Source organism: Henckelia pumila, chromosome 1 (assembly GCF_033568475.1).
Source record: "Henckelia pumila isolate YLH828 chromosome 1, ASM3356847v2, whole genome shotgun sequence".
Taxonomy (NCBI): Eukaryota; Viridiplantae; Streptophyta; class Magnoliopsida; order Lamiales; family Gesneriaceae; genus Henckelia; species Henckelia pumila.
The window spans coordinates 72,738,553-72,791,802 of record NC_133120.1 but is presented as its reverse complement, the minus strand read 5'-3'; the positions used below and the strand labels follow the sequence as shown (position 1 = coordinate 72,791,802).

The 53,250-nt window shown below is 34.4% G+C and overlaps 3 protein-coding genes and 1 long non-coding RNA gene across 5 annotated transcripts; 3 read left to right on the top strand and 1 right to left on the bottom strand.

Annotated features, from left to right (window-relative positions):
* The first annotated feature begins 5,883 nt into the window (after positions 1-5,883).
* LOC140875619 (uncharacterized) lies at positions 5,884-8,805 on the top strand. Its single transcript, XM_073279346.1, has 6 exons — positions 5,884-6,110; positions 6,497-6,614; positions 7,033-7,194; positions 7,778-7,833; positions 8,283-8,370; positions 8,460-8,805. Exons 1-6 carry the CDS (start codon positions 5,976-5,978, stop codon positions 8,549-8,551), a joined length of 651 nt encoding a protein of 216 aa, XP_073135447.1. The 5' UTR covers positions 5,884-5,975; the 3' UTR covers positions 8,552-8,805.
* A 5,141-nt stretch (positions 8,806-13,946) lies between these two features.
* Positions 13,947-15,051, bottom strand: LOC140864937 (uncharacterized). The gene is made up of 2 exons (XM_073269371.1): positions 14,375-15,051; positions 13,947-14,034 (listed from the first exon to the last, which is right to left on the bottom strand). The coding sequence occupies exons 1-2, from the start codon at positions 15,049-15,051 to the stop codon at positions 13,947-13,949; spliced, it is 765 nt and encodes a 254-aa protein (XP_073125472.1).
* Positions 15,052-16,400: 1,349 nt separating this feature from the next.
* On the top strand, positions 16,401-34,501 carry LOC140879716 (uncharacterized). Of its 2 annotated transcripts, XM_073283581.1 has the most exons (30): positions 16,401-16,905; positions 17,232-17,316; positions 17,547-17,622; positions 18,874-18,938; positions 19,012-19,056; positions 19,137-19,237; positions 19,318-19,459; positions 19,654-19,715; positions 19,788-19,861; positions 19,950-20,020; positions 20,503-20,590; positions 20,724-20,796; positions 20,882-20,971; positions 25,436-25,532; positions 25,858-25,951; positions 26,042-26,125; positions 26,206-26,362; positions 26,493-26,683; positions 28,259-28,303; positions 28,505-28,533; positions 28,620-28,741; positions 31,075-31,122; positions 31,590-31,714; positions 31,793-31,901; positions 31,983-32,100; positions 32,417-32,487; positions 32,584-33,326; positions 33,427-33,483; positions 33,812-33,931; positions 34,007-34,501. In XM_073283581.1, exons 1-30 carry the CDS (start codon positions 16,509-16,511, stop codon positions 34,028-34,030), a joined length of 3,603 nt encoding a protein of 1,200 aa, XP_073139682.1. In that variant the 5' UTR covers positions 16,401-16,508; the 3' UTR covers positions 34,031-34,501. The 2 variants fall into 2 exon arrangements, with proteins under 2 accessions (XP_073139682.1, XP_073139674.1); XM_073283573.1 differs by having other exon boundaries at positions 32,417-33,326.
* Positions 34,502-35,080: 579 nt separating this feature from the next.
* Positions 35,081-47,221, top strand: LOC140893421 (uncharacterized). Its single transcript, XR_012153373.1, has 3 exons — positions 35,081-35,247; positions 35,328-35,389; positions 46,724-47,221. It is a non-coding gene; the product is annotated as an uncharacterized lncRNA (long non-coding RNA).
* The last annotated feature ends 6,029 nt before the right edge of the window (positions 47,222-53,250 follow it).

Below are 53,250 nucleotides of genomic sequence, written 5' to 3'. Positions count from 1 at the left end.
CATTGTATGCATTAGCTTATTGGCCAGGAATGGACCCAAAAATTTTGTTCAGGGAGAACAATTAAGGACATAACTATGTGTTGTTTTGCTCGGGTGACTTAATTTCTTTTTTTTTTCTATTTTTTATACATTAAATTTAGTCACTTTGTCAATATTCCCGTGAAAAATTTTAAAAATAAATAGATAAAAGCTTAACACCTAAAAAAACAATAGAGAGCTTAGAAAATTTTAGTTTTGATATAAATAAAAATTTGACTCCGTTATTGGATAAAATTCATAAAACAATCATGAATGTGCATTTTATACCAACTAAAAGACGACCAAAAAAATTATAACATTATCATCCATTCATAATAATTTATTATACAATTATTTGATGAGTTGCTAAATATATTTTCTTCAAAATATAATATATCATTATTACTTAAAATTGACATGGATCATATTTTATTTTATTAAAAACATAATATAAGTATATACTAATAATTTATATAAAAATTTGAGAGGGGGCCATGCCCCCCTAGACCCTACATGGGTCCGCCTCTGTTATTGGCAAATTAATATTTCCTAACTCATCCGTCATTTGCACTACATTATTGACTAATTAATATTTTTCTCATTAATATATTGAATTTTTCCTAACAATGTAAGTTTACCACGAAATAAAAATAGGAATATAAAATAATAAATCTATTCCATTCAAATGATTGATATAAAAAAAATTAAAACATAAATAAAATAAAATTATTTTTAATTATCAAATTATTTCTTAACTAAAATTCAAAACAATAGCTACTCAAAAATCTATTCTATCTATTCTATTTTATTAAAGTTAAGAGGTTGGTACGTTGGTATGTCTATAACTTCTTTTAATTTTGCCATTTAGTTTATATTTAATTATCAAAACATTATTTTTATTTTGTTAATTGATAACTACTTATTTATATAAATGTCATTTTCACTATATTTTTTCGTCTTTTTATGGATTTTTTTTTTACAAAAATGTCATTTTTTAATTTCACTATTTATTATTATCTTTATTTTCAATTTTAAAAAATTGACAGTCGAACGCACGCAACGCATGCATCCGAATATTAATATTTATTATAAATTAAAGAAATATTTATTATATTTATCTTTCCAATAAAGCTAATATAATTATTAATCTTAATTTAATAATTATTATTCTTATTAGTATTTTATTTATTAAAATAACTGTCTTTTAATATAATATTATGATAATTATTATTTAACAATTATTTTATTATATTATACATTTTTATAATATCATGCGATTATTAAATTATAATTTTATTTATTTATAATTAATATCATCATCATTATTCAATTATCATAATTTTATATTTATAAATGATAGTGATTTATTTGATAATATTTATTATTTTTATGATTATTATATTAGGTATTTTATCTATTTTCTATTAAAAGAGCCAATAAAAGGGTTAAAATTCTTGACTATGAATTTTCGATTGAGCACTTTATTTGTTATTGGTGTGTGCTTTTAGCGTGGACAATGTGTGAAAAAAATGAGAACCAAAATAGGGTAAATTTGAATTATTGATTTATTAATTAGATTGGTCAATGTTTTTATTTTTCCGAGTTGCATTGATTATATTTAATTAGATTAATCAATTTGCACAATTTACGAGTTGTCATCTTTGTTGTTTGTGTTGCATTTATATTTTGCATCATTTAAGAATGAGTGACATTTGTGCTTTTAGCGTTGACAATGTGTGAAAAATTGAGAGCAAAAATAGGGGTAAGTTTGGATTATTGATTTATTAAGATTGGTCAATGTTTTTTTATTTTTTATGTGTTGCATTGTAGTTGCTTAAAGTTATATATATGTGATACTTTATTATAAATAAATAATTAATTAATAATTTTTTATTATTTAATTTTAAAATTAAAATAAAATCTAAATATTTTAGCTTGATCTAATTGTATCCCCAATATGCTTAAGGATGAGAGCATGCTTGGTTATGGTTGCCAAATTATGAATCAAAATTAATGCATTTAAAGTTGAAGAGAATTAATTAGAGTCAACTTTATTCTTGTTTTATATATATATATATATATATATATATATATATAACTTTAATATGATAATATTAAATTCAATACAGAAGACCATATGGATATAAATAAATATAAATAACGACAATAAATTTACTGGAACAAAAGTAAACCAAAGGATAGAAAACCAAAGTTCGAAAAACCAATAAATACTTATGCTAAAATAAACTTGTTAAATAAAATATAATTTTCAATGTCATTTAGTACTTGAGTTTTCAAAATTCATATTGTTATCCAAATTTTGTGGTCATCAAATGAGAGAGATTGTTGGGAACAAAAACACAATCAATCTTACTTTGATGGTAACGAAGCTTGTTAGCATTTTTAACATGTTTACGCAACTGTATAGTTGATAGATCAAATTTTGGAAGTTTTGAAAAGATTAAACTCAAATTCAGCTAAGATGAATTTCTGGCGAGTTGGAGTATTTCGATGATATCTCATATATCGATAATCCAAATGATCAGCCGTCAAGTCGGTTGAACAGTCAACTCAAAAATCTATAAACCATAGTTCATGTCGGCAGAGCGCATTTGTATTTTATCCAGGCAAAAATATTGGTCTCAATATCTACCTGGGTTGAATTAAAACATCAATTAACCATCTTAGTAAAACCAGCTCTGGTATTTTGTCCGTATCTCTTAGCTCGATTATCGAAATAGAATGATTCAACATGTGTTACAAGACAAACAGTGATCTACAAATTATTTTGACAAATCGAAGTCTGAATCGAACATTACAAAGCTAATAAATAACATTGAAGTTGCCGGTTATGTACTCGAATTCAGCTAAATTGAATCTCTAAAGCAGCCAAGTATTTTGATATTTTACGTGAGAGATACGCTCATGTATAAAACAATATAGCTATGGTAATTATGTTATAATTCAAAACTATCGTTCTCATGTTCTGTTATAAGTTACATGGTTGGATGCAAAACGGAACAGTATCTCTTGGTGTAAACATGAAACATATGAAGAAAACAAACGAAATCACAGTAAAACTTCAAGATTTTATCGATTTATTAAATTTCTTGGTTTTGTGATATTTTTATGCATATTTTGTTATTCTTGCTTTCATAGGAAGCTTAGAGATCATTTGAAACCAATGAAACTGTTTTATGCATATTTCATTTCTTGAATGAGTGTCAAGAAGTTTTGTTAGCGGAGAACAATAATATTTTTGAGGTAATTAAAGATGATGTCACTTTTGTAATCTTTTAGATTTATTACTCGATCTTCACACAATCCTTGTATTATTTTAAATTAATATTGCGAAAATTGGGGGGGGAGATGTGAAATAACGTGATAAAGAAACAAATAGCACCATATATACGAACCGGTAAAATTTGATGGATGAAATCCCCATTGTCACAAGAAATAAATGTATTTTTAAAATATTTTTTGGAGTTGATATCTGAATAAGGTCAGTGTTGTTTTTCTGCCTGACTGAGTTTTGGCTTCTAATTCTTCAATGGCATCAAAGACAAAAAACAATATGGTTGAGATAATTTTTTCTCTTTGATTTCCTTCCCTTCGAGAAAAAAAAAAGTTAATAAAATTAATTTTTTTTGTTTTAATACATTATTGTAGATTCAATGAATGACAATAACTTATTTTTCAAATCAAAGATATAATGGTGGGTTGCGACGGGTTGTAGGTCGTCCCGTCCCGCTAGCCCTTTTGACACATCTAATTTTGAGCACACTATCCTATAAAATTTATTTACGGACAAGGGGGATGTACGGTCAAAATTTAAAAACATGGGAATATATGTGCACACGACTTAAAAACACGGGAAGTTAATAGAATATTATTCTTTTTTCATAGGTTGTTTTTAGCAATTATGAAATTTCATAGAGGTATTATATGCAATTAAATTTTTTTTTATTCTCGATGATCTGTTTGTGATTCTGATTTTCAAATATTAAGCATTATAACCTTGTTCGTACATGCTTTTAGGGTACACATGCTCAAAATTTGAAAACACATAGAGTTAATAAATATTTTTTTTGCAAAACAGAATAATTTAAACCCTTTTCTTGTCGGTAGTTAATAATATTTGGTCAACTGTTAAATAAATTTTTTTATAGGGAGTTATCGAAAATCTTAATATTTCATAGGGATAGTGTATGCGATTAAATTCACATGCTAGGTATATTAGAGTGAGGTTTGGTTCAAGAGTTAAATGACATCAGTATTTCAGAATTATTATTTATTGGTTAAATATTAATGGATGAATATATATATGATTTTGGAATTTATACATAATCAGGTGTATTTTACAATGTACATATTCCTTTGTTGATTTTTTTTCTTATATATATATTTGAAAGTTTTACGCCACACCAGATAAAATTTATAGTACAAAAATCTTTTTATTGGAGTATACAAGAAGAAGATGAGTAAGCGAAGTTAAGATTGATATATTAACAATCAGTTAATAGAGAACAAAAAATTATATATATTATTTGAAGGATGATTTTTTAATGAGCGGGAGGTATAATGACATGAATTGATATTGAGAAGTCAATAATTATTTTCTTTAATGTGAAAAAATATTTAAAAATATAAAATTTCATAAATATATAAAATATATCACGTGATAATAACTATATCTACAAAAATTTTCATCTTTAATTTGTTTTATCTGTAATTGTACAATTGAACCAATATTTATAAATATAGTTTGTCAAACACGAGATATAAACAAAGCAAAAAAATAGATTACGGTAGGGTTTATTACTTGTGTGATATCGAACTAAATCATTCTTCTTAAAATAATGTGAATTAGATAGTGATATCGATGATTATTTTAAATTCATACCACGTTTTACAACATATAATTAAATAACATATATCACTATTTAAAAGCAATGTTATGTAAATTATATATAGAATAGAAAGAATAAATGATTTAATCGCATTTAATTATTTGAAGTCAATTACTGAAATAAAAGATTACCAAATTGATGCTAAAATAAGGAAAACTCGGAAATCATTGGTGATTAACACATCATAAGTATCGAGCTTTAAGATAATAAAAAACAGGTATATAAGCAACATGACCGAGAAAAAGAGATAAATAAACAATAAGAAATAACAAGAATTGCAAGTTTGTGATTGTTTTTTTAAAAATAATGAATTTATGAATATTGTTAGCCATATTTGTGTTACGATTATTATGTTCCAAAATATTTGACATAAACTTTCTTTTTTATTCAATTGAATAACTAATATGATGCAAGCGAAGTGCTTTCACGTGCTCAGCACATGTTCTTTACTAGTTATATTAAATAAGAAAACATTTTATAAATATAAAAAACTTTGGAGTGGGAATGATCATCCCATTTAAAATTGGGAATAGTCATTGCAATTAGAATGAACATTCTCATTATAAATTCAAACCAAACATGATTGTAGTGAATGAGATGAGAATGTTCATTCCAATGTTTTCATAATCGGACCTGTAATTGAACTGTTGAACCGATTTTTCAGTTTTTGATCGGTTCGACCGATCAAACTGTTTTAAAAGTGTTACGAACTGGACCCGTGATCGGTTCCCAAACGGTCCGATCCGATTTTGAAAACACAACTCATTCCATTCCTACCACATTCTATCCTTACAAACATGCCCAAACTTTGTACCATGGAACTTACAATTGTTTTTAATAAGCTTACCAAACATCACAAATTCTGATCTTTTAGTTTTTTTAAAAATATATATATCCATTAGTGGTATCATTAGTTAATTAATAATAAAAAAAAAAACCCCAAGAAAACGTAGAAAAGAAGGGGAACAATGCATCGCCTCTTTCTGTTCTTCGATTGTCATACACAAACCTGGGAAATTATCGGCAAATAAAATACACTACAAGAGAATGTCTAGCTCCGAGAATGATGGGATTGAATCAAGAAAAGAAATTTCAGAAAGGGAAGGAAATATATTAAGTTTCTTAGACTCCACGGATAGTTACCTGATGCTCATGGATTCTTTGTCTTCAACTCTCCGCCAGGTATAAAAGGCTACTAATTTTCTTGATCCCAGTTTCCTCAGGTTCTAATCGACGAAAGATTGGATTTTTTTAGCATTTTATTGCACATTTCTCTAATGGATAGTGGTGTTAAAATTACCTTGTCATCTAATCATGTGCTTGAAAGCTGTAATCCTGATTATTGGATTAGAAGTTATAAGGGCTCTAATTGATAAGGGGGACGAAAGAATAATTATCCAGCAATATCATGTTGCTGCATCTGGTTTTGGCTAGGATTATGATTCTTGAACTGCATGTTTTAAGAGCAATTTGGCTTATGACTTTTCAAATTTCATATGTAATGATTCTAGAAAATACCTCGAAAATATGCTAAGACTCCTAGAGTTTTTTTGTTTTGGGTCATACAGGGCTGGCTGGAATTAGCCAGTGCTCGGCATTCGATGGGTGCATCTCGCATCAACAGCACCTTGTTCGATCTCAAGTCTCATCATGCTTCAACGACTTTGCAAGTGCACCAGTGTGATGGTATTTATTGCTTGGAAAACTCTATCTATTTGGAACTTTGTGCATTCTGTGGATTTAACCATTTTTATGTGTTGGAAGTTATGCAATCAATGTAGGAAGTCAAATGCTGTGGTTTTATATTCATTCATTCATTCATCAGAGATTGAACTTTTAAGAGAGAATAAAGAAGACTGAACTTCGTGAAAAAGCAGTTTTCCTGGGATCAATCGAACGGAGAAACAATCAGAAGCAAGAGGACATATAATATACTTGAAAATCCATCTAAAATCAAGAAAGGAAAAACCATGGATGCTCTGAAAAATTGTTTGTTGGTATCATTAAAGTTGTGTGACAATTACAAGAGGAAATTTTTGTAATATTGTCTTGAACCTTGGTATTCAAACGCCCGTGGAAGATTTTGAATTTACTGTGTTCACAGATAGTCCTGATATGGGTTTACCCAACTTCATGTTGTGCAAATGGGCATCCTCTGATGATTCCGAAAGGAGCCCTGAGGAAGCCAAATTTGAGGAGGATGAACTGCTGCAGAACAAGTCTAAAATTCCACAGCTGCTGCATAGGCATACATCTCAAAACTCTGGTATACTTTGGATTTCCTACTTCTAACCAGGTTGTTTATAATGATGAGTGAGTAGAAGTTTGATTATGGGACGTGTTAATCTTTTCGGCCTCCATGAGTTTGTCCATGGTTGTCCAAGGAAGGCATCCGTGGTTTTCTTTCTTGCCTGTTATTATTCTGAAACTGTATTAATCGTTAATTATTACTGTATAAAATTTGATTTTCCTACAGAAAGTGACGAGAGAAACTAGCAACAAATTTGGCAGTTTGGCCAACAATAATCTAGATTGCTCAAGCTCTTGTATTTCTCTTTCGGCAATATATCACAATGACCACGTAATTATATAGGTCATTTACACGTGTGAAGCCTAGTGATTTGACGATTTCACCCATAAACAGAAAAAAAAAAAAAGGTATTTCATGCTAACAAGTGATGCTTTAGTGGTGATATTATAACCATACCAATATTTGATTCGTTATTTTTTAGAAAATAGTCAAGAAGAGATGGGAGTTCTTTTCCTTGCTTTGTTTTTTCATACTTTTTTTTTTTATTTGTCGGTTGATGGTTTATTTATTTATTTTTGTTTGTGCTTTGGTCCTGAAGATTCCAAGGAGACCAGTTCTGAAGGTGGTGGATCTCCTGTTTCGGTCGTTAATCAAGTAAGCTGTCAATTATCCCTCACATGCATTGTTGAAACAGGTGTTCATCGTGGCTCAGAGAAGTCATAATCGCGTATCCTGTGACTAATGAGTCACTGATCCCTACATGTATAATTCTTTAAAGGCAATAACATCGAAAAATTTCAATACTTTCAAATCTTTATTAATGATCATATTCTGGTTTCTAATTTTTTTTGGTACTGTATTCACATGTGAGATATTTTGGAGTTAGGGCGTTTGAGCAAGAATGATTGTGATGTAGAAGAGCAAAGTATGAGAAGTTTGCCCCTCAAACGCAAAAATTTTCGAACTTACTTTAAGTTGTTCTGAGATATGATTTTCGGCTGTTAAAAGACATTAAGTCATAGTCGTAGCCTAAATTTTTCATTCTGCTCCGGAATAGGATTGTGTGTATGAATACTGTTTGATTGGCCATTGAATATCGACAGGCTCAACTAGAACGAAGCAAGTCGTTATCTATGTTCGGAACGTTGGTATCTCCTAAGCTTCGTGCAACTCAACTATCATTTGAGAGGGGTATATGCCGCCTTCTTTCCTGCTTAGACTTCTAATTATTTGACGACATGTTAGTGATTCTATTCATCAATCTTTTATGTTTCGGGCAGCTCTGGAAATATTGGTGGAGATATCAAATGTCAGAGCATCTTTGCTACACTCTCACGATCGAGTGCAGAATGACCTCAAGACGGACAAATGATAACTGCCGGTGTATCGTCTGACTGATCCATTTTGTGAGATGGAGATGAATGCAGCAGCCATTTTCGCTCTTGTAATAGCAGTTTTTATTTGACATATTTAGTGAACTTTTACTTGTACACTAAATTATTCTTTTAATTTCGAAACAATAATTGCAATTGGTTTCTTAACTCGTCTTCAGAGTGAGAAAATGTAGAGCTGAGACGATTATTAGGAGGCAGTTTTACGATTTAATGGACAAAAAATTGCTATCCATTGTTTTTAGCGATTCGCAATTAGCATCATTAATTGTTTCGTGGGATGAGCTGATAATTGGATATGTACTTTTTGCATGTAGGTAGTGCTTGGGAGAGCTACTAAGGAGCACTTACAAAAGTTTGTAAAAAAAAGGGAAAATTGCATATATCACCCCTGTGAAATCTCGAGTTTGCTAATAACACCCTGTGAAATTTTTGTAAGCTAATAACCCCCGTGATTCAAAATTTGTAGCATACACACCCTTACCAGTTAAAAATTGACAAAAATACACTTACTTAAATAAATAATTAAATTAATTTTGTTTTATAATTCTATATTTAATTGAGTAAAATAATCAAATTTTATTTAAATAACTATGAAAATTATATATAATTATTTTATCATAATATTTGTCATACACGAAATATATTTTAATATTAAATTGTATTATAACATTGAGGGCATTTTAGTCATTTTTTAGCCAGAAGGGGGTGTATGTTACAGATTTAGAATCATAAGGGGATTCTAGCTCAAAAAATTTTCATAGGGGGTTATCAGCAAACACTCGATTTCACAGGGATGATATATGCAATTTTTTCTAAAAAAAATGCTGAGAAGTGTTTCTTAAAAAGTTTCTCATACTCTACCGTAGTGTCTCAACTTAAGGGTTGATATCATTAAACTAGTAAAAAGTTTCATACACGTTATGTTGCATTGAGAAAATACGATAAGAATGACAGGTGAGTACTAGGGAAGATGTGCTCAAATTTTTGCAAGATGTCAACTAAGTACGAGTGAACGTATCCCTTTGATAAGTTGTAATCACTGTTCTAAAAAGTTTGATTAAGCAAATTTTTGCAAGATGTCAACTACCTACGAGTGAACGTATCCCTTTGATAAGTTGTAATCACTGTTCTAAAAAGTTTGATTAAGTCTCACTTAATCTCGTTTAAGCTTGAAGCTTCTGCAAAACGCTTCGCTTCGACCAAAAGCGGTAAAAAAAACTGTCAGACATAGGTTGACCATGTCTAATGTCATTAAATACGTTTAAATGTTACTTTTCTAAATACTAAAATTGATTAATAAAACGAAAAATGATCATAAATTAGTGATTTTATTAGTAAGTGATTGTTAGCAATATTATAAGTGTACAATATTATATGGTTAAGTGTAGCGATAATGTGAAATTGTGAATGCAGTACATATTGAGGGATTTTACAGCTAAAGTTTTAAAGTAGACCAATTAATTTAGTTTATGTTCGATGTCACGAGATATGAAATGAATGATGAAATAAATTGAATTAGAATCTAAAAAAAATTAATGCATTACAGTTGAATTTATTAAAAATTAATTCATTACCCTTGAATTTATTATATTTATTCATTATTTACTCTGTTAATTTGTTTGAGATGACTAAAATTATAATTTAAATAAAAAACATTTTTTTACGCTTAAGCTCGAAGTACTCGTGCTTAAGCTTAAAAAAATTGAATCTTGGCTTTCACGCTTCGACATGTTTCACGCTTTTTAGAACCTTGTAATCAATAATCATGACCCTTGTGGCCCTTTTCACCAACTACTTCCTTGTAAAATATGAGAAGATGAGTTGTTATCTCGAGGGCCTGTTTGAAGTTATTGACTAAGACTTGATTGATTTTTTTTAGGATATCACTTTTGGGTTTCACATTTTGGCTCATAAGATATCTCACGATTCACTATCTATCGTTCTTATGGTTTCATCGATATTTTTACATCAATTTACTTTTATACTCTCTCTTTTCCCCCTTTTACTACCGCCCAAAAATTTTCATCTTCTCTCCCATTATGTCCGCGGAAAACATTGACGCGCCTTTGGTTTTTGGAAACAAAGTAACACTTCATTATGAATACAACGATCAAAGAATATATGGATTTATCAAACCATCTAAATCTGGAAGGTACGTTCTTATTTCTTTCTTGTATTGTTTTTCATATTATTTGAATAACTGCATCTATATGTGTCTTAAATTATTTTTATCCATCTATAATAAATTTATCATATCTTTCACTCAAAACGGTACCTAAAGATATTGTCATAAAAATGCATCAAAAAATGGATAAATGAAGGTTCAATTTTTTCACCGGACACCACTTGTAAGGAAAATTATTCATAACATAAAATTTACCATAAACATAGAGGGTTCATAATCTTAGCAAAATTCACCACTTAACCCGCCATCAAGTAAAAAAAATTAAAATGTCAATAAAAAAGAGAATATACACACACATCTATGTCTATGCTATTATAAAGGAGAGAGATGAACAATAACGGTATTTGATGAGAATTTTTGTCATTAACCAACAATGACCTTAGTTTGTTTTTTAGTTTTTTCAATTTTTTGATTTACTTTTTTTTTTTGTTTTTTACAAAACCGATCATATTTTACAATTTAATTGCAAAAATTTACGAAACAAAAATAAATTAAATCAGAACCGCATTTGTACAAGCGCACAACGCGTGCTAAGAACCGTTAGTCATATATTATTTATGAGCAAGTCCCGTGTCTTATCTGTGAAACGAGTCAATCTTGTTCATATTTATAAAAATAAAAAAAATAATACTTTGCATCAGTGTGGATCGGGTAGGGACCTATCCCGTGACCCTCCTACACAATTCTCGTCCCGATAAGAATAGGAAACATGTTTTTCTCCCTCCCGTACCCAACACATAAGCGAAACCCAAATATTCGAGATCATGTCGAGTAGAGAAAGTACATCACGATAATTTATTCTTCATGTCCAAAAACCCAAAAAAATATTTTACTGTTTTATTTTAAAAAAATTATTTAGAAACTCATATGTCTAAAGAAAAATAAACACATTCACAATATTTTACTTAGAAACAATTTTTTTTTATTTTAAATATTTTTCTAATATATATATATATATATATATATATAATATTTCTAAATAAAAAACAAAACATTAGCATATAAGTGCATGACAAGATCATTATATATGTTCATGATTAAATATGATGATTATTAAAACTATAAGTATTGTACGCAGTAGCTAAGATCAGCCACATTTTTCATGAAATATATTGTTCGCACACAAACCCATTTTCAAATCAAAAGATGCGATTAACATATGAAAGTTATGTATTTTCACATTTGTGTAAAAAAAACATCAACCGTGCACTGTATATTTATTGATAAAATGTTCGGGATACAAATTACGAATTAACATATAAATTTGTTAATATCGAAGGACAAATTGTATCTCTTATTACGCATATTTGTTATAATTAAATAATTACAAGTATTAATTAATCAAATTATTAACATTTTTTAAAAAATATATACACAAAAATAAAATGTTATTTCGTAATTATAATATTCGATCATTTGAACCATAAAATAATTACGAGAAATAAGTCTACAATTAATATCTGTTGGGCTGAAGGCCATAACCTTTAGCCCAATATATTAATAAAATTGATATACCTCAATAAAGTGATCTCCTTGGATGAGCTGATGAAACTCCTCCAATAGAATATGAGTTGATGCTGACCTGAAACCACGAACAAGAGTGTTAAGGGGGGGCCGAAAGGTGCTCTGGCGTATCCCCTCCGACGCTCAAGTCAGATGCTAGGATAGCGAAATATAGAGAGTGGTGTGTGCGCACGAGTAAAAAAATTAGGATCCAAATAATGAAAGTGAACCTGATATTTATAGGAGAGAACTCCGAATCTTACGCTTACCTTCCTTAACAGGAACCCGAGAATCCCGGGATTGCAATCCCGAATATATAGGCGGATATCTCGTCTGAATCTAGCTTGACCGTGAAAATATCGACATGTACATTTTATCCGAGCTGACCTGTCATCACTAAGACTCTATATTGCTGCTCCCCCGGGGGTCATATGAAAAGGGGTGAGTGAGTTATTACTGAACTCCTGAACTCGCCCTAAACATTGATCCTAACATCTTAACTTGCTCACCAAGGTTGTCGAACCCATTTACTAAGCTAACTCCCTACTAATATTGGGGCTGAGCTGAGCCCCAAGCTCCCGAGCTGAGCTCCCGACTCGAGATGGAAATTATGGTGGGGGAGCTTGGCCGAGCTCCGAGCTCCCGAGCTGATCTCCCGACCCGAGCTGGAAATTATGGTGGGGGAGCTTGGCCGAGCTCCGAGCTCCCGACCCGAGCTGGAAATTATGCTGGGGGAGCTTGGCCGAGCTCCGAGCTCCCGAGCTGAGCTCCCGAGCTGAGCTCCCGACCCGATTCTGGTTGATTAGGGATGTTCCTTTTATATTAGGGTCATTGATGAATTGAGGTGGTTTCCTCCTCCGGGTATCACAAGTCCCTCCCATAAAAGTCGAATTGAGGTCAAAGACTCGAACTTCGTTTTTATTCTGAGATGACCCTAAAAGAATGCCGAGCTGAGGTGCTCCGCCGAGCCCAGCTGTCACTCTGACAAGCACTAGGTAACGGTAACTTTTCCAAAGAATCTGAGCCGTACACCTGTCTAAATTCAACGGTTCGATTTAACCCGAGCTTTCTATAAATAGCCCCTTGCTGTGAAAACTTCATTTTCACTTTCTTCACTTCTTACTTCTGTAAATTCTCTCTCGATTTCCTTTTTCCAAGCTTCATCGCTTTCTTACCTTTCTCCCAAGTTTCCGAGCTTCCTAAGTAAGTATTTCTTTCATGGCCACTTCTTCCCGAGCTCACTCTGGAAGCTCAGACGAAGTATTCCGTGAGGTGGATCAATTTGATTCCCTCGCTCTTACTCCCGCAGGAGAGCCTACAGGCCAGGCCCCTGCTCGCCCCTCGAACTCAGCTCAGGATTTTGACTCGGGCAATGACCCTGATGTCCCTGCGGCGCCGTGGTTTGAGCTATATCCTTCCGAGCTAGATGCTTCGGACGAGGACAAAATAAGAGCTCTATCCCATGCTCCCAAGGAATATGAGTTCATTATTCCTGACCTTGATGACCGAGCTGACAATCCCCCAGAGGGATATTACACCTTTTATGTAGATCAATTAGAAGCTGGTCTTAGGTTTTCCCTGCCCCTCATCTTCCAGCAACTCAGCCGTTATTATGAGCTTTACTTAGGGCAGTTCACCCTAACTCCTTCCGAACCTTGTGCAGCTTTATAGTTCTCTTCAGAACATTAGACTTTGAAGTAACTTGTTTTACTATCTGTAACTTTTTGTTCCCCAAACGCTCTGAGGAGGGCCCTTTTTACTTCTCTTGCCGACCTAATTGTAAATTTTTTAAGGGCTCTCCCAGTTCAAACAAAAACTGGAAAAACTCTTTCTTTTTTGTTCATCCCTCCGATGCCTGGGACATATGCTCAGCTTGGAGGGAAACTCTCCCCCTCCTGCCTGTTCCTGCCCCGGGCTTTCGACAGGGGGAGTTGTTTATCGGAGCCCTAAGGGCTATAGGGGGAAGGTGCTTCGATACTTTTGCCCTTCTGGCAGAAGATCTGCTCTGTCACCATGGGCTCAGCTCGGCTGATGTCTCGGTCCGAGGAAACTTAGGTATGGCCCTTCCCCGCCCTTGCTCTCTCTCTCTTTTTTATTTTTTATTTTTACTGACCTCCTTTCTACTTTTGCTCCCATCTTGGTACTTGGCTTACTCCCAGACGTTCCTTCATGTCTCCTTTGCCTCTGTGCATCCTCCAAATTCACATACTTCTCAGCTCGACTAAGGAGCTCATCATAAGTCAAAGGAGGCTTCTTGACCAAAGATTTGAAAAACTCTCCTCCGCTCAACCCTTGAGTGAAAGAGTTTACCAAGGTATCAGCAGTGGCCGCAGGTACTTCCAAAGCTGCTGTATTGAAGCGCTGAACATACTCCCTCAAAGGTTCCACCTCAGATTGCTTCAGATTAAACAAACTAAGAGAGGTCTTCAAATATTTTTTGCTACTCGCAAATTGGTGTAAAAAGGCTGAGCTGAAGTCATTGAAACTTCGAATGCTACCCGGCTGTAAAAGGTTGAACCATTGCTGAGCTGATCTCACCAGAGTGGTGAGGAAGATCCGGCATTTAATTGCATCCGTATATCTGTGCAACAGGGCTGCATTTTCAAACCTTCCCAAATGTTCCTCTGGATCTGAGCTCCCATCATACTCCCCTAAGGTGGGTTGCTTAAAATTCGCACGGAGTTCTTCATCTAAAATAGCCCGAGCAAAAGGGCTTTCCCTCTGTATCGGCCCAGGCCGACCTCCGACTTGCCGACCCAATCTCCTGATCTCTTCCCACATCGCATCCATTTGGTTTGGCTAACCTCCAGGTGGAGGGGGAGGAGGTGGTGGATTCTGACCCATGGCTGTTTGCACCGTTTGAGTGATGAACTGGCTGAGCTGATCTACAGTCATGTCCGCCACATTTCCTCCTCCCCTCCCTCTTCCTCTTCCTCTTCCCGCCATATCTATGCCTTAGCTTAAATTTCCCACGGACGGCGCCAATTGATATACCTCAATAAAGTGATCTCCTTGGATGAGCTGATGAAACTCCTCCAACAGAAGATGAGCTGCTGCTGACCTGAAACCACGAACAAGAGTGTTAAGGGGGGGCCGGAAGGTGCTCCGGCGTATCCCCTCTAACGCTCAAGTCAGATGCTAGGATATCGAAATATAGAGAGTGGTGTGTGCGCACGAGTAAAAAAATTAGGATCCAAATAATGAAAGTGAACCTGGTATTTATAGGAGAGGACTCCGAATCTTACGCTTACCTTCCTTATCAGGAACCCGAGAATCCCGGGATTGCAATCCCGAATATATAGGCGGATATCTCGTCTGAATCTAGCTTGACCATGAAAATATCGACATGTACATTTTATCCGAGCTGACCTGTCATCACTAAGACTCTATATTGCTGCTCCCCCGGGGGTCATATGAAAAGGGGTGAGTGAGTTATTACTGAACTCCTGAACTCGCCCTAAACATTGATCCTAACATCTTAACTAGCTCACCAAGGTTGTCGAACCCATTTACTAAGCTAACTCCCTACTAATATTGGGGCTGAGCTGAGCCCCAAGCTCCCGAGCTGAGCTCCCGACCCGAGCTGGAAATTATGGTGGGGGAGCTTGGCCGAGCTCCGAGCTCCCGAGCTGATCTCCCGACCCGAGCTGGGAATTATGGTGGGGGAGCTTGGCCGAGCTCTGAGCTCCCGACCCGAGCTGGAAATTATGCTGGGGGAGCTTGGCCGAGCTCCAAGCTCCCGACCCGGTTCTGGTTGATTAGGGATGTTCCTTTTATATTAGGGTCATCGATGAGTTGAGGTGGTTTTCTCCTCCGGGTATCAAAAATATATTACAAATATTAATTTAAGCCGGGTCAAAAATCCCGTCGAAAAGATGTTTTATTCTCGATTCATCTTCCGATATCGATTGAGAAGAGAAAAATCCCGAAAATTTAAGTCGAAATTTTTATAAATTTTTCCAGCCCTACTTTCGAGTTGCATAGAGAGTAATATTTTTAGTGGATGAACCAATAATAGTTTGAGACCATCTCACGTAAAATTTCGTAGGATTAATTTATACATGTACCGTGTACGTACGTGTATGTATAAATATAGGAAAATGAAAAATCCAAAAGGTCCTATTCCCGCCAAAGAAATGGCAGCACTCCCGCTAACCCTGGAGCCCCAACATTCCGGATTAACCAAGAGTCCCACATTCTCTCTTACGCGCACAAACACAGACGCTGGCCGGCGGCTGCAACCGGAAATGGCGGGCTCGGCTTCCCCCCAATCCATTTCGCCACCTTCACTACATGTTGCTGACCCAAAACCTACCCCCAATTCCAAGAACACGGTCCACATCGGGGGATTGCCGGTGGAGTTCCCTTACCGGCCTTATGGCTCGCAGCTTGCATTCATGAATCGAGTAATCTCGACTCTCGAACGATCGCAGCGGGACGGCCACTGCCACGCGTTGCTGGAGTCTCCAACCGGCACTGGAAAATCCCTATCGCTCCTCTGTTCTGTTCTCGCGTGGCAGCAGAATCAGAAATCCAAGAATATTCGAGCTAATTTAATGCATTCGAGCTCCAGGGCTAACCCAGAGGCTGTTAGCGACCCTATTAATCATGGAGGCGGTTTCATTCCCGAAACACAGCCTTCAGGTATTACTCTACCGTAGCAAAAGGGCTAAACAACATATTATTGTACTTTTGTACTTTCAATTTGCTTACTTTTTTGACCTGGGTTTAAGATGAACAATAGAGCGTGGGGTTTTTCTTGTGTTTGTTGGGAGGTTAGGATCCATCTTTTAATTTTAGATGGACTCTTTGTTAATTCCGGTGGAAATTTCATTTGAAGAAGCTTTGCCAGCTTCCCCTTTGCATCTTTAATTTGTTCTCATCGCGAGTATCATTTTTTTTCATTATTTTTGCATCTATGCAATATTTGTCTTGTCTCCTAATGTCTGCTCCCGGTTTGTTTTTGTTAGGAAACCCTGGAGCACCGCCTCCACCACCCGCAACTGGTGCAAAAAAGGAGAAGCCAAAGTTGGCTCCCACAATCTTTTATTCCTCGTTAGTTTCATCACCTTGGTCAACTCTATTTTTTTCAATAGAAATATTTAGATTTTGTATCACAACTTATTTTAAAGCTTTGAAAACAATTTACATGATTTACCTCAAAATTTCTGCCATAATTTACTGTTAAACAAGTTCTGTACAGCAGGGCATTGCCGCGTAGGTATGCCCACTTATTTTTCAGCTGAGAAAGAACTGATTTTGCGGACTCTGGCTTCATTTTTTAGGAGAACACATTCACAACTCACTCAAGTGATCCGAGAGTATAAGAAAACTTCGTATCGGATACCAATGGCAGTTTTGGTAGGTTTACTGCAATCAAGCCCTTTTTTATCACGTTCTTTACTATTTCATGGTCAATGTTTGTATAACATCGTCATAACAGAGGGGGTTCATCTCTACCCAGTTACAATGTTGATGTTCCACCATAATTATGTAAAATTTTATAATCTAGTCTTATCTCATTTTACCTCAATACTTGGTCAACAAACAAAAATTTGGCTGGAAACTGTGTTGCCCTAACTTGGATTATGCGAGCGGTGGATGTATTCAAATGTATGTGTTGTTTCAGTGTAGTAGAATACTTTGTATTGTTCAGGATTTAGACTGTTAATCAAAGGTACATAGGGAATGAATCAGAAATCATACTTATCAGAATATAAATTTGATACTGGAATGCTCATATTGTTTTTCAATTGTAGAATATGCTGTTTAAATGCACATAGCCACATATGTATGTGATTATATACTTCTCAATTATAAATCTTAGTATGTTGTTTGTCGCAGCTTGGAGTTGAATTTTTTCAGAAATGTGGCTATTTTTGAATGTTGGGTTGGATAGTCTAACTGAAATAACTTTAGTCAAAATTATTAAATTAAGCATATTTGTGTTCTTTTTCTGTAACGTAATTTTAGATAAACATGATACATGATAGCATACCTGGAAATCAAGCTGCAAAGAGGGAACATAGCAAAACATGTTTAGCATTAGCTCTTTTCCCTGAATGTTCGATGTCCCTAGGAAAAACATAAGGAACAAAAAGGAAGAAGAGAAACATAAATCATTCAAGCATGGGATGGGTTTAAATGTTTTAAGTCGGATTTTTATTGACGTGAGGTATTTATTTGGGAACTTTTTGTGCAGCATTGGATGTGTGAATTTTAGTTTGTTTAAATAAAATGCCCGCTGAAATATCATCAGTACAGGTGTTGGTCCCTTTCATGGCATCTGTATCAAAATTTTTTCTTTGTTGGATAAAAAAATGTAAGCATATCTAATCACAATCCAAAATTATGCATTAGCTGGCCAGGCTATTTTATAACCTCAGGATAAAGCTAGGGGCTCAAAAATATTGTATGAATTCCATTTTAAAGGCATTACTGATTGGAGATTTTGGCAGTGAAGAGGAGTTTGGAGAACCCCAAAATAATTGAAATTTCCTTCTCTCACCTTTCTGCCGTATGTGTTTACATTAGTTCCAGAAGACGGCAAGACGCATTATTGGTGTACAATTGCACTTTTTGATCTTCATCTTTCCTAATGTTTACCAACAGGGGTCAAGGAAGCACTATTGTACAAACCCGTATTTGCGTGGGGAAGAGAATGTGGATGAAAAATGGTTTGCTGTTTTTTCCCTTGAAAATGATATCCTTTTGTGAGTTTCTCTACTAACAACTATGATTTCAATCCAGTAAGTTGCTTCTGAAGAATACAGAAGATACCTGCCCAGAATTCAAGTAAATTAATTTTCATTTTACATGTATTTTTATGCCTATGCAATTTCAGTACTCCTTGCTTAATTTTTGTTCACCATCAGAAACATGCATAAAGTCAAAGGTCATCCCTCTCTTCAGAAAGGAGGTTGTCATGAAGTTCATGATATCGAGGATCTTGTAAAAGTCGGACAAGTAGTCAAAGGTCCCTATTCTATCTTCTCAGTTCTTCGTTTAATCTTGGTGTGGAAATCAACCGAAACGCTGAAGATCTTTTATTTTCAGGTTGTTCATATTTTGCAGCACGTTCAATGGCTCAAGATGCTGAACTGGTCTTTTGCCCATATAACTATCTTATGAATCCAATCATCCGGGAAGCAATGGAAGTTGATATTGGTGGCAGTGTTATCATTTTTGATGAAGCACAGTATGTTAGATTCATTCCCTATCCTCGAGTTAGCACTCAATTCTCATCTGAATGTTTTGGCGTTGTAGTGGCTCATTTACTTGAAAAACAAGAGCAGTTAGAATTCAATTTCAGCAGTATTGAGTTATTATTTGAAATTAGTTACGGATCAGTTACCAACTCTCTCTTTTTTTCTTTTTTTTTATTTGCTTCAGCAACATAGAAGACATTGCTCGTGATGCTGGTAGTATTGATGTTGAAGAAGAGGCTTTGCTCCGTAAGTACAATCTTCTACTCTTCTTTCATTTGTTGCCTGTTAAAATCATCTCAAACTGCGGTGTTTTGGAAGGTTTGGAGACAGATCTGGGGCAACTGAGCCTCAATGATGCCATGACTTACCAGCCTTTGTACGAGATGATGCAGGTGCTTGTTTGGGTTGTTGAGCTCTCCATTTGCTTCCTTTACTTCATTGTTCATTCCAATCGTTAGTAAATTCTTTTATTTGGTGTAGGACATCTTGAGTTGGATTGATAGGAGAAAAAATAATTTGGTAAAGCGTGAATTTCAACGTTATTTCCGTTGGTAAGTCATTTGAAAATTTATTATACATCTCGATTTTTTGATGCTGTTGTTGCATGAGTTCAAAGAGACACGTGTAGGTACAGTGCAATAGAAGACTCAAATTGTTTTTTTTATACTTACAGTTATCTTTGATATTATATTCTGGATTAAAAGCCCTTGCCCATCAAATTTTAAATCTAGACTCACATTAAGAATTCTGAGCTTAGGAATCCATTCACTTCCTTAAGCAAACTGGTGTGGACTTGGAGTGAGTTAAAAAAGGTATTCTCAGACCAAGAAAATTCTGAACTTTGTTGCTGGTTTCTTTTTTTAGCCTTTCAGCAGAGGAAACTTTTGAGGAAAATATATTTAGGCTCTAATGCAGTGACCATTCCAGAAGTGTCCCCCTTTTTTCTGGATATATTTTGTTGCATTATAAATTGAAACTTCAAACTTACAATCCTTGTTTACTTCTTTTATTTTCTGTAACCAATGTTCGGTAGTTGGACCGGAGATAAAGCCTTGAAAGAGCTACAGGAAGCCAATATTTCACTGCAGAGCTTCTCAATCTTGGGAGAATGTGCCAAAAAGGTAGTTACCATTAGGTCCATTACTGCTTGTTGGTAATATTTGTAGTCTTCTGCTAGCCTACACTTCACATTTGATATGGTTGGCCACTTACCGGTACCTGTTCTCTTCTTAATCATGGCCAATCACATTTAAGGCTATCAAAGCTGCTTCAGAAGCTGAACCAGATGGTCCCCATTTAAGTGGACTTGCAGCAACTACCCTTGAAGGCAAACTATTCATACTCATATTCTTCTACGATATCCAATGAAGTAAGTTTTATGTGCTATAATTGGAGCTGTGAATATTCTACAGGATTGTTCTCATCACTCGGTTACTTCTTCGGTGGTAATGGCATTCATGCTCATGATTATGAATTGGCATTGCAACGATATATGACAAAAGGTGAAAGTTGATGATCTACACTATTATTTTATCTAGTAACTTTCGATCAATTTTTTTAGTTCTCTCACTGACGTGGAGCCTAAGAACGTGATAAAAAGTTCGTTTGCTTTCAAAAGTTGTTTTTTTTTTTTTTTCAAAAAAAGTGCTGTTTTAAGTTAGCTTTTAAAAGTATTTTTTTACGTCAAAGTTGTGTTTGGATAAATATCTAAAAATCACTTTTTTAATTAATAAATGTGTTTGGATATATATTATTTTTGATCGTATTTCTAAACAAGTGTAATCTATAAATATAAATCATTAAATTGATATTATAACAATAAAATATAAAATTAAAAATCTTAAAAAACATAAAACGATGGTTAATGCTTACATTCCATTAACTATAAATTATTAAAAGATAAACTTATATTTCAATGTCGATCTTGGATTGACAGTTAATTTCTTATGCTATCTCTCACTTCTTTCATTTCATTTCATTAATTAAGCCATCTTGTACCTCTAACAGGGACATAATCATTTTCACCATCTTGCTCGATCTCTTGTAAATCATCAATATTTTGTTCAAGAATATCTCCAGCCGCATCGAATCGTCTTATGAACTTGTGCAAAGCAAAACACGCCATTATATATTTAAACTGAGTATCCAAAGAAAATGTGGGCATATTTGTAATGCCTTTCATCGTGTCTTGCACACTTCAAATGTTCTTTCAATAACTGTCCTTAAACTGGAATGATGATAATTAAATACTTCATTCTTGATCTGAACTTTGGAGCTAATCGAAATTGAGGTAAATGATATATATTATCTTTATAGGTTCCTATAAAACCTTTGAAAGTAGGATAACCGACATCAACTAAATAATATTTACCTGCAAAAAATAGGATTTACGGTTGAAATATTAATCTAACAAAAAATAACAAAAACCATATGAGATATATTAGTATCAAACCTTCAGGAGGGATTGAAAAATGTAATTTCTCTCTTCGCAAAGCCTCTTTAAAAATTGTAGAATTATGAACAGAACCTTCCCAACCAGCTCATACAAAAGTAAAGCACATGTCGTAGTCGCATACAACCACAACATTTGTTGAAGCAAACCCTTTTCTTCCAATGAAATCTATTTGCTTGCTAGGCGGAACACAAATGCATATATGTGTGCCATCAATAGCTCCAATACAATCTTTAAAATAAGGCCAATATCTTTTATTATTCTTAATATATTTAAGAACCTCTGTAAATTTAGGATCGATAGGTTTGATGATATCTCTCGACAACTTCCATATGGAATTTAACACACTGTGAAACTGCCTTGAAAGAGTTTCCCCCGAGTGTCGCTCTTGAACATTCCTAACTGAAGCAGGTTGACCCATCGTTTACAAAAATAATCCCACCTTTTCATATATATCAATTCCTTTTGTTACCTGTAAGCTGTATTTTTGGAGTGGATCGTCACATATAGTTTATAAAACACATGTTTCCTCATTCTAAACATTTCAAAACATCGTGTCTCATTGCCATTCAGTATCTCCGCCACCCATTGAGAACCTTATAGCCACGATGTCCTATATTCTTCTTTCACAATATATTTCAAAACATAATTCGTAACACCACACAATGATAATAAAACTATTCTTTTATTAGAGATATGTGTATTTATAATGGAATCAATGGAAAGTTCTGAATCACTTGATGCATCAGAGTCATTTGATACAGTTGAACTTGAACTTTCAGGTATCCTGTGAAAATGTATGAATAAAAATAAAGCTAGAACATAAAACAATATGAAATAAATGTTTTAGATTCTTGCATGAAAAATTAAAACATACCATAAACAAAGTTAACTCATCAACGAAGGGAAAAAAAAAAGTGCAAAATTCAAGTAGTTTTCCTAAAAGCAAAAATCATGTCTAATGATTCAAATCATCTTTAGTAAAAGTTGTTGCCCAACAAGATGCAGTTTTTAGTCTTTCAATCCGATAAATGTTTGTCTATTTTGCCTTTTACCCATAACTCTAGTAATTATGAAGAATTGCTCACTACCAACCACCATACCAGGCAAATTACGTTGAACCTCCAGGCAATTTTCAATGCTACATGGATCATTTTTTTGTGTTTCATGCATAGGTCTCAAATTCTTCGAGCACACGATCAAGTTGATTAGCTAACCTAGTGGCAATAGGACCCCTTTTTTCCCTACTCTCGTTTCTTTCTCTCTTCGTTTGCTGCATAGAGTTTTCATCTCCCATTCTTGAGTTTTCCATAACTTCTTGGTTTTCAACATTAATATAAATATCATTTTGGAACTCTCCATCTAACTCAACACCCCAATCAATTGTATCATCATTTAAATTATTATGAACTGGTTCATCGTCTGATGGTGCTATTGCAACATATCCAGTTGTTATAGAATCTAAATTCTTGGGTCCCCTCAACCTAAAGTTGCATACTCGAGATTTTCATGTAAATTGAAATGTAACACAAAATAAATAAAATTAATTTGATAAATAATTTTAAATGTAGTATAGAAATTATGTACCTTAATCTTCTCCTCCCACCAACTATTATCATCTTGCATGGTCATCTTGTTTTGATCTCAACCAAGGCCAGTCTCATTATTTCCAATAAGTTGTGCCTACAATGCAAAATATTTTTTCATAGCATCCTGTTTATGTTTGAATTGTTTCTGATTCAAATAAAGTCCTGCTCTCTCATGAAATTTTGAATCTAAACTTGTATACCCCGTTTGCTTAAATGTTTGTTAGGCTTGTTGCCTGCTTCAATTTATTTCTCACAAATTTTTTAAAATATTTCGGTATTCTGATCGGTCCAATCCGTCTTAGGTAGTTTCACTACCTTAGTACTCCCATCGGCAACAGATCCAGGGTAACAGTCTCAATTGTATATCTAGGTAATTGGATTGGATATGATAATCCTCTCTTAGAGGCTAATTTCGAATACATTTTATATTAAAAAATTAAAGCATAAGAAAAATAGTACATTATGACTAAGCTTGATATCTTGTGAAAACATAATCTGCGCAAGTGCTCATGTCAACCTTTTCAATAAAAATTAGACAATTAATCTACTAGAAAATTAAACAATTGCAAAAAAGATGTTTAATGGACAACAAGAACAGTTTATTTAATGGACAAGGGAAGAGTTATAAATTGAAACACAAATAAATAATTGTACAGAGACGTAATCAAATTGTTTCTCAAATTACTCATTACCCATCCATCAAATATTTCACTAATATTGTAAGAATTATAACTCATGAAGAAACTAAGAATGATATCTTTCGCAGCAGTAATATTTCTCAACATTGGATACAAAATTTTTGCTTGATGTATTTGTCAATTGGCAAAGGGTAGTGCGACTATTTAAGCCAATGAACGCATACACTGACACAAGCACTAACACCATCAACCAGTTTATTTCACATATAAGACTAGTGTAGACAAAATGATCAATCATTTTATTAATAATCCAAACGATGCACTTAAAAGTTAAATATTTTAATAACTATTATAATTTATAAATAAGATTATATTATTAATTTATGACAGCCTAGCACTCAAAACTGACAAGTCCCCGTCGTAAACCCTAAGTGCAGTCTGCAGCCATGTCTTGCTGCACTTGAAATCACGCGTGTAATCCACCTCAAAATATTAACAAACGGTCATTACACACATACACCAGTTTATTTCACATATATATATAAACAAGCGTTCATTACCAGCATCCACACATCAACCAAAAATTCATGCTACGGATTGTGCTAAAAAAATGTATAAAATAATATGGAGAATAGTTTGGAAAAAAATTTACCTTGTGGAAGAATGGAGGAAAGTTGAGAGAAGGTGATTTTTTTTTGAGAGTGAGACGGTGAAATTTTTGATCAGCTAGAATTGTTTTGGTTTTAGGTTAATTAATAAAAAGTTATCAAAAACTCTAAATTTGGGCTTTTAAAAAGCTCTAATTTTAGCTTAAATAAGTGCTTTATTAAGCACCAAAAAGCCCATCCAAACACATTCATTCAAAATTATAAAAGCACTTTTTTTTTAATAGTAAAAAAGCATTTTTCTTGGTTTATCTTTTGAAACCAAAAAGGACTCAGAGCTTGAGGAATTTAATAGAAGTTGTTGGGTGATTCCTATTCTTGCATAGTTAGTCAATTTAACTCAAATGGAACAATGCATGAGTGAAATAAGAATCTTGAGGTTCCAGGCCTCTTCACACGAATGAGTTTGTTGTTATGGCCATCTAGATTTACATTTTTTTGGCTGTACTCAAACTTCATTTTTGAGCATCTATATCAAAACCATTCATGTAAGATAGTTTACAAAAGTATCTTCTAGAAGCACACTGAATCTTCATTACACAGATAGTTCAGGTGCTTATTCAGCTTCTAGTATTCTTCTTTGTGAAAAGCTCATTATAATAAAGGTCATGAAACGCTGCAGGTAGCTGGACAGTCACATTTAGCCTCTGGTGCTTGAATCCAGCTGTCATTTTCAAAAGTATTGCAGAATTTTCTCAGTCAGTAATTCTGACTTCAGGGTAAATATGGTTATATTCAGTTCACTGAGGCATTTCATGTTAAATGTTAGTAATCTTCACAGAATGAAATGTTCCTAGATTGATAGATTATACTAATTGGTAATTTGGTAATGATTGATTGGAGAAATCTGCTGCTCACATTGTTGCTTGGGTTTGCTGGAGTGCTCTGCAATTTTATTGTGTTCGAACCAAGTTGCATAACTTGATCTGAATGAATGTGATCACTGTCAAACAGAGTTTCTTTGTAGCTCACATCTTTGCTAGGCATAATTATCTTTACTCAATATAACGTACTTACTTGACTATGATTTTCTCTTCTTTTAAGGACTCTGTCACCATTGAACACTTTTTCATCTGAACTTGGTGTTCAGTTTGGCACTTGTTTGGAAGCTCCCCACATAATTGATGTAGATTCACAGGTAAAATAAGTTTTTTGTTGTGTTTATATCTTTTGGATGAATTGGCTTCCTATTTGTCCAATTGGAAAGTTGACCAGTCGTCTGACCTAGGTATGGGCAGCTGCAATTTCCCATGGTCCTCGTAATTATCCATTAAATGCAAGTTATAAGACAGCAGATGAATATGCTTTCCAGGTATGTGCTTACATTATCAATTTGTATTGATACGAAAAAGAGCTCTCTCTCAAATTGATGAAAGTTATGTTCTTGCTAAGGATGAAGTAGGCACATCTTTGGAAGAAATATGCAAGGTGGTTCCCGGTGGGTGTCTAGTATTCTTCCCTAGTTACAAGCTGCTGGATAAACTAAGCACTCGGTGGCAGGAAACTGGCCAATGGTCTCGTTTAAACGCTCAGAAGTCCTTATTTATTGGTAGATGTTGAATTCCTTCCTAGTAGATTTCTTTGCTTTGAAATTGGAGTGACTCACCAATATCTTGATTCTGCTGCTTTTATCGATAATCGACCCTCCTCACCAATATTTGATTCTGCTGTTTGTTTAGAACCAAGAGGAGGCGGTCAGGATTCTTTGGATCCTGTTTTAAAGGGTTTCTATAATATCATTCAACGGGGCTCAAAGCAGGTCAACACTAGAAAGATAAGAAGCAAAACATCAGGTCTAAAAAATGGCACTATGATCCATAAAGAAGAAAACAAAGAAGGCGCTGCTTTTCTCGCTGTTTGTCGAGGAAAGGTAATTTATTTCATTTTTTTATTATTGGACATCAAATGTGGACGTATGATTTTCATGGGAAAACATGATCATGAAAATACAGTTATCTCTTATCCTGATTTGTGGTGTTGGATCTACCTTTTGCATGTATACAATGTCATTTGGGAAACTAACTGTTAAGATGGATTTAGCTCCATTTAATCTAATTGAGTAAATCTGGGGATTTAAAGTTTAAACCTTTATTATTTAGTGTATTTGTGTTTGAACTTTTCTGTTCTTTCAGATATATTAACCATAAAATTAGAAAATACTAGCAAAAGAATAAAACAATAAAAAACAATAATCAGATTCTTACTTAAATATTTAGTTTTTTCATGGTTCTAAGTTCTAACAATAGTTCACCACCATATCAGAGCAGATTAGCAGATACTTTATTAATTGGTTTAATCGCATCAGGGTCAGAACATATAGAAATTCAAGATATATCATTACCAACAAAACTCATTTCTGTCAAAATATTTCATGTATCAAACTTTCAGAGTACCAAAGTTTCGCTCTTTTAAATCACATCCACATATTCGTCTACAAAACTTGAAAGGTATAATGAAACAGCAACTCCACTTACAAATAGTGCTATATTAGCTAAAGCGTCTTGAGGTGACTGATTGCGAACATGTGCAAAAATCCTTGGAAAATCATGTTTTCCTTTGTTTGAGTTTCCTGAGCTGGAAATGTGGTAAGGCTCATTGACAAAATTTGAAAAGAGTACTTTATTGAATTTCTGTGATTTAAGGTGAAGATGTTGGTGGGGTTTTTACAGATATTGAAAATTTCACATTAATCCCTTTTATTGCCACATCTGTGAGGGGTTTGATTTAATAGATAATGGAAGTTTAATACATGATAACCATTTAATTATGCAATGTACATGGGATTGGGTTTGTGAAATGGGTCTGGTCCGCACAACACAGTTTGATATTTCTGGGTCCTATCAAGTTTTTGGTTTTCTGTTTCAATACTTATTTGAGATAAATGATCAATTTCTCGTAGAGTTTGATGCATAAATAAATACGAAATTGAATGTTCTTCTCTGCATGCATGATGTTTTCAAGCAACATTTGGTACTATTTCTAATTTTTTGAATAGTTTCAGATTCAATGTTTGTGATAGATTAGTATGAAGAAGAATATTTGAACAAAATTGTTCTTCTAACCATGTCAATGAACTCTAGACCTGAATTATTATTGTCATTTGGAAGAAAGAACTGTAGGAGTGAAAACATTTTATTGATCCAATAGATTTACAGAGTATTTATAGAGTTTGTCTATCCAATTTCCCTAAACTAAGGAACAAATCTAATCAACAACAAAAATTTTAAACCAAGATAAAATACTATCTTGATGAATAATTATTAAAAATAATTATCTACTATTAATATTCAACAATCATCCTTGTTTGAGATACATTCCATTATAATTGTTCCGAACTTCGAAACATCTGCCTGAGATCATGAGAAATATGTTCTCCTCGTGAATTATGTGCATCTATATATGTTGAGTTGAATTTTACATTGAATTTGATCATGGATCTTTGCAGGTATCTGAAGGAATGGACTTTTCGGATGATAATGCTCGAGCTGTTGTATCCTTCCATATATCTTCTGCAACAAGACTGTTTATCTTACTAATTGCACATTATCAAGGGTCTGCATGCAAGTTTTTCATTTTAAATTCTGAATAACATATTTGCCAAACTTGTTATTTAAAAGGATAAACTAATGATCTTTTGTCCAATCAAATCGAAATGATATGTTCTATCAATGTTATGCTTTAACCACCTCAGGTGATTGTCGGGATACCCTTTCCAAACTCGTAAGAAGTTTGCCCTTTTCTACACTTAACTACTATATTGAGTTGCTTTGATCCTTTTGAGTTAATTCTTGATCATTGAATGCCAGTTATGACAGTAAAGTTGCACAAAAGAAGAAGTTCAATGACACATACGAGTCATCAAAAAACCTCTTAAACGGGAATGAGTGGTACTGTCAGCAAGCCTTCAGGGCTCTTAATCAAGCTACAGGTACTTATTCTTCCACACAATGATTGGCCCAAAAATTTTACGAGTCTCGTCATCGATTATAAGCATGTATGTGTTATGTTCCCAGGTTTAGATCATGTTATGGGATGATCAATGTATTTTGGATAGGGTTTCGAGGCTCGTTTTGAAAGAACCTCGCGATCTCACATTCACTATATGATTTAGAATTCTGGATGCCTCTATTCCTTGCAACAATAGCCATTTAAATACAAGGAAGACAATTAATTTCCCTAGCAAGAAATCTGACGTAATTTCCTATTCATGGCTAGAATGCATGCAATATTAAATAAGGAAACTAAATAAAATCCTTCTAATCAATTCCTTATTTTTTAATCTTCCACCATATCATCCTTGATATCAGTAGTTAGTCCTGAATTCTTGCCCATTAAGTATGCATATCTTTTATTGTTAAGTTCCTTCCAACTTCTATTTGCTTGCTCCATACAAATCACATTTATTTAATTTTTTTAATAAAATTCAGGTAGTTTGTATTTTGTAATACAAAGAGTATTGGAAATTTTGTTTTTGCTTGCCAACTATCAAAGGTTCACTCCAATTCTGAGTTCTGTCTTCACATTGCTGTGTTCTTCAAAAAAGATTTTGTTTATTTTCTACCCCTTTCAGCTGTTCTTTGTTCTTTTCACTTACTTTAATACATTTGGATTGAAGGATTAACAAAATGTGAAAACGTGTAATCTTTATTGTAATTGTTCATGTTGTAAAAATCGTGGTTACAACAATTTCTGGCATCAATAAATGCAGATATTTTTATTGTGTGATATTGTTGATAGATTTTAGACTAATAGTTTTAAAACATGTGAAAGTTGAAAACTTTGATAATTCATGCCTACTGACATCTTGAATGGTAGGGTTAGAATCAGTCGTGATGAATCTATCAGGGTCTTATTTTATAATACAACAATTAATTAAATTGAGATTTCTAATTTTCTAACTTCCTAAATTGTTCTGATATTAATCATGCTTAAACTAAACTAGACACGAAATCTGAAAAATAAGCCTCATTGTCCGAAAAGTGGTTAAATACTTAAATCCAAACAATACACGGAGCAGCAAGCCAGCAACGAGCACATAGAAATGGGATGGTTAATGAAAATTTGAATAATAATTATTCGAAACAAATTCATGTACATCTAATCTGGAATTCTTGGTTGAGATGTTTGCTAAGACTATATAGTTGGAACAAATTTGAATGAAGGAATCAGCACTCTTTACAGCTACAAAACACAATAAATGTAGTAACGTGTGGAATCTGTACGAGGGAAGAGAATAATTCTTAATGAATGATTAAAGTGTTCAAGGCACACACTAATCTATACAAGAAGATAACAGAATATCTAAATATCTAATCTTTATTTAAACTTTGAATGAATATCTTATCCTATCTATTTAAATCTTCAACAGTAAATATCTTGGAGTCATGCTGAAACTAAATATAAATTTTCTCTAATTCACCCCCGCTTTCTCAGTTCATAGAGTTCTGAATTCTAGAGTACTAACCTCTCGAGCTCCAGAATCCTACATGTTTTTTCCTGATTTTTCATTTCAGACACTTGGACATGTTTTGTTGCAAATGGTGGGTGACTTACTCAAAAACCATCAGTATCAGACAAAATATATAATAGCGGAACATTCTTACAATTTATAACAGATAGCATAAGCATACAAAAATAAATTGAGAGTATGAATAGAAATGAAACAGGATATGCACATATATACGATGAACTTATCATGAGTATTAATCTCAGACTATACTCGTTGAAATGGTGCATTGGTGAATTGACTTCTTTGTCGCATCTTATGTGCGTCTTTAACCTCATAGGTCATAATCGTGAAAGGCAGAATTAATCCGATTCTTTAGGTTCAGAACAAGCTTTATTAACCCACCATTGGGGTTCAGAATGTTCTTTGTCACATGTTTGACTTATCTTCATGGCACAATGATTTTTTTATGTTTCTAAAGAATTAAAAATAGTGCAATACTAAAAAAATTTAAAAACATTTGCAGAAAAGACTTTGCTAGAGTGGAACCACCATCACTGTTAGCATAGATACATTTTATTTTGAAGGATTATTTTAGAGTTTTGCTTCCAATATTTTATTTTTAAACTAACCTAGAATGGTTGCAAGCATCTATCTTTAGTATTCTGTTCATGTGTAGAACTACCGTCCTCTACTACTTCTTGTCCTTTCTGGTTATCAACTCTTCAGGTTAACCTTGCTTAGCTGCTTGGTTAGGTAATGGTTATTAACTACTTTACCTAACCATGTTAATAGTTATTTATTTATTTTTGCAGGTCGCTGCATACGACACAAATTTGATTATGGAGCTATCATCTACTTAGGTACTTGTGATAAAACTTATTCATTAATGATAAGCTACCCATATCCAAATGCTGAGTACTAGCTTTTCATTCATTGTAGATTGTCTTCATTTGAAATCTTTTTCTGATGCTTGAATGCTGGAATTGGATTGTCAAGCATGTCTGTCCATTTAACCAGAGGAAATAACTGAAAAAGAATTAATGAAGTAGGCTTCTGAAAAGCAAATATTTAATATCACAAGGTGCTTTTGTTGCATTATTTCATCTGTTTTGAGATCAAATGATTGGATTTGTTTGCAAGAAAAATAATTCCTTTGATTTTTTGTTTTCTTTTGTATAATATTACAAAGTTTATATTGCATTTTGCATTCGATGATGTCCTGGTGGTCCATTTCTGTGCTCAACTTTAACATATTTTAAAGTTAGATAAGCCTTCACCAATGTATGTTCTCAAGATTTTAGCACAATATTGTTCAACTTGAATGCAGATGAGCGTTTCCACAAAGATAGAAATAGAGCATACATTTCAAAGTGGTTGCGTGATTCAATTAAGCTGTATAGTTGCTTTGAGGAATCGATTAGCAGTTTGAAATCTTTTTTCAGAGATGTGAAGGTATGGCAAATATTCGTCTATTTATCCTGTAAGCCAAATATTTTACTGAAGCCACTGATTAAATTTTTCTGAATGCAGGATCGCATTGCAAATTCATCACAAAATTCTGCTATTGATTATGAAAACATTAATACACCTGATGAGAAAAAGGGGACAAGAAAGAAGAGTCATACAGTGATCAAATCTGGTAATTATTAATGAGTGGAATCAAATGATTTTTCTGAATATAAAGAAGCTGCTAGGTTTATCCACCCTTCATTTCCTTCAGATAAACATAATTCACTGTCTGCTCAAACTAGAAGTGAAGTAGTCATCATAAGGGATGAAGAGGAGTCTGGTGTTCGAGAATATGTTGACCTAGAATCTGATACTGCAAAGGATTCAAGGTAACTTTCAGACTTTAATTTGTGAAAGTGGATTTGATCCTCTTTTGTAATTGAAAGGCTAAGAAAATCTTGTTTTCAGCTTTATTGAAATCGGGCCAAACTTTTATTGGTTCTTATCTCAGCCATACAGCCCATACTTTTAGTGAACAACTGTATAAGATTCTTCTCTGTTTCACTATTATTTTAGCAGAAGTTGGCAGTATTTTAGGTGATACTGTCAACCATGAACCTCGTTAGTCATCTACATGATGCAATCCTCTTATATGCCTTACTGTTGCTCTCTTTCTTAAGTGCCATTAAAATAATAAATATACAGGTGGTCTGTGACTCCTTCAGTGGCACCGTCCCCAGATGATTTTGGTCTTACCGTTATTCAAGAAACGCCTGGTATGAATACCTCTAGCCTTGTAAAAACTCAGGAATTCTTCTCCAAGCATGAATACTCAAGTCCCAGAGCTGACCATGGCTCCATGATGCTTCCAGAGCCATCTTCATTTCAACCAGCCTCTGTTCGGAGTTCATATGCTGGTCCTATTAAAGAACTTCTCACTACTCCTGAGACTAAAGCAAACAACATACAACCTGAAGCTGAATCACCCTGGAGTGTCAATTCTCACGGTTGGAAAAGGAGGAAATTCACAGGTTTGCCATCAAGTGGCTCTGTCAGGACATTTAATACTCCACCTTTCCCAATTCCTGATAGTTTTAGTTCTTTGGCAAGTTCAGTAACAACTACAGACGCGAAAAACAGTGCTGATGAGTCGATTCATTCAGAAAATAAATTTGACAGAGATAGATCTTTTCTATCATCAACTCTTAATAATTTTGTTGGATCAGACACCACATATAACCTTGATATGGATCAGAGTCTACAAATCTTCTGCTCAACCTGCAGAAATCCACTCGGTCCGCCAGAAAACAATTTGGGTGTTAAGTATTCACCCATTTCGTTGTCGAAAGGTTATTTGACTTCCCTATGGAAAAATCCTTTTGAAGCTATAGCTGCAGGTGCATCAAGTGTGGATGTTTTGGTATCAGATGCATCATCAATTGATAAGCGTCTGTGCGAAACAGCTAGAGAAGGTGCATCAGGACAAGGAATTTGGTGCAAAGAAGATGGTTGTGTATATGATTCTATATTTTGCCCCTTCTGTGTTGACCCCAACAATTGTCTTGGGCTTCTGGTTGTGGCAACTGATGCATCAAATATCGAGTTTCAAAACAAGGTCCATTTTCATGTTATGGAGTTCATATATGATGAGCTTATAGCTTTAGTAATTGCTTCCTACTCAACACCCTCACTTTTGCTTGGTTCTGTACTTGCAGATATTGTTCTATCTCGATCACTTGGAGATAAAGAAGTTTGAAGCAACACAAGAAAAGGTAATGTTTCTGTTGTATTATTTTTACACGATATAGCAAGTAATCTGGCAAAATCTATGAGTGGAGATATCTAAAAATATAATGTAGAACTATAGATGTGGAATGGTGGGCGCATACATAAGACCGGCGTTCAGAGAATACAAATGAGTAGGAATTTGTCACAGAATTATGTGAAGAGGATACAGAAACTTGGACACCTAGGCCGAGGCTTCTTTTTCTGAAACATAGTATACAATTTTTTAGGTTTTTGTTTCACCAGAAGATTGGGACTTTTAGCTATATATTGAACCATAATTTTTATAGATGCTAATGAGGTGGCTAATTCCAGGTTTTATCTCCACCTGACAAGTCAATCACTGGTAAAAAAGCTGGACCTGTTCCCATCGAGAGCTTCGCATATATTTCCCCAACTCAAGATTCAGGAGGTTGGAGGCATACAAGATCACGGGTAAGAACACATTCTTTAGTCCTAGCACCACTATGTGTCATGTTAGCAGTTATATTTGATTCAGTAATCTTGCAGATGCGGCTGCCAAATAAATCCTAGCAGACGTACAAATCCTTTCTTCGGCGATGAACTGATGGCACAGTCCTACACTCTGTGTTGCAAGTTTTGGTTCTCCTTTTGGCACAAGTAGCTAACAGGCTACAAGTTTGATACTTCCAATATAATTTGCGAGATAGTGCCCTGTGGATTCCATCACGAACATTTCTTCAGAACTTCGAAAATGTTCTTGATTGGCCCAATGCTTCCTCCTGTTGGAAATGAATCAGTGGATAACTCTGGTGTAAAGCCTTCTACTCTTCTGATATCTTCCCTTAGCTCGATATCAGATATCACTTGATCTGTGTTCATGAAGCTGATTACATGATACTGGTGGGATTTTATTTTTAGAGTCTGTATTTTGATATCATCAAATCCTACCCAGTTTACAGTTATGCAGCATTTGTAATCGGTTTTCTCATAAAATTCATTCTACAATATATTATAAATCGTTGTAAATATTTTCATATATCTAAAAAGTAAGTATTTTTATTTTGGTATAACTATTGGGCAGGAATGCACCTTGCAAACAAAAGTAAACTATTAAATTCTAATTTTCGTTCACAGCATGATCAATCATCTCAGGAAAAGATTATGTTTTTGGACTGATACTGATAAATCTATCGGTTAAAAGGAAATCATATATCAAATTTTAGTTCAGTTTTTTTAGTTTTTGAGATACTTAATCAGGAAATAAAAAAATCAAAGCAGACAGAAAAAATTAGAAATCAAATCAAATGAGCTGAAATTTATCGGTTTTGATTGTTTAATGTGCAGCCTACCACTATTTTTTCGTTATTAAAATGAGTCTGTTACGTTATTATTTTATCTTACTGAAATGAGTACCTACCAACGTATATGTTCCACGAGTCACCCTCATTTCTCGGAACACGAGCCTGAATATAATAGGTGACAATGGTTATGGTTTGCATTTTAAATTGTACAAAACATCGCATCACAATTCACAACTGTGCCAAATTATTCTTCCACTAAAAATGCAATTTTATCGTGAGAAGTATCGATTCTATATTTTTTTCAATAAAGTAATTTTCTTATATCATATTTGTTAAAATCTGGATAAAATGGGGGGAAAAAAAATCGTCCCGCTTAAACACCTGACCCACCTTAATTTATTTGACTCAAATCCTAAATCAAAATCAGGCCCAGAGTTCATTTCTCCATTCTCACTTCACAGTCGCTGCGCGGCTCTCAAACACCAGGTTTTTTTTCCCATCGATTTTCATTCTCTTTCGCACGATTCACCTTTCGTTTTCTCACATTTTTTTATTCGTTTTCTCAGTTTTTCAGTATGAAAGGAGGCAAATCGAAGGCTGAATCGAAGTAAAGGAAAGGAGACAGCAGGTGATTACAGATTTCTTTTTTTTTTTTTTTTCCCCCTCTTCAGCTGTTTTATCTTTCTCTCTGTGTTTTATTTTCATCGAGTTTGGTTTGAAGGATTCTACATTGTGCTATGTTGATTTCTGATAATTGTTCTACATTTATAAGTATGCATGCCAGAAAGATTGATTTACTTGTTTATCGATTATTTTCGTATCTCGTCCTTGGATTAAACGTTACTGTGTTTTGCATTACTGGTTGAAAGTTTTTGAAATAACTGGACTAAAAGGTTGTGATTGGATCGATATATTAGAGATATGAATTTCAAATCTATTGCAATTTTGTGAACTAGAACTATTACATGTTAAACACGACTATTTCTGAAAAGGAAAACCGAAATGTAGGGCCCCAAACAACGTTTTCCTAATACATTCTCCCATTTCAATTGCGTGAACCACAAAAACAATGCTACTTCTTAATAATTCCATTCACATCGCATACTCTGATCTATCGGGTAATTGTATGTAAGCTCGTGTAGAGCATGTATGTTCCTGGTTGCCAAAACATTATGTGTGGCATTTTCATGTCATCGTGATCGTAAAGAACTTATTGAGCATACATGTTAGGAGAACAACTATGGTTAACAAATCTACCAATGTTTCCAAACTTACAAGCATCAATGGCAAATGCATTGTGGTTTCCTGAACCAACAAGGCCTTCGAATTCTCCATCATCGTCGTGACCATCACCGATATCAAAGAGATATTTTCATGGCCAATTCTTTGCTCGGCTTCCTTATCTCGTTGCAGCTCTCCGATATATTCACATATGAAACTACCAGATGCCACTCACTCTCGTGTTCTTAGTCCCCACCCTCTTTCTTTGGTCTTAAAATTCTCCAACTGGATACTAGCCCAAATTAGATGATTCTCTAGTCATTGAGATATATTATCCATGACACATTTCCTAGTGAACTAACAATTGTCCCACTAAGCAAAAGTTTGAAGAGGTCTCGGCTGGTCCAGCATTCTAATTAATTCAAATTTGAACACCGAACTACCATTTTGATCTCTTTCTTGCCAATGCTTATTGACCTTGTAAAGACCATCATATGCATATACATACTTTGAGTCTTTAGAATGGTTAAAAACATAAGATGTCATCTCACTCATTCTTTTACGAATAACTCTTACCGGATATCCCATTTTCATGCTATTCACCATTGCAAGATTCCCCTTTATGAGCTTTTGATCAGCAATTTTTTCAGCAACCTTCGGATTCCCACCTTGACCTGAATATATTAAAATATCATTTGTTTTAGCCTTGTTATCGTAACGGCCCGAATCCACGACACATGTAGCAAACTTTTCATCTCCAATAGTCACGTAATCTATTCCACGGATCATCTGGCTGTGTAGACCAACAACCATAAGTTGAGCTCTGAATTGAAAAGCATCGCCAATTCCAATGCCCGGTATATGCCCAAAAGGCTTCTGAACATAAATGCACTTTCCCTCAGCCTTGAGACGCTTTGCTGCTTCTATATGTGCGAATATTTTACCTTTTTGTCCTTCCCCCATCTCTGTTTTCCACTCTTTCATCTCCTTCTTCAATGCCTCATAATGCTGCTCTTCAAAATTTAGTAAAGCTTCCCTCACCTGTTAGGTGGCAAATGATGGTGATTGGTTGAAGTTGGGATGATGGCAGGTGAAAGTAGGGGAAGCAATTAAATGCATCGGCATTTAATTGACGCGTAGAGGACGCGTAAATAGAGCTCATTCCCCTTCAGTTTAGATATCCCAGAGCGAGAGAGCAAAAGAAAAGAGAGTTAAGAAAAAAGAGTTTCTTGGGTTTTCTTGAGTGTTCTCTTGTGTGAGTTAGAGAAATATTTTTCTCGGTAATACTCGGGTGTTGGGATCGTGTGAAAGATATAGTGTTTTGTATACACTTGTAATATTTCTCCGGTTATAAATATTTGCAGTAGCTCCGTGGACGTAGCCTATATTGGGTCAACCACGTAAATCTTTGGTGTTCTTATTGATTATTTTATTCCGCATTTTATTATCGTCATGATCACTCCGGCATAATCCATAACAACTGGTATCAGAGCTGTTAAGGTGTCCGGGAGCCTTGGTGAAAAATTTCTTAAAATTCTGAGTATGCTCTGTGGTTGCAGCTTTGTCTGATCTTCCATATCAGAAAATATTTTTTGAAATTTTATTAAGGCAGTAGAAGCGATGGCCGGAAGTGACGGATCGGGACCGGGAATCAATAAGTTCGACGGTACAGATTTCACGTTCTGGCGGTTACAGATTAAAGATTATCTGTACAGCAAGAAGCTACATCAACCTCTATCCGGGGTGAAGCCAGAAAAGATGGAGGATGATGAGTGGAAGCTTCTTGACCGACAAGTGTTAGGGGTAATACGATTGACCCTAACAAAGAACGTGGCGCACAACGTGGCGGAGGCAAAAACCACGGAGGAGATGATGTCCATTTTGTCGGACATGTACGAGAAGTCATCAGCAAATAATAAAGTGTTCCTCATGAAAAAGTTATTCAACTTGAAGATGGAGGAAGGTGCTTCGGTGGCGGCACACATCAATGAATTCAACACGATTGTTTCCCAGCTAACATCGGTTGAAATCAAATTTGATGATGAGATTCGTGCACTTATTCTTTTGGCGTCTTTACCAAATGTTTGGGAGCCGATGCGGGCAGCGGTTAGCAATTCTGCTGGAAAAGGAAAGTTACAATTCAATGATGTCAGAGATCGAATCCTTGGTGAAGAAGTTCGCAGGAGTGATTTGGGAGAAGCAATGTCATCGAGATCTGCCCTAAATCTCGAAAACAAAAGTAGGGGCAGAAGTGCTGAAAAGAATTCTAACCGATGGCGTGGCAGATCCAAGTCAAGGAATGGAAAAGACAAAAATACCTTTGAAAAGAAATTGAAGTGATGGAGCTGTGGTGAAACTGACCACATGAAAAAGGACTGCAGAGCACCCAAGAATAATGCAAATGCTGTTACTGAGGATGTACATGATGCCTTAGTACTATCCATGGAAAGCCCGGTTGATTCATGGGTTATGGATTCGTGAGCTTCATTTCATACCACCGGTGATCGTGAGGTATTCAGTAATTACACTGCTGGTAATTACGGAAAAGTTTTCCTGGCTGATGGAAAACCGTTGGAAATTGTTGGTATGGGAGATGTCCGGTTAAAAATGTCAAATGGATCTGTCTGAAAAATCAATAAAGTCAGACATGTACCAAGACTGACGCGGAATCTGATCTCAGTGGGACAGATCGATGACGAACGTCATAAAGTGACCTTTGGTGATGGCTCTTGGAAAGTGAGCAAAGAAGCCATGATTATTGTTCGAGAAACGAAAACTGGAATCCTGTACATGACTTACAGTTGCAGAGACATGTTAGCAGCTGTGGATGCTGGGGCTAACTCAAGTCTATGACACTGTAGACTTGGACATATGAGTGAGAAGAGAATGAAGATGTTGATATCAAAAGGGAAGCTACCGGAGTTAAAAACTGTCGAACACAAACTGTGTGAAATTTGTGTTCTTGGAAAGCAGAAAAAGGTGAGCTTTTCAAAAGGCGGTAGAGAACCGAAAGCAGCAAAGTTGGAGTTGGTTCATACTGACGTGTGGAGGCCATCTCCTGTGACATCCCTTGGAGGCTCACGATATTATGTCATATTTATCGATGATTCGAGCAGGAAGGTCTGGGTTTATTTTTTGAAAAATAAATCAGATGTTTATGAGACCTTTAAACAGTGGGAGTTAGCCATGAAAGATGTGATGGATTCACTGTCATCCAATCACACGTGGGAGTTGTCAGAACTTCCTGAAGGTAAAAAGGTTTTACATAGCAAATGGGAGTACCGATTAGAACACGATGGTTGCAAGCGGTACAAAAAAATCCTTGTTGTAAAAGGTGAAAAAGAAGTCATTGATTACACTGATATTTTCTCTCTGGTGGTAAAGTTAACTACTATCAGGACTGTACTTGGATTGATGGTAAAAGAAGATTTGCATTTGGAGCAGTTAGATGTAAAGATTGTGTTTCTTCATGGTGAGCTAGATGAAGAAATGAATCAATCACATGAATTTAAAGTATGAGGGAAAGAGAAAATGATGTGCAAACTTCAAAAAAGCTTGTACGGTCTCAAACAAGCTCCAAGACATTGGTACAAGAAGTTTGATGGTGTAATGAATAATGATGGTTTCCCGAGGTATCATGCTGATCACTGGTGTTATGTGAAGCTTGATGGTTGTTATATCATGCTACTGGTATATGTAGATGATATGTTGATAGCAGGAGTTTGTCTGAAGGAGATTGATAAACTAAAGATAGAATTTTCTATGAAGGATTTGAGTGCTGCAAAACAAATCCTTGGAATCGGGATCCTTAGAGATCGGGTGAATGGAGTCTTGAAGCTTGAGAAGATTCTTGAAAGTAAAAATTCTGCTGATATTTTTACGAAGGTGGTGACCACTGACAAACTGAAATTGTGCTCGACGCTCGACTTCAGTTGGACTACAAGCGTAAATAAAGAAGGCATGAGCTGCTGTATTGACTGTGTGAAGCCATGATTGAAATCAAGTCTTCAAGTGGAAGATTTGTTAGGTGGCAAATGATGGTGATTGGTTGAAGTTGGGATGATGGCAGGTGAAAGTAGGGGAAACAATTAAATGCATCGGCATTTAATTGACACGTAGAGGACGCGTGAGCTCATTCCCCTTCAGTTTAGATATCCCAGAGCGAGAGAGCAAAAGAAAAGAGAGTTAAGAAAAAAGAGTTTCTTGGGTTTTCTTGAGTGTTCTCTTGTGTGAGTTAGAGAAATATTTTTCTCGGTAATACTCGGGTGTTGGGATCGTGTGAGAGATATAGTGTTTTGTATACACTTGTAATATTTCTCCAGTTATAAATATTTGCAGCAGCTCCGTGGACGTAGCCTATATTGGGTCAACCACGTAAATCTTTGGTGTCCTTATTGATTATTTTATTTCACATTTTATTATCGTCATGATCACTCCGACATAATCCATAACATCACCTTGTATCCCTCCGGTCCATCATGCTTCACAATACACAAATTTACCAATTCCTTGGTTGTTTGATGGTTTTCAAGCTCATCATCATTACATGTATCCTTAAACTCAACACATGCAAAATTATCATCCATTTTGAAGTTATCCATGGATTCATGTTCTTCATTTGCACCTCATACCGATCCAAATCCGAAAAAAATTTCCGGTTCTTGCCAAAAACATAAACCTCTCCATTAGAATCATTCGCCTCCAAAACATTAATTTCGGTTCCTTGAGATCCTACCACATCAACGCCCCCTCTCCTTTGGACTTGGCATGATTTTCAGACATCATAGCTTGAGCACCAAATCTCTTCTCAAAACATGGTCGCCACAATTTCGCATCATGAGATAAAACATAAAAATTTTCTCCAAGATCTCCCCACTGCATCTCTCGTCCAATACTATGTTGTTCTTGAACCTTTTTTAGTTTCACATATGCACCACATTTTTCTGAAACTATTTCATTTAAATTTTGTACATCAACACTTCTAGACAAAAAACTCGTATCCCCCACCCCATCTCCTTCAGTTTCCATAAATTCATTCCCAAGATCATCCCACTTCATTTCTAATAATTTAATATCGTTTTTTTCCTTGAACCCTTCTCGAATTCATATTAGCACCACATTCGCCAAAATTTTCTTCCAAATTCTGTCCATTGGACAAAATTTTGGCCACAATCCTTTCTTCTACAGCATTTGCAGCCTCCATTTGCTTTTGCCCTGCAAAAATAGCAAAATATGTTTAATTTCTAAAAGTTGAATTTCTCAACATCCAAAACATCAACAAACTCACGGTCCAAAGCAATAACTCCTGCCACTTTTTCTAAAGCAAGTTCCAACGCTGCTTCAAGTGAACGAAGCGTTTGCTCATTATTGTCGGCTATTTCCTTAGCTACATCTTCTGAAATCTTCGATTTCTCCACATTGTTAAACCCTTCAGTACTACCGTCAAAGATCTTAGAAGCAGCCGGCAACTCGTGTATAAATCAACAATTTCGAGTAAACAATATGAAATGTAAAGCCTGGCTTGTTTCATTTTCGAAAAGCAATTTTCAGTCTTCAAACTTGGAAAAGAATTAAAGCTATCGTTCATTTTCATTCTCTTTTCCGAAACACATTTTACATATTCTCATGCTAACAAATAAAAAAACTAATTCTATTTTAACAATATTTCCGTCAATTCTAAATTATTGTGTTATATTTTACAAAATCAATCAAGCTTTATTTAAAGGTTTCTATTGGAATATATTGTATATTTATTGTATATTATGTTTTTTTTTATCTTTTATTCTTTGTATTTATTTAGTCTTTATTGTTGTATATAAATATTCTATGTAATCATTTTTGTGATATATGAAAATCATAATTCTCTCATTAGTTTCTACATGGTATCAAGAGCCCACGGCCTACGCCAATAAACGTTAACCCTAGCCTCCAGCCGCCGCTATCCCGTCACCGGAAAATCTTTCTCCTTTTTTTTTTCGATCAACTCTATGGCTGCCACCGGCACTGTTTCTTCTCCAATCTCCTTCAATGTTGCTGCCCATGCGCTCTTGAAGCTCACCTCTTTGAACTACCTCTCTTGGTGACTGCAATTCACGACCCTCCTCATAGGTCATGATCTTCTTGGCTTTATTGATGGTTCTCACCCTTGTACGGCCAAGAGGTTGCACGGACAATCCTGATAGGCTTCTAGGCGGAGGGAGACATGAATGAACTGATCCCATGCCGGAATGAGAGGGGATTCTGAGACTGTGTAGGTATGGGACTACATAGTTGAGAAATGCTTAAAAGATTTCATATGTACTACTCATATCAAGAAGGTGCATCTTCTTTTCGGGTTCTCATCATATAAGAACTCCAAAATTAAGCGTGCTTGACTTGGGGCAATTATAGAATAGGTGACCCCCTGGAAAGTTTTTCAGGGTGCGTGTGAGTGAGGACATAAGCACGCTGAAAAGACCCGTCTTGATAACAGTGAGTTGTTACAAGCCGGCTCTGAATTATTTTTTATATAAATAATAATAATTTTCTCATGTAAGATCGGAATCCTGTAATTTTACAGTTGAACATTTTTTTTTGAAATTCAAGAGTAGCATTATTAAGATCACATGATACAATTAGATTTTTTATTAGAAATTTTAATTATTTTTTTGATTGTTTGATAACATGTTAAAATATGTATTTATATTAAAGTTTTGATTAAACTAAATAATATTAAAAATTTATCGATAATCAAAATACCTAAAATTTAGAAATATTTTCACTAAAGAGTTGAAAAACTTAATATATTATATCACATTTTATATTTTATTTAATAATTTAGATTGTAGCTAGTGAGAACTGTATATATAAATTTAAATAACATAAAGTAACATAAAACTGTAATCAAAATTTATATTTTCAATGTCAGTAATCTCAAATCTCAATTGAAAATGGGCTTACAATAACCTATTCATTATATATTTATTATTGGACATCTAATGCATCAGGCGGCTACTTGCATGATCTAATTGTTTCATTTTTGGCAAATATAATTTGCGGGGATTTTTCTAAATTTAGCAGAAGACTAAAAATGTCACACTCTTTATTAAAAAGTTGGAAAGGGTAGTATTATATTAAAAAAAATTATATTTTATTTAATATTTTAGATAGTAATGAAAACTAAATATATAAAATAAAAGTAACCTATAATTCAAAACTAAACTTAAATTAAATAAAATGATATAAAAAACAGGGTAATGCTACATTTACACATATTCTTACACATTGGGTTACACATGGCCTTAAAAATTACATGATTATCCCTCCACTTGATTTGAAAAAAATCTTTCAAAAATGCATGTAGGATAATCATGTAATTTTAAGTGTCATGTGTAACCCAACGTGTAAGAATATGTGTACATGTAGCATTACCCTAAAAAATTAACACTTACATGCACTAAAAAAATAGCTATAATTGCGGTTAATTTGACCATTGGGAGCAAGTTTTCACCACTCCTACAAATATGACAATGGTTTGGAAAACACATTTGTTGCCAATGTTTTTATAATAGGACCGGTGATCGAACCGGTCTACTTTGAAAAAACGGTCCCATCAATCAAACCTTTTAACCGGAAAGTCGGACCGAAAAACCGTTTATATAATATAATATAATTAATAATATCTTTTAAATTTTAAAAACATAAAAGATGTATATAAAATATAAATAGACAAAAATATATTTATCATAGTTTAAAAAATAAATAACTATATAAATATATTCAAAATATTAATTATAGTTATATATTTTTTTTAAAAAATAAATTAATTAAATAAAAAACTCTAATAATATTAAAATAATATTTTTAACGAAGTACAAATTCAAAATAATCATGTATATATATAATAAAATATTAAATTAAAATTTAAAAATTAAAAAAATAAAAAAATTCAAAAAACCAGTTCGACCGATTTTTTGGCCGGTTCTTGGGACCGGTTCTTCATCGATTATTGACCGGTTCGATCGTTTTGACCGGTTCTGAGCGGTTCAACCGTTAAAATGGTTTTTGAAAATATTCTAGACTGGACCAGTGACCCGTTTCCGATCGAACCGGTCGATCCGGTCCGATTTTGTAAACATTGGTTGTTGCCACCATTTCTAGGGTCAATAAAAACGAAAGTAAAAAAGTGGTGTTGTCACAACCGCTCTAAAATGTTTGATTTTGCAGCGGTTTGGAACAACTCTAATATATGCTCATTTGGAGTGTGTATAGAGGTGAGGTAAATAAACACTTAAAATTTTCACTAAAAAACTGCCAAATAACGCAACCGATTTTGATATGGTTAGCTATAAAAGACCAAATTTCTCACTTAAAAATTTTCGGACCACAAATAGTGCGAAAAACTGTCCGAGTGATCTTTTATGAAACTTTATGCTTAACTAAGAGTTTAAGACAATATTAGATTTACGTTCATATTTGTCTGAAGGTTCAAAAAAAACCTTAAAGGTCGACCGGTTTTGTATTTTGGTGTGCTCTTATTACAAAATGAATATCGTTGTATTTTGAGATATGATTGTCGTATTCCATAAGCATCATGTGTTGGAAAAATCCAATTTAAGGATATAGAGTTGAACTCTAACATCGACTTTACAACCTGATTGGGTCTTGTTCCAGCTCTTTTCGCGACACCTCTTAAGAACTCAAGCCATATAGTTTCAGATTTACACAAGATCTGAACCAAACATTTAAAAAATATATTTATTTGGATATTCACTCTCTACCCGATAGAACTGAATATTCAGACTTGTCAGGTATGAGATCTAGAGAAAAAAATATTTTTAATTCTTATCAAGGGGAAGGGTGTTACAGGACGGGTTCCCGTCCCTAGTTGACCCAAACGGGTCCCTAGTTGACCCAACCCTTACTTAAAATTAGAGATGTCACAAATGAACATGATCGCCAACCCGAAATGTAATCGGGTTGGGTCAGGGGTTGACCCAAAATGACCCGAAATTTTTTTACTTGGATTTTTTTTTATATAGAATTAAGAATTATTGGCTACATTTTTATTTATTGAATGTTTGAGGAAAAAAATTATTTTTTTTTTGATATTGTACATTTTCATCATGTAATATTGTTTATTTCGGTTTATTGAAAGCTTGATCTTTCCTTTTAGTGATTTCATTTCTTTCATGTGATTGTTATCACCTTTGAAATATTTGCTAAGAAGATTTATTGTTCTTTCAAATGTTTTTCTGACTAATTTGAAATTACAATCTTGTGTCAGTTTATTTGTGATATGCTAGGAAGATGTTTTAAATTTTAATTGTTATGTACATTGTCTGTCTGTGATCCTCGAAGGATTAAATATTGGAAAAAATGGTTCATTTCAACCTATCTTTACAGACATTACCTCATAATAGATCTAAGGGTCCTCATTTATCAATATATGCGGGGTCCACTAAAAAATAATTAACTCCACATTTATTGGTAAATGCACACCGTTAGATCTATGTCAAGGCAGTGTCTGTATAGGTAGGATCTAACTTACCGGAAAAAATGGGTTTTGAGATCCATAAACTTAGACAATTAATCGAGGATGACTTGTTCAATAAAATTCGAAATTGAATTAAAATTTTGAATTTAAATTTTGTATAGATATATTTAGAATATTAATTTGTTCAAAATCAATTTCGGGTGAATGACAATTAATTATTGAATTTTTAAGATAAAAGACCAATTAAATGTAGGAAAAATTACAATTTTAGTCCAATAATTTTGTCATTTTATGATTTTGATAATATTTTTTTGCAGTTTTAGTCCTACATATTTTGATTTTTGACAATTTTAATCCTTTTCGTAAAAATTATTTATGTGGCACTATACACGATAACTCCACATCAGCACTGAATTGGTACCACATCAGCGCCACGTCGGTATAATGACTAAAATTGCAAAAACAAAAAAAAAACAAACAAAGATAGTGGAGTAAAATTAAAATCTGAAAACATAGAAGACCAAAATCGTAAAGTGATAAACATACAGAACCGAAAAAACAATTTTTGCTTAAATTTGGGAACTTTGCTCGACATTAGAAAATGTTGGCTTCCAAATCTTCCTTATATAGAGTTGTGTAATATGATTATTGTTGTGTTCAAATCAAATCTGCTCAAGCCAACCGTAGGTGAAGAAGGTACAACAAACCTCTCGAGCCCGAACGCACACGACGCAAAGAGCGCGTCTTGCACATACACATTGTCGCAAGCAGCAATCAGGAGCTTTTATTTATGCGACTTGAAAACGGGCACAATGACATGGTGGGATGGTGATGTGGCACGTGGTATAGTCAGCATACACGTTGTGGTGATTGGATGATATACCTGTCGGATATGCCCTCTGGAACATGTGACATGGTGGCGGTTGACAACCGTTAGATCAAAGGTTACAACAGAAGATTGAACCTGATCTATTTGAGCGAAATCCGGACCATTTGATGACTAGATTGATCTAAACCAAGAATATTGAACCTGATCTATTTGATTAGGCAATCGAAGTATGATGCATCTAGGGTTGCGTCCAAGAGGTGTGATCATTCCGGAGAGATACAATTTGGATTGTGATAAGTACATTTTGTGTGCATTATTTTGTGTTATTTTTATATATATTTTGCATGCATTCATATGATTTCATATGTGTTTTTATATGTTTTATTTATAATTAATTTTATGCATGTGCATTTCACTCTTCGGGTTGATTTTCGTAGGAATTTGTGAAGAAATCATGATTTTGGGCAAGAAAAGAGTCGCAAGAATGAATTACAGAGCAACAATGGTCAAAGTTTTATTTTTGATTTAAAGACATCCAAATCCGATCTCACCGTTCAAAATTAATTTCAAGATGTTTTAAACTTGTTGTCCAAATTTCGGCTCCATCCGACGGTTAGATTGTAAGATATGATTTTTTGAGAGAAAAAAAATTGCGCGCTGTGAAGAAAATTAGGTGCCTAGGCGGGATTTTTTGGCCGCCTAGGCGCGACACGGAAGAGTGAAAAATTCAGATTCTCGAAAATTTAAAAGTCTTGATTTGTGGGATTTATTTGATGGGCTTTCAAAAACATATAAAAATAGGAGATAGATAGAGATCAGACGCAGAGGAGGCGGCCAAGGATCGAGAGAGAACAAGAACGAACAGGGAGAAAAACTTGAAGAACTCAAGAACCGCAAAAACTAGTTTTCTTATTTTCTCTTTTCTTTTTGTTGGGATTTAGGGATGATACCCCCAAAACTTTGTTTTATTTCTTCTTGAAGATTGAATTTGGATTTTAAAGCTTTCTTGATTATATTATTGTGTTTATTGATTATTTGAAGATTGATCAACTTCGAATTGATGTTATGTGTTATAATTGATACTGAAAGGATATTTTATAACATTATAAAATAATATAATCCATGGATCTACAACTTGCATAGACATATGAGGTTCGATACATGTTGATAATCATAGTCCAATAGGTCGAAAGCTAGAGAATTCCACCATTTATTAATGCAATTGCAATTGCTAAATAACGCAAAGACACTTGGTTATTGCATTTTGTTAATTAGATTAATATAACTTGACAAAATATATTGATAGATTAAGGAATTCTGTCAGAAGCATGACTTGAGAATTGAAATTCAATCATTAGAGAAGAAAAATGGTAGGTGAACCGAGATCCTAACAATCATTAATTTATTTATTTTCTGAAATTTATTTTGTTATTTATCTTTTGTTTCAGTATTTTATTTTAGTTTATTAATTTATTCTCATCTCATTTTTATTAACTAAAGAATAATACTTGAGTAATTTTGTCACAAATCAATCTCTGTGGGACGATACTCGTACTCTGTACACTATATGATTATTTGACTTGTGCACTTGCGATTTATTCGAGCTTAATTGATAGATTTATTTGAGTTGATTGTCAGTGGTAGTATTTGCTCGATCAGATTGTCCAATTCTAATGGATTCACAAAGATTGAATATGATCAAATGATATGATTTAGTGGTTGTGACTCACCAAACGGGGTGCAATCTACACCATTAAATCAAGATCTGACGGATCCGATCGAGTTTGAGGCTAAAAATAAAATCAAGAAAAGACCCCGAAAACATTTGAACTTCTATAAATACAACCCATGTGAGGATGGAAATATGTTACCAAGTCAGAAACTCGAAAATACATTTAATTTTTGTTCTTTACGTATTGCTGCATATCATATTTGCGCTCATATTTTTCTGAAGATTCAAAAAACATCTTAAAGTTTGTCAGGTTTTGTAATTTGGAGTGTTCATGTTACAAAATAAAAATCTTTGTATATTGATTGGTGATCATTGTATTCCATAAGCACCATATGTCGGAAAAACCCATTTTAAGAGATATAGTTGAACTCCAGCATCGAATTTACAATATGAATATATGACCGTGTCTTGTTTCAAATCTCGCTGCGACACATCCTAAACAACAGCACATCCTAAACAACAAGCATATAGTTTCAGATTTACGCAACATCCAAACCCAACATAAAAAAAAAATATTTATCAGGATATTTTTTCTTTACCATACGAGATCCCGAATATTCGGGTCCCAATACTTGTCCGGTACTGGATATAGTGAAAAAATATTTTAAATTCTTAAGGGCGGGAAATGGGTAGGGGTTACAGGACGAGTCCAACCCTTACTTATAAATAGAGCTGTCAAAAATGAACTCAGTTTGCCAACCTGATCTGACACGAAAAAATTAATCGTACCCAAGATGATCCGATTTTTTTTTACTTTGTTTTTTTTTTTTTTACGTAGAATTAAGAATTATTGGCTATATTTTTATTTATTGTATGTTTGGGAAAAAAATTATTGTGTACTGATATTGTATATTTTCATAATTTATTTAATTTATAACATTTTGATTTTTAAAAAAGTTTTTATTTTGTGTATTAAGTGTACTTATTTTCTACAATCAGACTTTCAAATTTAAATAATATATATAAATGAGTTTTTTTAATTATATGTCTGAATTAAAATATTTATTATTATTATTATTACGTGTTTTGAATTTTTATTTAATTATTTTGTTAAAAGAATAAATAATATTAGTTCGGACTGATTGTATTAGTTAGGTTCGAATTGGGGTTGATCATCGCTTATGATATGATTTGCTCACATTCATATATACATGAACCCAACATGACTCATGGTTAGTCTGTCCAACAACTCTTTACATGGGACGTATAACAATTAGGGGTGGAATAGAGTCGGTATCCGTCCCTTAACTCTTCTACCCAATTTTTGTCGACTCCCAAAAAGAATCGAGAAAATTTTTTTCTCCCGATATCATACTCGACATATTTCGAGACCCGAATGTACGGGATCCCATTGGATAGAGATATAAAATCTCGAATTTTTTTCATTTTCAAGATTTAATTCAAAAACCAAAAAAATTGTGATTATTTTATTTTAAAAAATACTATTTAAAACATTATATTTCTAAATAAAAAATAAATATTCAACTTAAAACATATAATATTAAAATATTCTGGATAAAGTTTTAAGGTTTTGTCAAAAGAAGAACATCATAATATGCATCGAATAATTATTAATAGAAAATGTTCGGATATAAATTACAAGTTAAATTTTGTTAAATAGATTGTCAAATTACATCTCTTATTCTAGTATATGTTCTAATTAGATAATTGTAAATATGAATTAATTAAATTATTAATTTATTTATTTTAAAAAATACAAAAAAATGTCATTTCGTTATTCTACTATTCGATCATTTCAACAATAAAAAATTATGTGAATTAAATCCAAAATGAATTGTTATATGGATGGAAACACAATAATATTTAGCTCAATCTATTAATAAAATTATTAATAAAATATATTATAATATTATTTCGGGACGGGTCGGGAATCCCGTCGGATAAGGTTTTATTCCCGATCCCTCCCCCGATATTAATCGGGACGAAAAAAATCCCAAAAATTCGAATCAAGAAAATGTCGTGTGGGAATTTTTTCAAGACGGAAATGAGATGTGATTCGAAAAAGGTCGGTGATGTAGCCAAAAATCACTTGTACTCGATACGTTGCTTCCGCAAAGTCCGGAGTATGAATAAATCCTTGCACGTTTCCTTGGAAGATCTTCAGTAGGTTGTTCCTACGTCACAAAATAAAGTCAGAGGAGCCGGGAGGGTTTTCGGCGAAGACACTCTGACACTCAAGTCAGTTATTACTCAAGGAATAATAATCGAGAGTAAGCGTTATAGTGATAAAGAAAGTGTGTACCTTAATAATGAGGTGACTTGAGCTATTTATAAATATTCGGAGAGTTTCACGGGCTTGAGCCTCTTATGGGCTTTTGTAGAATTCAGGGTCTGCTTGAATTAAATATATATAATATTTAAATAAGTTTGGGCCTAAAAAATATTTGGAGTGGATCTTCATGATTGGGCTCAGGCCCAGTTGAATTTTCAGGTGTAACCTATCATCGCACCCCCCCCCCCCCCCCTCTCGGGCATGTCGCGTGTGTGGAGAGGTCTGAGAGTAGAATTATTACCGGAGTATTGCCAAAAATTTAGTTGCCGAGAACGAATATTGTTTGCCACTGCGAAAATTACGGGGACTGTGATACAGTGAAATTAAAATCCTGGTAGAATAATAATAATCACCATGTAATTTGATAGAATTAAAATCCTACTAGAATATTAATTGTAGAATCTCAGTAGAACTCTATCAGCTACGGCTATTATAAATTCAACATCACCGTATGTTTTCATCACAGCTTACTAACGCAATTTTATTTTTGAATTTTTGATATTGCAGTATTCACGATCGCGTATCAAAAATAAACGGAGTAGAGACAAAGTGATATGGCAGGTAATAAATAACTGTACACCATGTGCCCATTATTATTTTTCTTTCCTATTTGTATTGTTTTGAACGGTTTGTTCCCTTTTTCTTTTTTTATTTTTTTTATTTTTTGCTTCGTCTTTATCTCAGTTGTATGTATCTATATGTGGATCTTCATTTTCCTTCGCAAAGAATTTCCTATCGTGTACGTATGTGCTCATCGTGTGTATATGGCCTCTATCATCTTCGACACCAAGTTTTTTCACATCCTCTTTCACTCACGGCCAATTGGGCGGCAACGTCCGTTAGGCGGCTGTAGAATGTGGCGGCGGTAGCAAGAGAGGCGGCAGCGCTCGGCGGTCAACTTCCAGCCTTGGAGTAGCTTCCAAGCTCTCCTAATCTGGCTCGACGGAGGCGGCGCCGTCATGGAGTTTTCGTGCGAATATGGTGGCTGGGCGAGGAAGCTGCAGCGCAAGAAAGGTTTTCGGCCGAGGAGGTTGCTGCGTGAAGAAAGGACGGCGATGGGCTTCTGTCGACTTTCGGCATTGGAGTAGCTTCCAAGCTCTCCTAATCTGGCTCGACAAAGGCTGCGCCGTCATGGAATTTCCGTGCGAAGATGGTGGCTGGGCGAGGAAGATGTTCCGCCATCGACCATGATACTCGTCGGAGATGGCTGCCAGTGGCTATGGGGCGGCGGCGACATCATCTGTGACGAGGTTTGTGGGTGCGTTTGAGGATGATGTTGACGGTGATGAATCCGATCTAGATGGAGATAGAGACATATACCTACGTATATACACATATATGTTACATGTCAGGAAATAAAAATATTTTTATTTCCAAGTATTTGATGCTATTACTTATTATTTTTGGGTTGATTTATGTGGTATTACTTTTTGGTAAAATTTATTGTAGGGCATCCTCCATGAGGTAAGGTACTTTTGGTGTTGGTTGCTAACCGAGATACTTATCCCTCCTTGCCCGCGGGGTCTGGCGATGACAGTGAAATTGACGAGTGTCTATCTCCCTTGAGTTATTTGAATTCTTGCCCTAATAGTGGTTCCCATGGGTCTTCGGTGAGATTGAGCGAGCGTATTTTGGATAAGTCGGAGATTTTAAATCCATGTCAAGAACTTGAATTATCATCCAGACATATTCTTAAGATTCCAAAAAAATGGAGATTCTTGCCATGAACCGCCTCCGGGTTATTTTACTGTATATTTGGAGTACTTTAATTTTGGTTTTTCGCTTCCTTCTCATGCCCTTTTGATAGAAATTTTAGACAGTCTCGGGGTAAGTTTAAGTCAATTAACACCAAGTGTGATTCTCCTCTTTACGTGTTTCCTATGTAGAGTGAGCGAAATTAAAATGTCCCTGACTATAAACTTATTTTATGCGCTCTTCTCGGTGCGTCATTCCATGTCGGGTTCCTATATTTATTTTCTAATTCGGGGAGATTGTAAGTTTTTATCTCGTTGTCCATCTCCGAAAAGCGATTGGAGAAAAAAGTTTGTTTATGTCTGAGATTATGGTTGGGAGGTTCCCATAGTATGGAGTCCGGGCCACCGGAGAATTATTTTTAGCAAAACTCATCGTGAGTTGCAACTTGAATGTCGCTCATTATGCCTTTTTAAAAATTTGGTTGATCCACAAACTTTGCTTCCTGCTGGTATTTGCTTTTTCACTCTCTTGCATGCTATTGTATTTTTAAATAAATGTACCTTGCTCGGTGTAATTTGAGAATTTCTTGTATTTATTTATGTATTATTCTCCTTGTTTTTTTATAGGAAAAAAAATAAGTTTGGCGGAGGTCCGGGCGTGCATAGAGAAAAATGAGAAGGATGCGTCAAAAATGCTAAGAAAAGACTTCACAAATGAGCGAGCTATCATTGGTTCTCAAGAGCTTCCCCGGAGGAGGAAGTCTCCCGGGCCTTCAAATCATGCTCAGCGTTCTGTCCCACCATCCAAACGATCCGATGCGCATGACAGAAAGACTAGCGGCAAAAGGAAAGATGTTGCAGCTAGACCCGACATCGATGCACGTAGTAAAAAGGTTGAAGATCCTAGAGATCCGAAGAAAAAACGTGACGACGAACGAGTAGTTGATCTGGGAGCTCTCGAGGGTCGCCACTTGTTCGTGGAAGGAGTGAACCATAAAAATAATGATGGATCTTTTTGGGATTTGAAAGATCCAGAAATTGGTTGGAGAACGGGAGCGGACCTGATTAGAGATCATGATAGGCTACATTTACTGCCACAACCTACCGAAGTGTTGACTCGGTCTCTTGCTTCGTCCGCCTTCCAGGTATATCATTACTTGCTTGTTGTTATTTATTACGATTTTTACGTAACAAATAATTTTCTTTATCTATGGATTTTTATAGATTTTATCGTTTGCTCACACT

Excerpts from the sequence above, each read along its gene's own strand:
- LOC140875619 (XM_073279346.1), top strand. The coding sequence starts at position 5,976 with ATGTCTAGCTCCGAGAATGATGGGATTGAATCAAGAAAAGAAATTTCA. Across the intron at positions 6,111-6,496 it reads TGTCTTCAACTCTCCGCCAG|GGCTGGCTGGAATTAGCCAG; the intron begins GTATAAAAGGCT and ends TGGGTCATACAG. Across the intron at positions 6,615-7,032 it reads GCAAGTGCACCAGTGTGATG|ATAGTCCTGATATGGGTTTA; the intron begins GTATTTATTGCT and ends CTGTGTTCACAG.
- LOC140864937 (XM_073269371.1), bottom strand. The coding sequence starts at position 15,051 with ATGGATGCGATGTGGGAAGAGATCAGGAGATTGGGTCGGCAAGTCGGA. Across the intron at positions 14,035-14,374 it reads GGAGCAAAAGTAGAAAGGAG|GTCGGCAAGAGAAGTAAAAA; the intron begins GTCAGTAAAAAT and ends ATTTACAATTAG.
- LOC140879716 (XM_073283573.1), top strand. The coding sequence starts at position 16,509 with ATGGCGGGCTCGGCTTCCCCCCAATCCATTTCGCCACCTTCACTACAT. Across the intron at positions 20,972-25,435 it reads GCAACGATATATGACAAAAG|GTAGCTGGACAGTCACATTT; the intron begins GTGAAAGTTGAT and ends GAAACGCTGCAG. Across the intron at positions 28,304-28,504 it reads ATGATAATGCTCGAGCTGTT|GTGATTGTCGGGATACCCTT; the intron begins GTATCCTTCCAT and ends TAACCACCTCAG.